The 70,453-nt window shown below is 45.4% G+C and overlaps 6 protein-coding genes across 13 annotated transcripts in view; 2 read left to right on the top strand and 4 right to left on the bottom strand.

Annotated features, from left to right (window-relative positions):
• Window positions 1-14,039: 14,039 nt before the first annotated feature.
• On the bottom strand, window positions 14,040-17,389 carry LOC5507835 (GTP-binding protein Rit2). The gene is made up of 4 exons (XM_032376583.2): window positions 17,180-17,389; window positions 15,913-15,969; window positions 15,561-15,634; window positions 14,040-15,142 (listed from the first exon to the last, which is right to left on the bottom strand). The coding sequence occupies exons 1-4, from the start codon at window positions 17,280-17,282 to the stop codon at window positions 14,723-14,725; spliced, it is 654 nt and encodes a 217-aa protein (XP_032232474.1). The 5' UTR covers window positions 17,283-17,389; the 3' UTR covers window positions 14,040-14,722.
• A 6,650-nt stretch (window positions 17,390-24,039) lies between these two features.
• On the bottom strand, window positions 24,040-35,993 carry LOC5507823 (DNA-directed RNA polymerase III subunit RPC7-like). The gene is made up of 7 exons (XM_032376581.2): window positions 35,832-35,993; window positions 35,397-35,526; window positions 32,970-33,038; window positions 32,759-32,824; window positions 32,620-32,687; window positions 31,699-31,818; window positions 24,040-24,751 (listed from the first exon to the last, which is right to left on the bottom strand). Exons 1-7 carry the CDS (start codon window positions 35,955-35,957, stop codon window positions 24,662-24,664), a joined length of 669 nt encoding a protein of 222 aa, XP_032232472.2. The 5' UTR covers window positions 35,958-35,993; the 3' UTR covers window positions 24,040-24,661.
• A 186-nt stretch (window positions 35,994-36,179) lies between these two features.
• Window positions 36,180-38,931, top strand: LOC5507824 (pyroglutamyl-peptidase 1). Its single transcript, XM_001628396.3, has 6 exons — window positions 36,180-36,251; window positions 36,479-36,531; window positions 37,079-37,195; window positions 37,344-37,473; window positions 37,836-37,941; window positions 38,203-38,931. The coding sequence occupies exons 1-6, from the start codon at window positions 36,218-36,220 to the stop codon at window positions 38,363-38,365; spliced, it is 603 nt and encodes a 200-aa protein (XP_001628446.2). The 5' UTR covers window positions 36,180-36,217; the 3' UTR covers window positions 38,366-38,931.
• A 172-nt stretch (window positions 38,932-39,103) lies between these two features.
• Window positions 39,104-41,136, bottom strand: LOC5507836. Its single transcript, XM_001628411.3, has 2 exons — window positions 40,925-41,136; window positions 39,104-40,052 (listed from the first exon to the last, which is right to left on the bottom strand). Exons 1-2 carry the CDS (start codon window positions 41,030-41,032, stop codon window positions 39,726-39,728), a joined length of 435 nt encoding a protein of 144 aa, XP_001628461.2. The 5' UTR covers window positions 41,033-41,136; the 3' UTR covers window positions 39,104-39,725.
• An 18,611-nt stretch (window positions 41,137-59,747) lies between these two features.
• On the top strand, window positions 59,748-62,372 carry LOC116614945. The gene is made up of 2 exons (XM_032376567.2): window positions 59,748-59,862; window positions 62,051-62,372. Exons 1-2 carry the CDS (start codon window positions 59,814-59,816, stop codon window positions 62,305-62,307), a joined length of 306 nt encoding a protein of 101 aa, XP_032232458.2. The 5' UTR covers window positions 59,748-59,813; the 3' UTR covers window positions 62,308-62,372.
• A 3,967-nt stretch (window positions 62,373-66,339) lies between these two features.
• Window positions 66,340-70,453, bottom strand: part of LOC5507846 (thrombospondin type-1 domain-containing protein 4) — a 41,421-nt gene continuing 37,307 nt past the window's right edge. For all 8 annotated transcript variants that reach the window (XM_048727700.1, XM_048727697.1, XM_048727696.1 and 5 more), the window contains 2 exons: window positions 69,742-69,921; window positions 66,340-68,561 (listed from right to left, as the gene is read on the bottom strand). In XM_048727700.1, the coding sequence (XP_048583657.1) occupies window positions 68,283-68,561; window positions 69,742-69,921 (459 nt within the window). In that variant the 3' untranslated portion in view covers window positions 66,340-68,282. The remainder of the gene's footprint in view (window positions 68,562-69,741; window positions 69,922-70,453) is intronic.

The following is a 70,453-nucleotide window of genomic DNA, read 5'->3' as shown; positions in this document are numbered from 1 at the left end:
GTGAAGACTGCGGAAAGCCGTACAGTACATGAGACTGCGGCTCTGCCGCGCCCTCCTCCAGGCTACACGACATAAAGGGCCGGATTTGGTGTCAGCCAGACTCCTAACAGCTTGAGGTGTTTCGAGAGGAGTGGGATGGGGTGGCGTTTGTCGCGGCGATCGAGCGATCGATCGATCGATATGTGGGTGGGCTCGACCAACAAGATGGGGGCCCTTGTTCAGCAGCGATTGGTAGAGCACCACAGGAAAAACTACCCCCGATTGCCAGCAACCATCCGCTTTGACCCCGATCCTAGCGTCGCGCATCGTTATCGCAAGCAAGGGCGGCCGGTGCCCGTGCCAGGCAAAAGGGGTGAGAAGGTCGACGCGTACAATGGCACGATAGTCGAGGTTCCTCTCGGCGTGGTCCTTAACGGGCTTCCCCTCGAGTGAAAATACGCGAGCTGGGGGACAGTCCACCGGGTGCAGGGCAAGACTATCCAGACTCCAAGACGTTTGTTCATCATAGACCACAGCTTAGAGGGCTGGATCACGAATGCTGTATACACCGGCAACTCCCGCGTGCGGCTCGCCGACCAGATAGTCCGCGTGATCCCCCCCGATGACACCCCCGGTGCCTTGGTTCCCACAGGGCTGCAGGCTACGCCCAGTGAAGAGCTCATTATAGCGCGAATCAAGCGATACGCTATAGACGACAGGCAAAAGGGTCGCACAAAGTACACGGGGCCACACCACGTTCTGACGGTGGACCACGTACTCGGCATGATTGCTGACGCGGAAAAGAAGTGCACGGTCTGTGGCACTCAGCTTCTGCTTCAGGGGTACACCAAGAGTCATCCCCAATGCTTCAGTATCGACAGGCTAGACGACAGCCAGGGTCACTACAAGTGGAATGTCAGACTCACGTGCCTTAGCTGCAATAGAAGGCACAAGCACTGATCACGCTAGCGTGACGCTAGGGTGACGCTAGCGCGACCAGCAGACATTTTTGGTCGCGCTGGCGTCAAGCTACGCAACTGCGAACGCGTGAAGCCGTGCTTAGAGTACGCCGTGTAATACAACACTGGCTGTCCGGGCTCCATGACCCTCTTTAGTATTGGGTATACCTTGCTTGTCCACCACGGGTCCGTCGCCCGCCGTCGGCCCTTGTCCTGAAGGTCTTCCTCGTTTACGGCGATGTACACCTCCGTTCCGACCTCTAAGGGGACCTCTAAGGGGGGCTTTTCGGCTTTGAGAGGCACGCGCCTCAGCTTTATGGCGTCCTTAGGCGCAAAGCCAGTCATACGAGTCTTCGTTGCGTTTATGTCCGAGATGACGATTGGCAAAGCAGTAACCCACTCGCAGTTTGTCTTGCCGGATGCAAGCTCCTTCGAGTACTGCGCACGAAATAGGCGATAGAGGCCATGTTTGTGCTAAGCACACTTCACGTGCTGTGTGTACGTGAACACGAGTCTAATACACGGCCTACATGTGCCACCGTACACTACTACATGGGCAGGATCTTCTGGTCCTCAAGGTAACCCTTCAAAGCGACAGCACCTGCAACGGCGGCAGTCATTTTTTTTGCGTAGTTCATGGCGTTCGCGGAGGGGTCTTTGGTGAAGTCCTCGCGCAAGACCTTGCGCCCAACCCAGCCGATACCGTCTACGAGGCCGGTAATGACTGCGGCGTCGGTGATGGTCTTCGTAATCTTGCTCTGCTGCGTCGTCGACATTATATGTATATATATCCACGGACGTGCGGATATGGATGGGGTCCTCGTGTCTAAATGTCTGCTTACTCCATGGATAACAGCCGAGATTTGCATTGTCCGGGAGCGCAAAGCGCTGTCGCCGGAACGCGGTCCTTGGTCTGCTGTGCGGCCGACAGCGGCGGCCTTGCGGGGGGAGTCACGTCGTCGGTACCTTCGGTAGCATGCGGATCGGTAGCTCGCTGGTTAACAGCTGGTGTGTGAGTGAACGCGGCAGCTAGCTCCCGCCTACGTGTGTAGAGGCCGAACAATGACACTAGAAGACCAGCGACCCCAATAACCGAGCTAGCCGACCAGGCAGAGTTGATTCCCAGGACTGGTGTGTGTGTGATGCCGAAGGCATCGTCGGCGCGCAAGCCCTCGCGTCCCTGCGGCTCGCTCGGCCCCGGGGCCACCGGCCACTGCACGACACGAAGTGTCTCTTTCTTCGCTCTGTTAATTCGGTTCCACTTTGCCAAGCACCTTCCAGCTTCGACTCGCCCAGGGTGTTTAGGTCGGGTCGCGGGTGGTTCGGGGCTCGTGATTCTCTCCGCAAACGCCGAAGGCGTACGTGCAGGTTCTTGAGCAGCTTACTCGTCAGGTTCCGCTGACGTCCCGGCAGGCTGGGCACTAGTACTTCCTTGAGGTTCCTCCATTTGTGTGTGTCAACACACACGCGGTGTCAACTACTTGGTACCAAGTGGTAGAAGAAGTGGCAAGCTTTCAAATGAACGTCTACTCTGGGATGGCAGACTCGCCACTGTCCGTGTGCCGTTCCGGCATTCAAACCACTGGTGAGTCCGCGGCTGCTACCTCGCGTTGACACCGCGCGTCAGCGCTTGCCGTTCCGTTGGTGTTTACATGACGTGCTATGTGTAACGCCACGGCGGCTAAAGCCATCAAACGACCGCAGCGTAGAGACAGGCTTCCGCACAATGTGCGAAGCTCGTTGTTGATGATGTAGTCGGACACTAGGTCATTGTGAAGATCGACCACACTGTCTATCGGCAGCGCCATGCCTACTAGCTTGGTCGTAAGCTTCAGAAAGCTGTCTGCCAGGGCGTCTGTAGTCCGGCTTGCTAGAGCGGTCTCGTATCGCCTCTCGTACTCCCTCACCTCGTCGGCGCTCATGCGTTTGACGTCGTCGTGATTCAGGGCCTTGTCTACCATTTCTCTCGACTTCCCCGAGGCTACGAGAATCGCAAGTTTCTCCCTCGCGTCTGCTATCTCAGTTTGCTCACCTCCGGTAGCTGGCTGCGTCGAGCAGCCCAACGACTCGACAGACGGGAGGCCGGCGGCGCCCCCCTCAAGAAGACTCTCGTCGCTCATCATGCACCCTAGGGTGCAACACGTGTGTTCCGCCTTGAGGGCGGTGTGATCGATGCGTATACGTATACGTATACGTGGGCGGTGGTTTACTGCGCTTACCCTTCAACTAGGGCGATGGTATAAGGGTGACGCAAGCAAAACTCTAACTTCGAGAACTTTTTCGTCTTGAGGGCCTTCATGTACTCTTTCATCTTCTCTTCTGAGAGCTCCGCGCCGTAGTCATGCAGGCTAGCTTACATGTCCGCCTTGCTCGGGGTATAGAAGACCACCAGGGCCGCGATGTTCTCGCGGAACGGTTTCGTGATGCTGGTGAGCTGCTGCGTCGTCGTGAGTCAGGGCCTTGCCTACCATTTCTCTCGACTTCCCCGAGGCTACGAGAATCGCGAGTTTCTCCCTCGCGTCTGCTATCTCAGTTTGCTCACCTCCGGTTGCCGTTCCGGCGGGATGCGTCGAGCAGCCCAACGACTCGACGGCCGGGAGGCCGGCGGCGCCCCCTTCAAGAAGACTCTCAAAGTATTCGTCGCTCATCATGCCGTGGCTAAGTTGCAGCGCACGTTATGCCCTAGGGCGGTGGTTAACGTTCAACTAGGGCGATGGTATAAGGGTGACACAAGCAAAACTCTAACTTCGAGAACTTTTTCGTCTAGAGGGCCTTCATGTACTCTTTCATCTTCTCTTCTGAGAGCTCCGCGCCGTAGTCATGCAGGATAGCTTTCATGTCCGCCTTGCTCGGGGTATAGAAGACCACCAGGGCCGCGATGTTCTCGCGGAACGGCTTCGTTATGCTGGTGAGCTGCTGCGTGATCACCCACACGCTAATACCCACGTGGCGCGCGCTGAACGCCAAGTTGACGAGCTGGTCAGAGCGCCCTTTACGTCTTTCGAGGCCGCACAGTCGCCTAGTATGATTAGCGTATTAGTGCCTTCGAAGAGAGCGGAGAGAAACCTCAGCAGTATGTCGATCTGACCCGCCTCAGGTGCGATGACAAACAGGCGATTGTCGCCCTCGCCGAAGCCGTCGTATGTTTTGTTGTAGACAAAGGTAGGGCACACGAGTACGACGTAGTCAAACTTGCCCCGAATTATGTCTTCCCGCATGACGTCGGGCCCACATACGCTCCGGCGTATGTGCTCAGTATTGTATTGACTCTAGCTGTCCGTTCATAAAGGTTCATCTGGGCGTCGGCCACCACAAACACGTGACAGTTTACAGTACCCGTGCCGCTCGCCGTGCGTTTTATCTCGAGGTGCACACCGTCGCGGGTATTGACCAATCGGAGACCACCCCCATGGATAGCACTGTCGTCCGTCGTTCGAAGGTCGATCCAAAGAGCAAACTTGTTATCGCCATAGAACGACTCGGGGCCGATTGCCGGGGCGGCGGGCGCTCCGCTGTGCCCCCCCCCCCCCCCCCGGGGGAGGGGCGGACGAACCGCCTTTTCGCCTCCCTCCAGAAATCCGTGGGGCGCAGCCCCTGGCATGCCGTCGATTGTAACGCGAACGCTCTTGATGTCGGGTTACACGAACTTCTCACGAACTTCTCACGAGCCCCTGCCGTGTATGGCTCCACAAAGAGGAGCAACAGGCCACTCAGAGACCTACGCGGCAGGTTGACACTCTCGTTGATTATGCTGTCCGTCCCTTTTGTTAATCACGACGGTCTTGTGAAGGTTCACTTGCTCGTAGAAGAACGTTGTGCCGTTTTGGTAGGCGGCGGCTGCAGACCGGGCGAGGTTGTCGTCCCTAAGGCTTTCGTACTTCAGCTCTAGATTTTTGATGCCATAGGATAATTTGGTAGCATCGCTTCCAACTACTACCCGATCAACCGCTGCGAACGTGATCTCGAAGAGCAGCGCCTCGGAGAGCGCCCTTGGGTACAGCACGCCGAGGTCCGTCAGCAGAGAATGGTCTAGCGGGATGGTGTACCTCGCCCCGTGGGCGGCGTTTAGAGCGAACTCCTTGGCGTTACTGGTCGCTTTATCGCCAGCCTTGGAGCAAAGCTTGCGCATGTTTTCTGACTGTATGCCCTGCTCCAGGCGGTCCTCTCTCTCGACCTTGGACAGGTAAAGCTCCTCATACGTCTTGAAGACGTCTTGGCGGTTGGTGTCCTGGAGCGTTTCTCCTGCAAACGTGATTTTCAGGCAGCTCACGAGATTTCGGCCGACGTTGTTCACGACGGTATTATTCGCATGGCCTGAGACGGAGAGATCGAGACCGACCCTCAAGGAGCCAGGCACGAGCGTGACGCCTTCCGATAGCTTTGGGACCGCCACATATAGCGTCTCGCCTGGGGAGGCCGTCGACGGGTTGAGAGTGACCCGGTGAACAGTTCTCTCGGCTTTCAACCCCAGAGGAATTCTGGGTGTTCGTTGGGGGTCAAGTTTATAGCTGACTGACATCGTATACGTATATGCACATAAGTACGAAGTCGCGTGGCTATAGTGCGGACTGTTAGACATGTATAACATAGCATAGCACGAGTTATGCGCACGCATCATGGGTGACGTTGACGTTGACATTGACGATACCTTGCCGGGTGCGTCCGCCGATCGCGGAGCGGGGAACGAGGAGACGACGCCCTTATCCCGTTCAACCCCGACGATGAGGAGCCGATCCCAATGACGAGCACGTCATCGCGTATGCATGCTGCGCATAGCATGGCTTCGCGAAGCGCAACGCAAACCGCAGGAACGGCAAGCGCTGAAACCTTGTTCATCACAGGGGATGCAGCGACAAGACTCGCTCTCCTGTCCCACAGGAAGGAATACCCAGACCTTAACGAGGATCTGATACGGTTCCAGTCAGACTGGAGGGGAAGACGCTAATACAGGTTCGTGAACTCGGCCCAGGAAGAGGTTGGACTAAACCAAGTCCGCTGTTCAATAAGAACGGGAGCGTCCGACAGTACGTTGCAAATCTGAAAGGCTTCAAGCTGGCGATGGGGCCCGTGGCAGAGGTAGACTCGGTCATCCAGGAGAACACAGAACGAGTCCAAGAGCTGCAAGGGGTGGTAGCCGCAGACAGGGAGACCATCGACGACCCTAACACGTCAGATTGTCGCCGCCAAGAGGCCCGTGAGCGCAACGAGGAGAGGCTGTACGAGATTGACGAACTAGAACGCGAAAACCGGGAGCTCGAGAACCAAAAGCCGCTAAGAGAGCGCATCAAAGCCATCTTCAAAAAGTACGGCTTTACCGTCACCGCTATCGGATTGGCCGTAGCGACGACGATCGCAGCCATTGTGACGTCGCTCGGCAAGTCGCTCTCCTCGCCCTTGAGGGCGGTGTGGTCACTCTTTTCGCCCGACATGCTATGCGCAGCGTGCGCACGTGGAGAGGAGGCAGGGGCCGCGCCCTCTGCGTGCACTTTCGCAGGGGCGGAATCCTTGCTTTGCCGCCGGGACGGCACGCGGCTGATCCCGTGTTGCACCTTAGGATGCCCACCGGCCATGTTATGAGCACCGATTGGCTTTGTCTCGGTGTTGATCGCGTTTGCGCCGAGCGTCATGGAGTCCGTGGCTTTCTGCAGCTTATTGTTGTAGCCCACGACGCTTTGTGTGTTTATCACCAGATCGCTCGGCATCAGCCACACTCCTGGTGCGAACGCAAGACTCAGTCTCACCTTGGCCTCCTGCGCGGCTAACTGGTACCTTTTCACGCTTTGAGCGATGTCGTTTTCTATGATCGCGTCTTCGAGCAGCTTCGTGAACTCCGCCTGCGCCTCCATGGCCGGCCCACCGGCCCCTGCGATGGAGGAACGGACGTTTACCTGCGCGCAAAGCACTGTATAGACGAACGCCTCGACCGAGCGGTCGAGTCTTCCTAGCCCTGCTTTTGTCAGCGCCTCGCCTTTGGGAGGCGCAAACCAGCTATATTGCACGCCCCCGTGGCCGTCGTTGCGTATGTAACCCACCTGCTTCCCACTATTGTACGTCCCATCTTCGTCGCTAAACAGATTGAGGTGGCTCGGGTACTCGTCCGCCGCCGTGTCGTAGCCACGGATCACGTGCACGTTGCGATACCCCTCCCCCGGGTAGAACACAAACACATCGCCTAGCCCGTGGTTCCGCCCGCCTTTCCATCGGAAGTCTGGCTTACGCGGCAAACCGAACTCTATACATAGACGCTCGAAAGCGGCCTTCTTGTAGGGGTTACCTTTTTGCGTGAACGGGCTGTCGCCAGGCAGGGGGCGCCGAGCTCGTAGAGTATCCTCCGGGTGGTAAAGTAGACGTGAAACCTTAGAAATCCCCTGATGACAGAGGGGAGTGTGGCGAAAGCGGGGTCGACTAGGGACACCCCACATCCGGCGGTTGCGCACCAGACCGCAAAGTTGAGTTGCTGTGGCCAGTACCCGTAGGAAGGCTCCGATAGCCACCGGCGAGACTCCTTGGCGGACTTGTGCGTGACTACTGTCTCTTTGAATATGTCTCGGACCCTAGTCGTGAATGATTTGTCCTCAGCCACGTGTATCTCCAGCTGCGTGAGTGAGGCCGTGCTCTCCACGGGGGTCGCGGGCACGGTGTAGAGCAGCTTTTGCGCGAGGGTCAGAGACATAGGGAAACCGGTTTTTGCGCGTTGGACTTGTTCGGCTATAGTGTGCTTGATATGTTCGGCTATAGAGACTCCCACCGCAACTGCCGCCTTCTTCGTCTCCTCCTCCTTCCTTCGGGGAACCTCGTTCAGCATCTGCCAGCCTTCCCAATCCATGCTGAGCCCTATTAAACACGTAGGCGGGCTATGTTCAACACAATGGTGGTCCTACATGCTGCGTTTACCGTCAGGCAAACTGACGCTCTTCTTCGAGCAGCTGATAAGGCGCCCAAGCTTCGTGGCGCTTCGGCAGTGCTCGCTGTTTAACAGCCGGTATAATCTCGAGCGGGAGCATCAGATAACGACTATAGCCCCCTCCCGCCCATCGCTACTCTGCCAGCCGGGCACCACACGGCCGAGTCCATCGTGGGAACAATCAACCGCGCCAAAGGCAAGGCTCTGAGCGCGACGTATTCGTATACGTATACGTATGCGTATACGTATGCGTATAAGTATACGTATACGTATAAGTATAAGATGATTGCAGATAATTGCAGACCGGCCTCAGAAAGACCACCACGGCACTGCACTAGCAGACGGCAACTGCCTGTTGGAGACATCGCGATACATTATTGCCGACATCGTCCTATATACTACGCCAGAGGAGACTTCCAGGGAGTGACCGCTCTGCATGCGAAACTTCCCAAGGGCTCAGCCTCCATAGATCGAGTGCGCAAGTGGGTAAGTTCGCAGCCCGTCGGGGGCTACACACAGACACCCCCTCCTCCGACTACCTACACCCACTTCTCGGAGCAGATACCAAACCGTATCCACCAGTCGGACCTGCTATTCTTGCCAACCTACCGCGGGTACAAGTATGCCCTGACTGTCGTTGACGTTGCTTCACGATATAAAGCCGCCCGCCCACTGAGGACTAAGAGCGCGGCCGTCGTCTCCCGCGAACTCGCTGACATCTATGCAGAGGGACCTCTCACATGGCCTAAAGTCCTCATGGTTGATGACGGCACGGAGTTCAAGGGTGCTAACATAAAGCTCCTAACAGAACACGGGGTGGAGGTCCGACGGGCTGAGCCAGGGCACCACAGGAGCCAAGCTTTCGCCGAGTCTTTCCATCGCTGGCTGGCACAGCTTTTTTTCGTGCGCAGTACTCGAAGGAGCTTGCATCCGGCGAGACGAACCGCGAGTGGGTTACTGCTTTGCCAATCGTCATCTAGGACATAAACGCAACGAAGACTCGCATGACTGGCTTTGCGCCTAAAGACGCCATAAAGCTGAGGCGCGTGCCTCTCAAAGCCGAAAAGCCCCCCTTAATGGTCCCCTTAGAAGTCGGAACGGAGGTGTACATCGCCGCAAACGAGAACGACCTCCAGGACAAGGGCCGACGGCGAGCGACGGACCCGTGGTGGACAAGCAAGGTATACCCAATACTAAAGAGGGTCATGGAGCCCGGACAGCCAGTGTTGTATTACACGGCGTACTCTCAGCACGGCTTCACGCGTTCGCAGTTGCGTAGCGCGACGCTAGCGTAACGCTAGCGTCACGCTAGCGTGATCAGCGCTTTTGCCTTCTATTGCAGCTAAGGCACGTGAGTCTGACATTCCACTTGTAGTGACCCGACTGTCGTCCAGCCGGTCGATACTGAAGCATTGGGGATGACTCTTGGTGTACCCCTGAAGCAGAAGCTGAGTGCCACAGACCGTGCACTTCTTTTCCGCGTCAGCAATCATGCAAAGTACGTGGTCTACCGTCAGAACGTGGTGCGGTCCCGTGTACTTTGTGCGACCCTTTTGCCTGTCGTCTACAGCGTATCGCTTGATTCGCGCTATAATGAGCTCTTCACTGGGCGTAGCCTGCAGTCCTGTGGGAACCAAGGCACCGGGGGTGTTATCGCGTGGGATCACGCGAACTATCTGGTCGGCGAGCCGCACGCGGGAGTTGCCGGTGTATACAGCATTCGTGATCCAGCCCTCTAAGCTGTGGTCTATGATGAACAAACTTCTTGGAGTCTGGATAGTCTTGCCCTGCACCCGGTGGACTGTCCCCCAGCCCGCGTATTTCCACTCGAGGGGAAGCCCGTTAAGGACCGCGTCGAGAGGAACCTCGACTACCGTGCCTTTGTACCCGTCGACCTTATCACCCCTTTTGCCTGGCACGAGCACCGGCCGCCCTTGCTTGCGATAACGATGCGCGACGCTAGGATCGGGGTCAAAGCGGATGGTTGCTGGCAATCGGGGGTAGTTTTTCCTGTGGTGCTCTACCAATCGCTGCTGAACAAGGGCCCCCATCTTGTTGGTCGAGCACACCCACATATTGCTTGGGTGGGCCTGCTCGATCGCCGAGTCGAACGCCACCCCATCCCACTCCTCTCGAAACACCTCAAGCTGTTGGGAATCTGGCTGACACCAAATCCGGCCCTTTATGTCGTGGAGCCTGGAGGAGGGCGCGGCAGAGCCGCAGTCGCATGTACTGTACGGCTTTCCGCAGTCTTCACACAGGCAGCGGTAGTCGGACTCGAACCAGCGGATGTTCCCTTGAACATCGTGAGGCCCCCTTTATCTCCCCAGGGCGGGACCTGCCCATAGTCGCCACAACACACTACCTGACACGGCCGCGTAGCACTTTAGTCTGTACCTTACAGCACTCGTCAATGATGATTACTTCTGCGAGACGGTCGAGTTTGTGCCCCAGCTCGGAAGGTCTCCACTCCTCTATCGGCTTCTCCACTGGTATGCAGAGGTAGTGGTGGTAGGTTTGAGCCTTCATCGCGAGGCGCGGGTTGTTGCGATGGTCGTGGGCGAGGTCGTTCTCGGGGGTGAGCACCACAACGTTGCGGCCACGGAACATGCTCACCGCCCACTCGATCTTCCCCGATCCTCCTTGGCCGGCTAGATACATCTTTGCAGAGGTTGCGGCCACTAGATCGCACGGCAGTCTCGGCGCAGTGCTTGGCTCCCTAACCAAGCTCCCCGACTTCTTCGGACCCCAAGCCGCTTCGGATCGCCACTCGTACCCAGGCTTCTTGTGGTGCCACTCTCCATACCTCGGATTTCGCTCAACGAGCTTTACACCACTGGGCACCGCCTTTGCGTATATGACATTTGTGCACACTCGGAGGACGTCTTCGCGAGGGATCCGCCTCAACATGCGTCGCAACGCTATGTTTGTGTACGTCAAGACCAAGGCCCTGATATGGTACCATTGTGAGCGCCGGACACCGTCTTTGTATTGGATCAGATGAGCCCCGTCGGCATGCTCGAAGTTAAGTAAGTGGTCGGTGCCCGCAAGGAGGTTTGTCAGATACGCGGCTTCCTCACGGTCGCGGACTACGATCGAGGACTCGTCGCCGTGGCGAGCGAAACGGACAGCGAGATCTCGACCCTCAGGGTACTGCGAGTCTTCGCCGCCGGGGCGGCACGCGATGGAGTTGGGGAACTTGATGGAGTCCTTTTTTCCGACGCTATAAAACACCTCCCTCGCCGTGGCCATAACGAGGTCACCCGAGTCTAACAGGTCCTTGAGCTCTGGCGTGGTGATCCAGCCCTCGTTTCGCTCCAAGTGCTGCCCCACCCTCCCGGAAGTGTAGTGGTGGCAGGCCTCAGAGAACTCTAACTCGGTCAGCTGAATGGCCCCGGTTAGTTGAAGAACCTCGCTCAATGGCCGTCCCACAACATCCGCGATACGATACACGTTCGTAGGGAAGCCGTATTTCCGTACCAGATCAATGGCGTCCGAGGCGCCGCCGAAGACACTGTCCTCGCATCCTAGGTACGCAGCACGCATGTCGATGTGCGCATGAGGCTGCGCCCCTAAGTTTTCCTTGCTATTCCACACTTTGGACTCAACCTGCGCCGCTCGCCAGACGTCCCTGTATTTAAGAGGCGTTGGCCTGATGTTCTCTCTTTGGGTCCACTTCTTGAAGCGATACCCTATTGCACCGCCAATCGAGTGCGTAGCTTCGGTGTACTCTTGGTTGGCTGGTGGTCATCAGGGAGCCATTTAGGATCATTTCCAGTCTCGTCTGTAAACGTCCTGTCGATAGCCCATCCGTCTTGTCCCGATCGGTACAGTTTGCCTTCGTGCGTGACTATAACACGCCAACACAGCCAGATCCTCGTGCTTCTGGGGATCGCCCTGTTTATAAAGCGAATGAGCACCTCTCGCACTTTTGCCTCGCGCGTTTTTGTGGCGGCACTGGTAGCGCGAGGCGCTGCCTTCTCCTGACATAACGAACGAAGCTCCCCCTCAGCCTCGAAGTCTAGGCCGTGGACGCTCGCGATCGAAGGTGGTTCAGTCCACGGCTACTAGCTTTACCTCGAGCTTCTTTTCCATCTCAAAGAGGTCTTCTTTGGTGCATCCCGTAGTGGCCAGCTTCTTGTCAAATCGCTCGAGGATCTTGCCTCGTGTCTTGGTTAGACCAAGGGAGCGCGAGGTGCCGCGATTCCTCAAGAAGTCGGCAACATAGCTCACAACACAGTTAGCGTAGGCGTCACTCCCCTCTCGCTCAAACATTGGCCCAGGCTCACCATTTTGCTCAGGTAAAGGGCGAAGCTCGTATCTCACGTAAACGAGGTACTCTCGCCCTTTCCCCCAAATACCCGCATCGATACCTTCCAGGGCGCCGACTGCGATTTGGTCTCCTCGTTTGACTAATGACCCACCAATCTTGTGCTCCGAGCGCCCTTCCTCCTCTGTGATTGGCGCCAATGGCTCTGCAGGGGCCTTACAAACGACCGTAAAGAGTCTGTAACGCCGGTCGGGGTCTACCATCTCAAGCACCGGTGGCAACACTGCGTTTGCCCGCAGAGACTCCCGCTCGTGCGAGACCCACCACACCGAGCCATCGTCATTAATATCAGGCCCCCGCATAACCGGCTTTAGGGCAATGACACCTGCTCCACCAAGATCTCGTATCTCCTGGTAAACACCGGCGCTTATGTCTCTGCCCCGAAGAGTGGCATCCACGCTTGGGAACCGAAGATGGGCTCCCCCGACGAAGAGAGAATAGTACTTCTGGGGGTCTAAGCTCTCTGGACCCTTTTGCCGCCGTCCCGGCAGCAAAGGGTCGAACTCGCGCCAGACTTCCTCTGTCCACGCTTTCGCCGGTACGAGCGGCTTAAGCAGCTTGTGTTTGACATCGTCGGGGATGTCCTCGTCCAGGATGTCCTGGACCAGCCCTGCCAGTACGGCGGGCGCCTCTTTGTCACGCATGCTATTGAGAACCTCCTCTATGTAAGCGTCCAAGTTTGGGCACAACTTGTGACACCCAGTCTCTAACTGCCCGTATCACAACCGGCGGGACGAGTGTTTGGGTACACCTTGTGCCAACCAGTCTCTAATCGCCCGTATCGCGGGCCGCGGTGTCAGACAGGACGAGCGTTTGGGTATGCCTTGTGCCACCCAGTCTCTAATTGCCCGTACCGCGGGCTGCGATGTCAGACAGGACGAGTGCGAACCATCCCCGAGCGCGCCTCTCGACGCCACGCATCCTCTGCCCTTCACGATTCGCTCCGCAGGGGCGGCACAACCGCGTCTCCGACTGAGTCCCTATGCCGCAGATCCTGCACGGCACGGGGAGGGGGCTGCCCTTACGGAGCCTTTGGAGGTGCACCTTGCAGTAGGTGTCCATGCACCTCTGGCCGCACGTGTTTGCGTGGCCCACCTTTAGCCACCAACAATAATCTTTTCTGCACTTCATTCTTCGAACGCTCGGTATACCACAGGACAGAGGGAGGTCTAATTGCAAGTCCTTGGGTGTTTGAACTGCATTATTGGAAAAATATAGCCATGATACTTCATAACAGCTTTATTCATTAGAGTGCGTGTCAGAAATTTCTTAAAAACGTATGTCATGAAGTACCAAGCTCAATTATCCAAGATGGCGGCTCGACTCAAACACGAAATTAGATCTGAAATGCTTGGCTGGAAACTTTCAGTAACAACCGAGGGGAAAGAGGAGGATGCCTTTGTAGGTGGTGTTTTTAAAGAGTTCGATCGCCTCTCTGAAACTGTATTTCGGAAACAGGAGGCTTCTGTGGCAAACAAGGACTGCCATAAAGGGTGGGTGGGTGGGTGGGTAGGTAGGTAGGTAGGTGTTTTGTTTTGTTTTGCTACTTGCCTTGGGTTTTCTTAGTTGTTGCACTGAAAAGCCATGTCATATTCACTAGCGGTTAGTAAGGTACTCGACGACCATTCATTATCACGTGTTGTGCTTGCAAACATCACGAGTAGCCCTCGTCAGGAAACCTTTTGAAGGCATATAATGTGTTAACATCTAAAACCAAAAAGTTTAATACTTTATTCACCAAATTCAATAGAAAATATCGCATTGGCTTCCCCAAATCAAGCAATAAAATAGGTGCTTTTCCACACTCGGTACTTTGTTAGGATGAAAAAATGGCGGCCGACAGGGATTGAAGAAGAGTAAACATGGGTGAAGATGTACAAAGTTTATTTTAGGTCCTCTAATGCTATTTTATTTTTACATCAAATACATTGCTTAGTGTATATTGTACACATAAGCATTGTGTCGGCATGCGATCAAATACTGTTAATTGTACAATTCTATTCATAACTCATAGTTCCTGAGATTTCTACATTCAAAAATCTCATGGTCAGGAATGCTTTTGATTCAATTTAGAGCCACCACACAGAGTATGGTCTGTCAGCATTGCCTCCTTCAGCCTGTGACCTGGTTGCAGGTATTGCACTTTTTTATGTACACAAACGTTGTTAAGAAAGGTTATCCATTTTCAAGGATCTAGCGCTTTCTTTTCGAACTTGAAAAAAAACAAAACTTTTGAGCATTTAGAGAGCCTGTATAAAGACCAATGGGTGTCTAGTGAGCAAAAGGGCTGGTCCTTTTTATCTAAGCTACATTAGAGAAACCCCAATATCAAGTCTCGTTCCCTCAATTTAATTATCTGGATCATGGTCATAAAAATGTTAGACAAAATAAAGGCTATCATAAAATACATTCCTTCTTTTCCCACCTTTTAAATCTGATTTTTTATAAGCAATGGCAGTTGTCAAAGAATGGTGGATTACTATACATAGAATAACTTATTTTGTGATATTCAACTTTTATCCCACAACAACCCCTTCATCTAGAGGTATACTAACTAACTGTTTTCCTTCCTCGTCGCTTGACAAAATTCCTCAAACTTTTCACAAGTCCTTTCTTCTCTTCTTGAAAATGTCCTGTAAGTCTTTGTTTTTCCTTTTTACGGATCTCTCGTACAAGTCCATGAAATGCATCGTCAACAAAATGCCTCTGGCAAGCTGAGGTCTCAAAAAATGGACAGTCAAATCTGTGGGCAAGTTCTTGCCCCTCTTGTGTGGTGACCTCTCGCTTTCCCTCCAAGTCATCCTTGTTGCCAACAAGCACAATGGGAATATCATCTGTACGACGAACCCTCTCTATTTGATCCTTGTACTGTGCAGCAAGATTAAAGCTGCTTCGGTCAGTAATGGAATAAATAATAATGAAGCCTTCTCCATTGCGCATGTACTGTTCCCTCATGGCCGTGAACTCTTGCTACAAAAATATGCAAAAACAATGTTGAACTTTACACCTTAAAGTGTTTTTTTTATATTATGATTGACAACATTAACAATGTTGGCAAGAAATATACTATTATTTTGTTTCCTATTGACAATGAATGTGAGATGTCAAGGTCATCATGTTTTATTTTCAACACACTTCTTCCCTACTCAACTTTTCCTTTTGCTCACAACTGTTGTCTTGTTTCCTATTGGGAATGCAAAAAAGCCCTTTCGATGAAGAATGCCAAAAAATATTCCCACTCTCCTTTTTCTCTTTCTTTCTTTTTCTTAAATTTGTCCATCCTCAAAACAAGAAACCTGGAACCCCAGAATAAATGTAGTGCCCAAATGGGATATGATACCCCTAAATGCCCCACCCCTGTCTTACAGGGTACAAAGTGAGTGCTAACCTGGCCCGCTGTGTCCAGAATGTCAAGAAGGGCTGGTTCATTGTCAAGGACCACCTGGTGTTGGTAAGCATCCTCTGCAAATATATCAAGGCTGTTAGGGTCTATAACAAATATAAGGTCTAACCACTCACAGATACAAGACAGACTAAACACTGGCCAAAAACCAGGGTTTTGAATGAGTTAGGATGCCAGAAAATGGGATAGTTAAGTATTCCTTGCTCTGATATCAAATACCCCTCAAACACCCTACCCTCCTTGGGTCCAAGCCTCTCTATGTTACTATGGTTAGACCATGTTTCAGTGCATAAAGTCTTCCATATGCTACATGCCTGGTATGGTAATATCTACTCACCGATAGTTGGGTCATGGTAGTCAAGAAACTGGTGTGAAATCAGCTGAACGATCAAAGCTGGAAGTATAACAAAATATTTCAATCACTCTACGATACTGAATACCATGATAGTAGCAAGGTGAATACCAAGCCATTGGACTTATTTTCTAATTGAACTATTTTTTTTGTTACGCTTGATTTAGTAGCTAAAGAGATTATAGTTGACAGACCATGAAACAAACAATTAATCATTGAATCCCAATGAACCACCTAGCGTGATAAAAAATACCTACATCTCCAAAACAGAATATTTTAGAAGTTTTTTTTTAGATTATGTATGTTCTCAAATAGACCCGAAGATAGACCAAAGACCAAAGTCTATATTTAGTCACGCTTTATTGAGTTTCGCGCTATAGGAAGTCTAGGAAGGTAAGTTAAAATTATCAAAATTTGATCAAAGTAAAAACAAATGTGTAAATGCAATTAGGCGAATATAGCCTCTGTGGAGAGAGAGGTTATAACCCTTAAACAGAGAAACGCATTTCGTTCAGTTTGGTTCGTGGAGAGATAAAAATTATCTGATTATATATTCATTTCTAGGTGTTTTTTTACGGGTGAATAGTACTTGACAATGCGACAGGCGAAGTTTGTTGTGCTGTTACAAAGTTCCTACGTCACTGGCAAATTAGGTAAACACAAATTGCGGAAAAAACAACATCAGAAACTTATTCTGCGAAAACAAAAAAAAATCATGCAAGAAATCTGAATAGGTTAAAGTCTACAGTTCCTGTTTTTTTTTTATTATTATTATTATTATTATAATCTTTCTTGAAGGGGTCCTTGCACTAAAAAATAGTTCTGACGCGGGAGAGATTGTTTGTGCGAGGGAATGCGTTTAGCGGCACAATCCAAATGATTTGTCTAGCGAATGAAGATGTACCATACTTAAATATTATAAATATTAATATCTCCCTTGAGTTGAAAAACAAAATATAGAATTTCTGAAGTCGGATTTTGACAATGGTGTCCCTGATACCACAAAATAAGAAAAGAAATCAAATGACCCGTACATATTAAATGTCGTCTGTGACCCTGGGAATCGAATCACTGCGAATTCTAGAACTCTTAATCCAAGTAAATAAATCTAAGAGAGGCATATTTCAAGGCATCTTAAATCGTCAGTATCCAATCCAACTTCCGAAAACTATAAATATAGGTCGCAGCCTTGTTTCAGATAGGACATCCGGGGACAACGATCGCAATGAGTGTGTTTTGTGTAGAGTTGTACCTGATTTCCCAACGCCACCTTCGCCAAGAAGAACCAGCTTGTAAACACGCAAGTTGCCGTGAAAAGAGGCTTCGGGCGGATGCATTATTCCTTGCAATCGCATGAGTATGGGCCAGCTCTCTTTCGAGCAGATATTCAATCGGCTTAGACACAATCTGAAACGATCTATTAGAGCCAAAAACTTGTGAACCACTGTACCATGCAAAGCCTTATATGCCATGCGTGAGTGACGTCCCAAAAATAGACATGTCAATCAAATAGAAAAAGAATTCAATCAAAGAACGTGTGATCTGATTAGCTCTTGGTATCAATTTGACCAATAAGATTGTACTTTCTTTTAGGTTTTGAGTATTTCAAGACAAATGGTATCGTTCGTTTCCGTATCCTGTTTAGCAAGAGTAATCACGTAGATCAAAGTAAAAGACTTTGAACTGGCTTTTGACGAAAGAAATACCATCTATGGAGTTTATATTCTATCGAACACGGACGGCACAAAAAAGGCAAAGAATAGGATCCTTTGTTTTTAATATTTTTTGTATTGTTTTCGTAATTCGTGCACCAAAGCGAAGATACCTCAGAGCTAACCTGACCCCATCAAAACAACTAAGGGGAACCTCAAAGACCTACTCGAGTTCTTACACGATCTTATTGATCGTGTAGAAATGTTTACACTCTAACGTCACTTTCTGCACGTTGCACAAACAAAGAACCGAGTTGTTTTTCATTCAGTTGCAACTTTCGATTTCCGGTTATAGGGAAAGCCTTAAATGTATTTTTATGTAGTTTTATGTGTGTCCAATTTCGGGTATTTAGATTATGGATTAACAGGAAATAGATTTGCGAACTGTCTGTATCAAGTGTAATTCATGCCGTAGTCTCGCTCGTCCTGTAACTTGTTGTAAATAGTCTTTTTACATCTTCTATTATCTGTTGTAATTATGTAGTTTTTTAAAGGGTCCGCAGTAAATGGCCATGCTGTTGCGGCTATCCCGCCTATTGTGGCGAAGCTAATAAAATAAATAAAAGCTAGCTAGCCAAAAGATAATAACACCTCAGGGAAACATACCCCTCCGTGCCTCACCAGACCCTCCATAACTAACGCACATACAGCTTTGGTTGAAGTTAGCAATATGAAAAATAATCCTTTTTCTTGGCACATTTTCTTTTGTTGATTTATTATTTTTGTACATTTTGCCCGTCTCGTTCTGCCTGGTGGCATGGAGTCAATCAAATCTAGTGCACATGACTCCGCGACACATGGATGTCGAGTTAGAACGTTGTATTCGGTCTCAGCTAAACCCTGTGACCTATAGTGCATGTATAAGCTTTAAAGTATCATGTTTCCGAGACTTGTTACAACGAGTCCCGGGCCGTTAGGTCTTCCTGTTTGTGAAGGGGTTCCACGTGCAAACCGCACAAAGCGGAACATTGATGGTAACTTCTATCTCGTCCACAGGCTTCTTTTGATCAGCTCCACTTATTCGCATTCAAAATGTCGGCCTTGTAGCGGGAAATCAAAGGCTGACGTCATATAAAGATGGCCGCGCAGCCTAGAGATGAACCTACATCGGCGGTACCTCAGGGGCGGATCTAGCTTTTTGATGCTCAGTGACAAAAAGGGAGGGCGAAACTTGTTTATGTTACATATGGCTTTCTGGCAGCCCAAAGGGGGGTTTCCCCCTAAACCCTCCCCCCCCCCCCCCCCCCCCCCTAGATCCGCTACTGTGCCCAGTAGTTTATGCAGAGGTCATGAAATGCGCCGGAGACCAGAGAGGTTTCCAGGCCAAAGGTCGTTCATATGGGGGAAGGGGTTTTGTTTTTGTGTAGGCAACCAATACGTATCACCCAGGGGCCGTTTTTTTTAGAAAGCAGGTTAGATCTAACTTAGGAACAAATACGGCTATCTTGACATTTTATTGGACAAAAAGGGCATCCATCCCTGGGTTAGCGTTAAACTGCCTTCTAGGAATCAGGCCCTGTGCCGTAGAAGAGGGTGGGGCTTTGGGGACCGTGACCCCCACCCCCCTCCCCCCCCCCCCCCCCCCCCCCCCATAGACGTGGAGCAAGCGAAAAAATGAGTGAAGCGTCCTTCCAGATGGAAGGTATATTATGTCCTAATAAGGAATTGACCGTGCGAACTTGGATGTTTATCTGTATCGTATCCCCCACCCCCTCCTAGGGACAAGTCGGTCATAATAGTAATTCAGCAGTAGGAAGAAACCACCAGACAGTCTCTATCTGCTGGTGTGCATCGGACCTTCTGGTCTGCGTCGACAGTTGATTAATATTAATAAATCATGTAAAAGAAAAAGTCGGCAACAACGCAGATTTATGTTTTTTTAAAACGATATTTCGGCAGGCCAATACCTGCCTTCTTCAGGTTATAATTTTAAAAAACAGAATTATCTTGCTGATCACGGCTGCACTTACTTGACGGCCGAGGGCCAATTAGGTTGATCGGCATGCATCTAGTACGACTCAACTTTTTTTTTACTCGCGATCGGCATTAACACAGTGCGCATATGTAGTTTCTCAAGAGAAAGAGTGGGACTGGGAACAAGTTTTTCCCAGACTTCCCGTTCCGGCCTTTTCCCACCCCTTCCTTCGTCCTCAGTCCCCTTCCCTTGTCCTCAGCCCCCTTCCCTCGTCCTCAGGCCTCCTTCCCTCGTCCTCAGTCCCCCTCCCCTCCTAAAAAAGTAATAATAATAGTAACAAAATAATATTAGAATAATAACAACAAAAACAGAAATAAACTATAATGCGAGATCAGTTTTACATTTAAATTATACATTATAAGATAGGTTGGTTGGTTAGGTTGAGGTTAGCATGTTCGGTCTGTAAAATGACAATTCTTAGCATTGCTTTTTTTGCGAAAAGTCTAAAAATTATGCTAGTTTTGAGAGATTTATGCCAGAAATTATGCTAGCATAATCGACTCGTCCCTACCCCCAACCCTATATTTTAAGTTCCAGAGGGGATGAACCACAAAGGTATTTCGACTTTTTGCCTTTTTTTAATCATTATAAATTATAAATAGGTAATTAAGGAAAGGGAAAAAAACGTCCGGGCATCCTTTCCTCCTTTCTTTTCTTTCCGATTTCTTATCGACGGACTTGGAGTTGAATGCGCAAATGTTGGGGGAATGGGATTACGTTGGATCGAGGAATTAATCTCTGATATACAATTATTTTAGCCTCCTTCGCAGAATTGTCTGAATCTTAGAAAACCCGAGAGAAGAGTAAATAGGAATCAACACGCGGGATTCCTGTGGTGCACGATTCCCTTTTCCCTGCGCTCCTTGTGCGGTGCGCCTAGCTAAAGGATGCCCTAATAGCGTTGCTTGTTTCTAAAGCGTTGTCTGCGGAGAAGGCTAACATCATCATTATATGAAGAAAACGTTGTGGTTTTAGGGGCCTGATACCCAGGAAACAGTTTCTTTTCAGGGACCTTCTCAACTAACTAAAGATAAACCGTCTTCTCATAGTCAAGTCCCCCCCCCCCCCCCCCCGAATATTTTCCAATGAGCCGTTGTAGCGTGGCTGTGTCTCCACATATTTTCCTAATGTTTCTGTGTCGTGCCCCCCCCCCCCCCCCCCCCCAATATTTCGAGGCCTGCTACATCACTGGAGTACCGAGTAATTGCAGATGATATAGCAACTTGATTTATTCTTCAAAAACGTACGTTGTTTACGTAATACGAAGGAATGTTTCTTAGATTAGAAGTTTATGACGGGAGACATAAGAGACAAGATCGGCCATTTTTTTCCCACATAGTTTCAAATGAGCGGTAACTAAAACTCATTCCACAGGATTACCAACCTCTCAGTCAGTCTCCAGTCAATCCCAGTACTAGCTCGAATATTTTCATAATTGATCACCTCCTGTAATTGTCCTATAACTGTCTTATATCCTAGAATAAAGGTCACTGTAAACTCTCATTGCTTTTTGATGTGTATTTATTCAGAATAAGCGGTATTTCTAACTTTTGAAGTAACGCGGAATCCCTCAACTGCCCAAAAAATACACATCTACACTTGGTGCTATGCTAGGATGACAAAATAGCGCCCGACAAAGGCTATAAGTAAGTGACTGCTGTTTCTTAGTTTTCACATGGAGCTATGGCTGCGGGAGTCGTGTATTCAGTAAAGGTTTAGATGCCCAAAAGTGTCTGATTGATACACAGACAGTATTCAAATTAATAAAATTCCTTAGAAAAAGCACCTCAGAGAAAGACCTGAGCAAATATTGATGGTTTGTGTCAATTGCTTTTTTTAATAAATGATTTTAAGGATATATGGCAATGTTAATTTAGAATTGCTTACTTTTCCCATCGTTTCTTTTTAATCTTTTCTCCTATCTACTGTGTCATATGTTGTTGTGGAGCAAAGGAAACGAGCGATACAGAAAGCTCTGCGCAGGAGGTTACGTATATCAGGCGTCATTTTTATTTTATTTTATCTTTTTTTTGCTGTTATTTACATATGTTGCTTCTAATTGCAAATCCTCTTTACCCTACTTTTATAACAATTTGTACTTATAGGGTAAGTAGTACTTGAATCATTTACTGTTCCCTTCAGTCTTAATCATTATTCGCTTATAGGAGCGTTTTATTTCTCGAAAGTGCGCTAACCTAGCATGAGGAGTGGCATGAGCCTGATGAAGATTCAATTTAAAGAAAAATCCCAACATAATCTCATGTTTTGTTTAACTTAGAAAGAAAACAACGCTAAGGAAGATGGCATTAAAAAAAGATGACCACAAAATGTTATAATCACCATTTTTAATTGACGGCGTTATTATAAGCGGCGAGCCTGTTAGCACAAACACCTTTCTTGATTTCAATAAATGATTTTCTCGATTTGCAGAGGAAGCAATATCTGCTTATCTGGACAGCGCTTCATCTTTGAATCTTGACGTGTTCTTTTTTTAAGTTCATTTTCCAGTGTTTTTGAGTCCAACATCTACGAACACTAACTAAACGAACCTCGTGGCAGCTGTAGTGCCAAGACCTACACCCGGCGATAAGTTGAGACTTGAGTTCGCCAACCGTGATCAAGCAACGATCATGCAAGAGACCATCGCCTCGGCGATCATCTCCACCATCGCCGTCATTGGAAACGTTCTCGTACTTGCCGCCGTCTACCGTAATCCAAACTTACGGAAGACTCCGTTTCTCCATGTCTCCGCACTGGCAGCTGGCGACGTCTGCTTGAACCGCCTTGTACCTTGGCGTACAGCCTCGCTACTGGAGAGAAGGGGATTGGAGATGCTCTATGTTCCGTGGTAGCTCTTCTCGGATACATCTCTGGGAACTATACTTACCTCATCATATGTCTCATGGCCGTTCAAAGGTACTGTAAGCTGATGAATGTTTCACACTACAGGCGTCTATTCACTGATACCAACGTAAAGATCTCCATCGCCTTATCATGGATACTGACAATTCTTTTCTACGGAGTTGGAGTTTTCACGAACGATGTAGACTTTCATCCGGGTTTTGCCTGTTGCTTGGTCGTATCGTTAAACGTAAATGCGGTTTATCCATGCATAGTGGTTATTCTTATCGGTCTTCCAGTGTTCGTGTCTTATTTCTGCTACTTCAAAATCTGGGGGTACCTTGTGCGGCACAAATCACAAATGGCGTGGTCGGCTGTTAACGCCGCAGAGGTCAAGACCTCGTATATTCTCATATTAGTAATGAACAGTTCTTCTATTTGTCTAGCGCCTTTTATTGCTATAAACTTTATTGAATATCTCTCTGGGTCAATGGAGAACATACCAAGGCAAGCTTATTTAGCTTCTACAAACTTAGGTGGGGTTTCAAGCTTGGTGAACCCAATAATATTTGCAGTAATGTCTCCACATTTCAAGCAAGAGTTCGTTCGCATGTTTGGCTGCAGTAGACGTCGTCCAAAGAATGAGGTTATCCCAGAAGTGGCTTCAAACAAAACGGCAGAGTAAACCAAAAAATAGACCGCATGGAAGTACAAAATGTGCACTACAGAAAACTCACCATTTTTTTTTATTTCATATAACCCATTTGAACCATTATTGTTTTATTAGGAATAAAACGTTTTAGCGATAAATCTAAAGGTGAAATATTTAATTCCGTCTAACAAGAAAAAAAGGCGCTAATGCTCATATCTATAATTGATAGATGGCACCGTGACAACTTTTAATGGCAAAACGAAGCAATTTCCAAATCAAATATTAATAGTCACATTATGACTTCTGATAATTATCTTAGAGGAATAATAGTGCGATAATCATATACTATAGCTGTGACTTTTTTAAGGCCCTGGAAACAAATAACAACTTTATATGTGCTCATCACTTAGCAGCTTAAATAGCTTCCCAGTCACGTACTTTTCTGTTTGCCGAATGTCTCCATGTTTGACAGCAACAATTGTATTTTCTAGAAAATATATCTCATGCTCTCGAATTCCAAAGAATCTCTTATTCGCAAAGCTTTTGCTTTATTTTCGAATGGATTTGAAAATAAAATTTCAAAGCTTGTTTTAGATGGTACTCATTTGAATATTTCATTTATAAAATTTGTCTTTAATAAAAAACAAGATGCTGCTGACAAGCGTTGTTTAACGAATGAAATAATTTGATTATGCTCTTTGCATCGTGGTTTACCATGCTTGTTTAGATTGATCGTGCAATGAGTAGTGCAATGAGAGAAATCGTGTAGTCAACCCGTGGTTTAAGCTATGTGATCGGAAATACTATCTTATATAGCAATGTAGTATAATATTCAAGTGGAGCTGTTACCATGTATCGTGTCTCAGGTTTATATCATTTTATATAAATGGTAAATTATCCACGGTTCTATATACTTTATTCTATCAAAGGGATCCCATCAATGTAAATGTTTATTATTTCATATATTTACACAATTTGAATTGTAACACCCCTTTATGGTAAGAGCGGTACCGAATAAAGCATTTTTCTGTGTAAGTCTGTAGCGGTAGTGTGGACGTCCGTAATTTTATTTTAGTAAAAAATGTAAAAACCGTGTCTCTTCTTTTCGTATACAATGACAAATAAAGTATACAACTTTTGTTCTTACAGTCCCCTTTATCAAGGCTTGATCCGCTCCTGAATCCGGTATAGATACGTTTCAAAATTTAGCCAACAGAGAGCGCGTCGCACAACAACAAAGCCGCGAATTAAGAGAGGACTTAGTATTTCATCGCTGTCTGATTTGATGCGATAGTGGAGACTGCATCAAAGCCGTCTGTATTAGAGGACTACCACGTGCTCCAGAGTGCTCCAAAGCTGTCCTGAATTGGAGGGATACTTGTACTGCAGTGCATAGTCAACTATACTGGGAGAAGGTGTGGTTGTACTCAACCTTTTTCTACCCTCGGCATAGCACCTCATGGCGGTTCATAGTAAACAGATGGCGTGAAAGGGTCTGTCTAACACCATGAACATATGCAAGTCAACCATGCTGCATATCCCATATCTTGTTGTTTAGTACGTTGGTCCCTCGTCATTATCATCATCATCACCATATCCAACATCGTCATCATCATCAAAGTGTGAGACAAGGTAGTCATTTTCCTGATAGGTAAACAATAATCACGAGAGTTTTTTTTCCACTACCACAACATGCAAGCACTGGATGTCAGCAATACATGCAGCAATAAAACAACCACCTTCACCTATAACAACATCAGCACTGCCAATGAAATCGAAATCACCATTACAAACCATCATCACCAACATCGCTATCACCATCACTATTATCATCACTTGGACTTTTACCGTAAATATTACTATAAATATCACCATCCCTATTATCATCACTTGGACTTTTACCGTAAATATTACTATAAATATCACCATCCCTATTATCATCACTTGGACTTTTACCGTAAATATTACTATAAATATCACCATCCCTATTATCATCACTTGGACTTTTGCCGTAAATATTACTATAAATATCACCATCCCTATTATCATCACTTGGACTTTTACCGTAAATATTACTATAAATATCACCATCCCTATTATCATCACTTGGACTTTTACCGTAAATATTACTATAAATATCACCATCCCTATTATCATCACTTGGACTTTTACCGTAAATATTACTATAAATATCACCATCCCTATTATCATCACTTGGACTTTTACCGTAAATATTACTATAAATATCAACATCACCATCAGTACTATATCTCCATGACCGTTAACATCATATCACCAACTTAATTTCCAATCATAATCTCCATGAGCATAGTCATAGTATTCTTGACTTTCACCCACGTGACACCGCACTTGACAACGGTTGCTATCCGCCATTACTGTGCCCCTCAAGCGTAAACAAACAGAGATATATAGTACTTTTACTCAATATGGTTCATTGTATAGTGGTTGGATGTGCTTCTAAAAGCGGAAAAAGTCGTGTTAGCTTTCATACAATACCCAAGATTGTATCAAATCAAGGAGAAGAGCACGAAGAACTCACTAGAGAGAGAAGAAGGCGCTGGATTTCAGCAATAAGTCGAGGCGATACAGAGACGAAGAGAATCCTCGACAGTGAACGAGTATGTGGGTTACATTTTGTGACTGGAAAAGCTGCAGCCTCTTGGGATAGATATCACATCGACTGGGTGCCAACTCTAAACCTTGGAAAGCCACAAGCGAAGCAGCCTACAGTCGATAAACAAAAAGAAGAAGCGAGTTTGAAGGCTGAAAGGGCCAAGGAGCGCAGGAAGAGAAGCATCGAGCGTCAACAAATCGAAGCAGCTAAGAAGAGAAAAGAGCTGGAACAAACTGGTCTGACTGTGCAAAACATAGATTTTGCTATTGCTAGCACATCTACTGAAGATGTTTCAGGCCTAGACGCTCATTCTGACGAAGCTTGTGGCAGTACAAGTTATGAATATTTTGACGGCGACGAGACAGAGAAGGGAATTCAAACAGTCGTCCACGAAATGATTGATCGTTCCACTTCAACGGAGGACTTTGAAGTAGTTTCTGAAGGCAGGAGAAATAGAGGAATGCAGACTCAAGAATTCAATTATTTGTTTAAGAACTCTGTATATCAAGCTCCAGATAAAGACTTCTTCCAATCTCCAGATAAAGTTCGTTTTTACACTGGATTGTCTTCGTTTGATATACTAATGGTAGTGTTTGAACATGTAAGCCCGTACGTATCACGACGATCAGATTTAACCAGCTTGAACAGCTTTCAAGAATTTATCATTGTTTTGATGAAGTTACGGTTAAATGTACCATTTCAAGACTTCGCATACCGTTTTGAGGTGTCCTTAACAAGTGTGTCAAGGATATTCACCTCATGGATACATGCAATGGACTCGAGGCTGTCTTGCTTCATTCATTGGCCTGCAAGGGAACAGCTGTGGAAAACTATGCCAATGTGTTTTCAGTACACCTTTGGTCGTAAGGTTACTGTAATAATTGATTGTTTCGAAGTTTTTATTGAGAAACCAACAAACCTTATGGCCAGAGCTCAGACCTTTTCTTCATATAAGAACCACAACACTGTTAAGATTTTGATTGGAATCACACCCCAAGGCACTATCTCATTTGTTTCTGAGGCTTGGGGAGGAAGAACATCAGATAAATTTCTGACTGAGAACTGTGGAATCCTAGAAAAATTGATACCAGGAGATACTATAATGGCAGATAGAGGATTTACAATTTCTGAGAGTGTTGGTTTGAAGCAAGGAAAGCTAGTGATTCCTGCATTCACCAAAGGAAAAGCTCAGCTGCACCCAGTAGATGTAGAGCGTTCAAGAGGCATAGCGAATGTGAGGATCCATGTGGAGCGAGTGATAGGTCTACTACGAAGGAAATATACTATATTAGAAGGAACACTCCCCACTAAATTCTTGAGTTGTGACCAGAACGGTCCCACAGAAAACCAGGTACCCATAATAGACCGTATTCCAAGAGTTTGTTCAGCCCTTGTAAATTTTTGCCCATCAATAGTACCATTTGATTAGCTAGTTTAAATGAATTTTTATTGTTTTCTAAGACAATACCCTGGTGGAAATCTTTCCCAGAATCCTAGTAGATATTGGATCTTTAATCATCCTATCAAGATCCTGTGGGACTCTAAGACTTTGGTAAATCCTAATCCTGGACAGAATCCTGTTTGGGATCCCGATAGAATCTTACAGGATCCTGGAAAATATTTTCACAAGGGGAGTGCAAGAATTATGTACTAGACTAAAGATCAACCACTTACCTCTGGCCAAAATACCTAAATCCATTTTTGGACTACTTGATTACTTTCAGCATATACATTGTTGCTATTGTAAATAATTATTGATATTTATTAATAGAGTGGTTTTCATTAACCTATTAATACATTCTGAGGTAATATACCTTAGATCCATTTGTGTTCTTTTATTTGTACAGCTACTCACCATACTTTATATCAAAGGTTAATGTAAATCATTCTAACTAAAGCAATAGCACTGAAACTGTGAAACAAGGACTAACTAAAAAGTACAAATAGTACTAATTAAGCAATAGAAAACAAAGGATTTTGCTACTATTTGTCTCTATAGTTAATAGTAGACATATTTTAGTTATTTCATGGTTTAAGTGTTATCGCGCTATTGGACAAAATTATTTAGCTGCTTATCAGGTGATCTAAAACAGCAAAGATACATGTTATGTTAACAAAAAGTTTTTTTTGTAAACAAGTGTTAATCATTTAAAAATCTATGATGTAAATGCATGTCTAAGTTGGCAAATAACAAACTCATAGTGACTGGTTTTAAACTAAAAAGCAACAACAAGATTGTTGAATTTTTTAATCAAATATTATTTATATATCTAAAGTCATCTTGCACATTGTCAATATAATATTAAGAACAGGAACAAAATAATTTCAATATTTAGCAAAATTATTTCAAAACATGACAATATTGCTTAAATTCATATCTCTGGTAAATTCTATGGCAAATTATTGTAAATTTTATGTATCATTGTGAATGATTTCACATTATTTTACACCAATGGACATGCAAATATGTTTTGTTAATTACAAAATTCAGTGATTTTTACTGCATTTAGATTGAAAACAATTTAACTGCAAAATAAAAAGGATTAAATATTGCAGAATAGTGCTAATTAAGGATAGTAAACAACAGATCGCACTATTTAGTATTACTAGACAGGTTTTGTGGATAGCTCAATGGCTGCATTGTTTGCACTCTAATTACAAAATTTATCAAGAAATTAGAAGGATGGAAACATGCTAATTGTCTCATCTTTGAGACATGATAATAAGTGTGAGCGCATTTTGGGAATGTCAAAAGTAAAGTGACTTGGATTAGTAGCAAAAGCTAAACATATGGCAAATGCAATAGAAAAAACCCCACAGTCACTACCATTGCTCTGTTGCTGGACGGGTACAAAATCTAAACTAATCAAACTTCCACCTAGGAGGTCATTGGTGTGTTCCTCTATTTCTTGACTTATAACATCATGATATAAACTATCATACAGGTGAACATATCCAGGTGGACAGCCCAGTGAGCTAACACAGACCCAGTGATCACTTCCAGTGTGTAGAATCTGAATAAATTCACTAGACACTACATCAAAGTTTCTGACTCTTCCAAAAGTTGGTCGTTGTAAGCCCTCAATTGCTAGGTTAACTTCTTTTATCAGGACTTGAGCATATTGGATAATGTCACTAGTAAGCCATCCAGCAGGATCACTAATGAATCTTCACTATCATTATCATCATCATCTGATAAGTTTGATGTTGTTGCAGGTGATTTAGGATTTGTAATAGGTGTTGTAGAAGTAGAAGTGGTAGGTTTATCACAAGGCATTGTGTTGCCCTTTTTTCCTCGGCAGATATTACATAGCCATGTTGTCTTGGAATTGTTAGGCATTCTTTTCAACCCCAAGCATTTCAGATGGAAGAAATTTCCATTGCTGCAGTTTACATTGTGGCACTCAATGAGTCTATCAGTCATGGTTGCCTTTTCATTACAGATACAAATTGTAGTTTTTAACATAGCAGCCTGGTTTACCTGAGATGGTGCAACTTTAGCCTTTGCCCGTTTTTTGAGCTGTGGTAGTTTACAGCAGTGAGGGCAGTACCATTGCTTTGGCATTTTCACATTATGTAAAGAAAGGCATTTAGTATGGAATTGTCCATATGGACAGTCAGCATTGGTACAGGATACAATGTCATCATTAGGCTGTCCCCTACAAAAACATATGACATTATCAATGAGTTTGCTTTCAGGTAGATCACACCGTCTGGTGTACCATCTTCCAAGCATTTCTGGAAGAATGCAAATTCTCCAAAATGTTTCGATCTTTTTCATAACACCGCTTGAGTGGGATGGGTCAGGGTTGATTCGATCACATAAAACATGTGAGTTCCCATCAGAATCAATGGCAAAAACAACAAAGTCACAATACTTTCGATCAGGCAATGTAAATAGCTGCTGCTGTACCTGATAGTAATAGTTGTGGGATTTCTTTAACTTTAATACTCCATTCACATTTTCGAGGCAAGAGCTTGCTTTCAGGCTGTATTCGTTGAAGTTACCATTTGTGACGGAAATGGGGCATTTAACTTCCCCGCAGCCCAATCCACAGCAGTCACACGATATTAGAAAATCTGGTGTAGCATGTATAAAAGAAAAGTCTTTGTTTATGAAAAGTCCACATCTTTTAATTTGAAAGTTGGTGTGTAGCGATTTCATGTGGTGTTCATAACTTTTGATAGCTTGTTCCTCGTATTTACAACCATGTTTGGTTGCCTTGTTGTTTATTTTAAATAGATGCGGATAGCAGATAGACTGAATTAGATTTTGAGAAGGCTGTGCAAGATTTCCATGGAACACAGCACCACAGACAGAGGCTCCAATTCTGCCAGCACGATGCCTAAAAAATCCTGGACTTTTAGCTTGAGTGCGCGTGTCCTGTTCGACGATGTCAATCTCTTCGTCTGAAATGTTTATCTTAACTTCTAAACATTTCCGTAAAAGTCCGGGGTATTTCAGATCTAAATTACTTGATTCGTAAAGATCTGTTAAAACTGGAATGTTTCTGCTTTTTGAAATAAATTGATTGGCATATGGGTCGATCAAACTTAATATTGAAGCTTTTGTTTCACACTGATTCAGCTTTTTGTAAAACTCCGACACATCCTCCGCTGAAACGCTAGGGGTCGTGATCTTGTTCGTTGCGTCTCCAACAGTTCGAGATTGAGAATATTCATTAAAAGATTCAATGTTATCGTCAAGTTTTTCTTTTAACTTTTTAGCAGAAGAAAAATCGATTTCTTTTGCCCTAGCATAGGTCACATTACTTACATAAGTTGGAAGGAGCCATGAGCATTTTACTTGCGTACAAGCCAGCTTTCCGTTGATTCGAGTCCAGCATTCGATATAAAATAAGACACTGGCAATGTGTGAACACGATTCCGCTAGTCCTGCCTTACAGCCCAGGCAATGAGCGGAGAAAATTCTTCCATCCTTTCCTGTAATGAGCCAGATATCGACGAGAGGATCATTCATTCGTTGAGAATGGCGAACTTTGGCTACGACTACATACTTGTCAGAAACAATTCTTCCCTTCACGGACGCTACAAACCCAGAAACCACTTGGTTGTATGCTTCAAGACTTTTATAGTTCTTGAACTGGTCGTTAGTATAATGACTTGTTTCCAAAACCAAGAAACTAAACAAGTCCGACTGCTCTATTGGCGGTAAACACTCAGGATTCAGTTCTTCATCGGGAATAGTAGCTGGATCGATGCCGATTTTTTTCAATTTTCTGGATGTAACGATTCTTTATATTACCCTCTAGTGATGTAGCATATTTCGACAATACTGGTAATGACATTTGCGGGTCTAAAAAAGCACTTTTTGACGAGAAAATTAGAAAACACTACAGAAATGACATTACTTTACATACATTTCCTTACTGCTGAGGGGCACAGTAATGGCGGACATGGTAATTGGATATGGCTGTGACGTCACGTGAAAGTTACCTATACACCTTTTTCAATAAACGTTGTCAGTGCAAATGGCGAATGGCAGTTATAAGGCCAATCACTGCTTATGGGTATAATTATTTGTAAGGATAAAATGATAAGTAATAAAATCGCAGAAATTATCCACATTTTCCCTCATTTAGTTGAAAGTTGACGATATTTTTTGATCAAAGAACTGCCATTTGACAATCGCCATTTGCCGTTTGCACTGACAACGTTATTTGAAATAGGCGTATATCCATGGCCACCATCAACAATATCATCATCAACACTATCACTATCATTACAATCATTCCATTATCACAAGTATCACCATATTTACCATCACTATCACTATTAACACTATCACCGTTTTGTACACAAACTATCACTGTACCATACATGCTCGAAGATTCAAAGTACTTTGAGGGCGTGCATACTTTGCAGGAGTCCCAAAGGTCACCCCCATGTAAGAGCTCTTACGGTGGATTTTCGAGCATGCGTACTGTACACAGACCTCTTCCTGCTCTTCCTCATCATATTCTTCCTCCTCCTCCTCTTCGTCGTCATCACTGTTGCCAGCAGCATCTTCTCCAGTGGCTCCTTGTGTGGTGTTGTCTTCTTTATTAACCAATTCCTTGTACACAAGTGATCATTAATGTTGTGAGTGTTGGTGATGAGTGACAATTTTCATGAAAGAAACTTTACATTCTTGGTTTCAAGTTAAAAAATTCTTTGCAATGCAACATAAAGAGAGTAAAGTTGTGAAGTAAGATAAAAAGTGTTGTGGCCATATTGCTTAGCCTTTAACACAAGCAACTAGCTTGAGTCTTATTTTTTTCCTATACAGTAAGCAAAATTTTTATTTCTTTAAAGTATCTTTAAAACTCTCAATTTAGGTCAAATGTTTATAATGTTAAAATTGCTTTATTTGCCTATACAAGGAGTTGCCCAGAAAGGTCATTCATAAAAAAATCCTATAATGTATTTTAAATAATGTCTAATGCACACTATCTTTGGCTGCAAAAAAGGCATAGGCCTCTTAAGCCCCCTTCCCCCTGACCACACCCCTGATGTATATATTTGTAAACATGCATATGCTTCTAAAATGCATATGTCTCATTTGTTGTTTGTTTTCCACTGTTAAATGGAAAAGGCAAGGAAGCAGCTCAAATCTGGCTAAAAGGAATTTTGTGGAAGCTTACAATGAAATCTAGGTTTTTAGAACGCCATTGTGCAACTCAAAGCTACCTAGAGACCTTAACATTGTCAGGGAAAATGCACACTAATATGACACAAAAGCATGCCAATAAATAGAGTCAAGATATGTTGGCTGTCTACGGCATATGCTCACATGTATCCACTCATCACATCTTTAATTTAAACGGAACCTTTGGCTGTTAGATTTTCTAAATTTCACATTCACAATTATTATTACCTCAAGTTGCTCAAGTTTGGCAGAGACGTCATCTGATTTCCGCCGAGATGATACATTTGGCAGTATTCCTACAGATAAACAAAACAAGTTACCACTTATATCCAAATGCATCTATCTTCTTCTGAGGGATGATACCTACCCCTATTCACATGTAAGCGTCGCTTTCTCACTCTTATTTTCAGCTCTGATGGAAAATATCTCCAATCTGTGGCAATTAAAGGGTTAAACTTTAGCACGATTGAAACCATGCCATATCACATCCAAAAGCCTCACTTACATCACAAACCACTTCCCTTCTCTCCCCATTTCTCATCTTATTTATGTCACTAATGTTTGTATGTTAGATGTACCTGGTTCCCAATCAATTGTTGGCTCATCAGGTGGTTTTTCTCTATAGCGATCAGAATATCGTTCAATGTCTGAAACAAATGGGGGTTTCAGTGTGGAAAAAGTGGAGACATACAATCAGATCATCATGCCATTTATAAGCACACTGGTAATGGATACAACCAACCAATTTATATATAAGCCAAAATTCAAACGTCCATGAGCAAATGCATGCAAATGAAAGAGGAAGCAATCATTCATATGCGATAGCTTAAACTTTATTTTTACTTTGTGCAAAATCAGCCTTTTACATCCGAGCTGGGTTAAGTGGCAAAGTCAGAAAAAAGTGCCACAGCATGGTAGCACTGGCATGTCAAAATGTTTTCAAACTTTTTTTTATAATTCTGCTGTTACATCATCAACCAGGGGATGAAAACATTGCAATAAAAGCATCTTTTTTCAACCTGAGTGAATTTCTGAAGCCTGTAGGCTAAACACATTCTTGAGCCTTGTTATGTAATGAGCAGTTCTTTGTTACAGATGTTACATTTGGAACACATTTTTCAATTTTCATAATGTCATATCTTCATTGCATTTGAGTGTTTAAATTATACTTGTGTTTTTTAGTTAAGGCTTTATCAACCTTAGATGCCCATGATAAAAAAATAAGTAAAGCTACATTTTCTGATTTTTAAATGGTAGTTTTGTTAGCGTTACAGATGTTACATCAGAAAAACTGCTTTTTTCAAAAACTTTTTTTTTAATTGAAAACTCTGTGAATCTAAAATCATTTGGATGTTATATTTCTAATAAATCTTATGTTATATGTTTTCTATGTAAGGTTGACTTTCAAGAATGCACCCATAATTCTTGAACTATAAGGAAAACGTTCTGTTACAGACGTTACACGTGTGAAAATGTGAATCTTTAATTAAGTTTTTTGATAATATTGCATTTTATATATCTTTTTCTTTTATCTACTGGTAAATTTCCAGTTTTTATCTATAGATCCAGCTAAATATAATTGTTTTTAAAAACCATAGGGAGCCCAATAAGGCAATTTCCATGCAGTTGATAAAACCAAACTATATGCATGTGTTAAGTAAATTTTAGTTCCAAAATGATTAAGTATCGATCCTCTCTTATTTATCAAACAAACTATATCAGGCTTTTAAGAATTTTTATCTTTTTCTGATTTTATTATAAATTTTCAGGCTAGACATCAAGATTTTTTTTCTAATTACAGATTTTTTTTTGCATCGTTATCTTTTGAAGAAGTTAATCACTTGCTTTTGCTTTTGCATCTCACAACCTGTCTCATAAGAAGTGGCCAAATCACTAAACATTTTATATTTAGCAAATAAATCATAGTAATTTTGTGAACTGCTTTCATGGCATATATTTTGCAATATGTCCTTGACAGATAATTTGGAGAAATTGGAGTGATGTATCAAACAATAAGTATTAAATATTTAGTGTTTTTCTTGTTCAACAAAATTCATGAATGTCTGTAGTGCAACAAGATGTAACATCTTGTGTAATGTCTGTAATGTCATTTTTTTTCTCTTATAAAAGTCCTTTCCCCTTTCTTTTGTTCTTCATATTGCTACTACAGAGAATATGTAGTACCACTAAAAAAGGATCTAAATTCTGTTTGTAGTACAAATAAAACCTTGTTTTGTGAGTAATCACAAGTAACGTCTGTAACAAAACTCAGACCCCCAAATCAAAATTATTTTCTGTGTGTAACTATTTTTTTGTTATACTTTTTTAAAAGAGTTACATGTATGGATGTAAATCATGAATAGAGTCATGGTTTATGATTGTAATGTTGAGTGTTATAGAAAGAATTCCACATAGTGGTCGTGAAGCCTTTTTCCCAAGTCAATAAACCTTTGGCGGTCTAGTTGTTTGGTGCCCCCCCCCCCCCCTGAATGAGGAATGTACATCAGGGGAAAAAATTTGATTTCATAAACACTAGACATAAGAGAGTACAAATGTGAAAAAAAAAAACTATTCAGAAATGTGAGTTCTGAAATTTCCATTTTTTTTGTTTCTCATGTGGAATTGCTCAATGTTTAGTGGTCTCCATATGAGAGCTAAACAGGTGCTTTCCTGATTGGATTTCACAAGTCAAATGGACAAGTTGCCCAGAGTTACCCCAAGTTACCCAAACGTTGATGGGGGCATGTACAGCAGGCTCATAGATACAAGCTGGAAATCAAGCCTATCTTTTGCAAGCATTTGCATTAAATGTGAATTCAGCCTTATTTTTCTGTTTGGAGGTTTTAGTTTAATAGTCTTACATGGCTGAAGGTTTAATATGAAAGAAAATTGAGTACTACTGCCAATGTCAGACGAGATGCCTAAAAAGGAGGGCCCACTAAATGGGCGATTGAAACCCCAACCCCTATGGTCAACATTCAAGGTCGGGACATGGCATAACAGACCTTTATCAGCTATGTCGGGCTTGAGGAAATATGCCGACTCCCGCATACATCCTCTGAACTCTTGCTTAAGTGCAAGTAGATAATCGTCAGCAGTGGAAGATCTCAAGGGAAGAGGCTTCTTTTCTTGTGGCTACGGAATGAGACAAGAAGGATACTTTGAATGACCTTCTATAGTTATGGCCTGATCTGAGGTCTGATCATAACTTAACAATTCGTGAACATTAGATGTTAATTAAATCATGCCATATCTAGGAAATGTACAATTGTACTAGGTCTTGTATTGTTGACATGATCTGCAATTCAGGCCCTACTGCATGCAAAAGTGTTTATTAAACAATTGATTCGTTGACTCAAAACTAAAAGCTATGTCGCACAACTCCATTCGATGCACATTTTACAAATGAAGCAGCAATTTCATACACATTGACCCCTCACCGGGAATAGGGGCGGCGGTTGTACGATAGCTGTGGGAAGGGCTTCTCCTCTTCCGAAGCCAAGGGCTCCGACATCAAAAGTAAAGCCCCTTCCCTTACCTCTCCCTCTTCCGCCACGACCCGCCATCTTGGATCAGACGCAGGACAGAGACTGGGCCGAGAAACACAGGAGGACCAAATACAGCGAAAAAAAATGAGCACATAAAACATACACAGGCAGTAAAATTGTGAATAGTTAAATCAGGGAGTTAAATGAAGGTCTTTTAATCTTATTTTGTCATCTTTAGAGGACTAGCTATGTTAGTATTTGTGCGTAAAGCAAAAGAAAATAAAGTACAGAATAATTGGGTTCCCTGTGTTTTGTCCTGGTACTAAAAATTGGCCAAGATGGCCGACCAGAAACCTACAGTTTTGGTCACAGGTAGGTTTAATTTTTAATTTGTTTGTTTTTATGTTTATATTTCGATATGAATTTTTATTTTAGTAATGTGGCTCGGACCAGCTATAATTTCTCAACGTTTTTCCTCTAATGTGCCTTCACTGCTCATTTCCAGTTTAATGAAGACAGCAAAAATACAATGTTACCTTAGCGGGCTTAGCATATTACATACTGTTATTGTAACAGTTGTTCTTACTGTATTCTGGCAGGTTTTGGACCGTTTGGACAAGTTAAAGTAAATTCTAGCATGCTTGCTGTAAAGGTAACATTCTGTAAACGTTTACATGAACTAACTTATAGCCTGGGTCGATTTTCATTCTGGGGCAACACAGTTCTCAGATTGGGTTGCCTGGGTGGAAATCTGCCAGGTTCACAGATTTTCTCATGTTAGCACAAGTTCACTAGCCAAACCAGGCTTATATCGTATATCTCTCTCTTCATAAAAGCAGCCAAAAGATAACCTGGATTGAGAGCAAAAGGTGCAGGTCAACCAGGTCATCTAAAACCAAACTAATTTTGACCCTGGTTAGGCTGTTAAGCCAGGATGGTGCCCAACCCAGGATCATGTAAAGATACCCTGTCTGTCTCTCTGGCAGCGTAAGGCTATTTACATGCTAACCCAGGGTAGCAGCCTAACACCATCTGACCCAGGTGGTCCGGTTGTTCTTTTAAAACGTTTATAGGAGTGGTTTACAAGGAGAGGAGGAGGGTTGATCTGGGGTCATGTTAAGATAGCCTAAAGAGGTACCATCACAGTCCATCTGTCGACTGTTACTTAATATTTTTCCTAATTTTGTTGTGTTTTGTAGGCATTAAAATCGTCAGATCTTAGTGAAAAAGTAAATCTTGTCACAGAAGAAATTCCTGTCATCTATGATTTTGTAAAGAATCATATTCCCGTGTTGTGGGAACACTATAAACCAAAGGTGAGAAAAGCAAAGCTGCTTATTGTATTTATTGTGTTTTTTTGTTTGCAAATATTTTAGTAGCTTTCACTGTCTTTTTTGGTTAAGCCAGCTATTTTTTTGTTTGTTTATTACAATGATCAAGTGTTCCTTTGCATGTCCCTTTTAGCTGTGTGTCCATGTCGGAGTCCACTCATTGTCTGAGACTGTTGTATTGGAGACATGTGCTCGTAATGATGGTTATCAGAGTTTACAAGATGTGGAGGGCAAGTTCCATGAATCTGACTGCTGTATTCCCGGTAAAAGTATTCATTTCACATGATACTTGCTGCTGTATTCCTGCTAAAAGTGTTCCTTTTTCCATGATACTGACAGCTGTACTGCATTTAGAATAATTTTATACCCTTAAAGATAGGACGATCATCCTTGTATATACATTGGAGAGTCCCCCCTCCCCCGATGATTCGACAGGGCCCAAAATTTTGTGACTGCACATTGTGTTTGAAGGTTGAGTCTTCTATGTGACCACCCCCCCCCCCCCCCAAAAAAAAATAAGGGTAATAAAATCACAGGCAAAATATGTCCCCTCCCCCCAGTTTGCTAATTTAAGTACCCTCTTGGCAATCTATCCTGCCTCTTTCTGAGTACAGCTTTCTTCCAGGTGCATCAGATGTCATACATACACCTCTTAATCTGGAAAGTGTCTCAGAGGAAGTGAATACCTCTGGATGCCCATGCAAAATAAACCTCTCTAACGATGCTGGAAGGTACTGTTTGATGATAGATTTTTCACACTTGGTGTAGGTACCCATGGTATGGTCCATAGGGCCCACTTAAGCTTTAACTCTTCATAAGAGGTTTCATGGTAAGACAATTTTTACAAGAACATAACATTGCCTTATACTCATGCTTACCATATTTACTCTAATCAGCTTTCCTATTTCAATCCTTCCCCAATAAGAACAGATGTCATATGTAGAATTCCTTTTCTTACACTGCTAAGTCTAACTGGTACCCTTTTGTCTTAGGTACCTATGCGATTTTATCTATTACACATCCCTATATCATGGAGACAGCCCTACTGTATTTATACACTTGCCGCCTGTGGAAGGACCCTATAGCAAGGAAGAGATGGCAGAGACATTAAGACTTCTCATCAACTCAATGTTAAAACAGCTTAACATAGCATGACAGGGTATGATAGTTTCAAATGACTAGTTTTAAACGTGACCTGTAAAACCATGAACACCGAAGTATGTTGGAAGTTTGTTTACATACAATTACTGGACAGATATTCAAACAGTCTACTAGAAACATGTCTCCGTGCCTAAACCTCATGTCTGATTTGACATAAGAAATTAAACACTCACATGGTGTTCATGGTTTTGCTGGTAGCACTGTTAGGACTCCATTTTATTTGTATTTATTGTAATTGTTGGGGGGGGGGGGGGGCAAGATACAGAAAAAAACATTGGGGGGGGGGGGGGGCAGCCATGCCCCCTGTCATTTCCTTTTAATTTTGAAAATATTGGCCTGAGTGTTACCCTGGGTATCAGAGGCTCCACTCTGCTCAAATCGTCAGAGCCGTAAAGCTCTGAGCCTCTGGTACACAGAGTACCCTGGTGCCAGCAATGGTATTTGAGACAGTAGGATTGACAGTGTAAATGGCTTTAATCAAATGAGTAACCTTTTAATAGTTTAGAAAGGCACATTTTTATAGTGATATATGTGTGTGAGGAATAAAATTTGAAAAAATGTGCAGGGCATATTTTGAAAAAGGTATTTCAAAGATAACATTGAAAGTGAATACATATAACATTCCAAAAAATACTTGATTTAAATTCTTCACTTCTATAAAACCCCTATCAAATAGACACCTCAAATTGGGGGCATTTATTCTCTGTTGTAAATAATAAAGGACCCACATTATAAAGCCAAAATAACAATTTAATTTTATTTTAATAAGGGACATGATGCAACATTCATAATTATTCACAATGTTAAATATAAAGTGTGAAATATTAACTAAAAACAGACTGTGTTCCAGACTGTGACTTGAATCAATGTGCATATACAGAAGGACTACTTTTAATTTTAAAAAGTTTGATGCAATTTTACAATATTTGCAATTTGAAAATCAAAATACCTATTTATACTGTAGTAGCGAGTATAAATTTTAATTACAAAATGTAATTAAAAAATAATTGCCAGCAGTTTGGCAACTTAACTATCCCATGAACAACTCAACATCCAAGTTCACTTCCCCTTAAATCTCTGTCCCTTGTTGTCAAGCTATTCTTTAGTCAAATGAATAACCTTACATTTTTGATGTGATAAAAAGTCGACATATACTAACCTAACTCCAACTCTCTAACTCTTAACTCCACTTTTGCTGTAAAAAATAACATCCCTTGTTGAAACTTCATGACTCCACTTTTACCCTTTACTCTGTCCCCTTGTCCAAATCTCATTACTTCACTTTTGCCCTTTTCTCTGTCCCTTTGTTGTTTAGCCAATCTGTAAATAAATAACATCCCTCCTGCAAACTTCACTACTCCATTTTTTCCCTTGTCTCAGGCTCCTCTGGTCGTGTTGCTACAAGATAGATGTTCAGCAGGAGGCAAATACTTGCAAAAGATGCTGGTATGAGAGTAAACTTGGGATCACCAAGCACAATCAGCATCTGCAATGTGGTTCCCATGACAACTAGTCCAGCAAAACTGGCCATAAGCCTGACTGGCTTGGTTCCTATCAGCAAAAGGACACCAATAATCCCCTCAATAATGCCATACCCCTTCATAAACTTGACAGGATCCAAAGAAACCTTGAAAAGCAGGGTCAAAGGGTTCACCTTTGCAAACCTGGAGAACTCTTTTTTCTAGAAAATAAAGGAGGTATTAGATAATGTTGCCCTCAAGAATCTCTCTCTCTCTAAGCGTTCATATGACTTTCAAATACCAGGATTTAGCTATTTATGTGGTTACTTAACAGGGAAGTGTAGAAGTGCACCTGGATAAAATTGAGGGAAATAAATCAACACAAAGTTTGAATGCTATGATTTACACCTCTGCTATGATGAAGGGCTAATGCTTGAAAGCATTGAAACTAGTCTCTCTGTTTTCACACAGGCCTAAAACATAACGTTGTGTTATAATTATTTCCCTGATTCCAAACTTGTCTCAAATATGTGATACATTCAGATTGTATAATCTATAGATTTTTTTTAATTCAGGATTTCTCAACCAAAAAAGCTAAATAAAAATAAAGCTTAATACAAATTTCTGCATCAATGTCTAACACTGTAAGCATTTGAAGGAGCACGTGCAAACTACTAAGTGTCCACCGTACATACAGTGGCTATTTGCCTCAGGGTTGGGATATGAATGTTTTCTGGTATCAAACAAACCACATCAAATTTTACAGTTAAAAAGCTGCATTCAGAGAACTAGGGAACATGGGCATCAATCCAAGAGTTTTTAGGTATGTGGAATATTAAAAACGTTGCAGCGAGCTAGCAGAATACCTTCAGCTGTTTTTGGCGGGAACTTCGAATGTAAACAATCATTGCGACGTCGGAATACACTTAAACAACGTACAACCAGAATCTAAAACTACGATAAACATTTCCACATACACATATGAAGTAGGGTGCTAGCTCGATTACCCTTGGGGTCGATTGGAATTACGAATATTTGAAAGAGGAGTTCAAAGTCAACAAATTTATCGACTTTATCGACTAACTTCACTTACCATTATTTGGTGAGCATTGTTATCGATTTGATCTGTAAGCTTTACAACGGATGCCATGCAAAACATGACGACTAGAAGACCTGTGATTAGGCGACGGAACTTAAACATCGTGATAGAAGATGGATAATAATTTAATAAGCTCTGTATCTCTTGCACGCTGAAACAAACACGTCCTTCACACGTGCTGAGAAGCGAAGCTATGCTTATGGTAATTAGACACGTGATAGCTAGTGAGCGGAAGTTTAAACTTGGAATGGACCGCCGGAAAGTAGACGCAGTGACTAAAGTAATCATTAATACAAACAGGGGAAATATTTCAAATAAAAAAAGGTAAAAAAATTGCATAGCCTTTGCTATAGAGTTATCCTACTGTATTTATTATCTCTGTAATCTTATCATCATGGAAGGGCAATTTTTTTTAAATATTTCAAAGCCCCATCATTTGTTTCATTTTTCATGGAGTAACCCATCATATAAGAACCTTTTGAATTTTTTGGCTTAGTGGGTTCTTATTACCCTGGTTGTAGAGCCTCAAACGTCTCTATATTTAGTGGCCTCATCCTCGCTGGCCACTGAACAGAGAGAGGTTCGAGGCTCTGGAACAAGGGTAGGTTCTTATATTTTGGGGTTAAAATCCTTAATTTCTGCTTTGCATGCGGTTTTTACTGCAACGCTCGCAAACTTTAAAATTTAATGTAATTTAAAGTTAAATTAAAGTACATGCTAGAAGGACCAAAATTTTGAATGTAATTATCAAAAATGAGTTGGCGATTCCAAGATATCATGCTGAAAATCTATCAAAGTGAAACTCCCCGCCTTGAAGTGAGTTATTACCCCATAGTACCAGATGGACCCCGATAGCCAATAAGACATTACTATCCCTTAACAGGTGTGAACTGAAATGATATTTGCACACTTTTCTTGATTAACGCTGTATTGCGCGCAAACGAACACAGGGTCATCTGCAGGCAAACAAAAAGAGCAGTTATTTTATTCGAGGAAGAAACACACGACAAAATGGAAAACGTTACAAATGGCTTTAAAGAACGTACATTCTCTGAGTCAATGGCACAATATTGGGTATCTGGAATGACTTGCTTTCTCCTAGCGTTGTCATCCGTCGCTGTTGTAGGAAACAGCCTGGTTTTTCATACAGTTCGCGTCACCTCTCGTCTTCATTCACCGCCTTTTTATCTTATCGTTAGCGTAGCGGTGGCGGATCTTCTCGTCGGGTTATTTGCAATTCCCGTCTCGATAGTCTACCTCGTGTCCTTTGAGATGTACGGTACGTAACACTGTATCTTTATGGCTTTATATTTGGGTGTTTCAGACGAGGATTAGCTGTGTGTTTACTGAAACCGCTTGAGAATGAAATAAAGCTCTTGGGATTTCGAGGACTAATTTGTTAATTTTGTTAGTGCTGTAATATATTTTATTAACGCTGTATGCGTACATGTACGCCGAGTAAGTTAGATGTCCTATTTATTTATTTATTTTTATCATTTTTCTAGAGAGTGAAAATCGGTAGGGAGTACGACATTGTTTTTAGAAAACGGAGAGTCCTTGAGTGACAGCCCCCAAAAATATTGAGATTGCATTGGTTAATAAGTAGTGCACTAATAAAAAAGAAAATTTGAATATGTAACATATTATTCACATTTATACTTTACATGCAGATTATTAGTAAGTCCCCACTGAACGTGTTTAATTTTATTTTTAGTATTATGTTTAATAGCTGCATACTAACATCAGAATTATAGTGCAAGATAGTAGAGAATAGCTGATCGTTAAAAATGGCAGTAAATAAAAAAATTGAATATTGCCAAAACACACGGAAGCTAAGATCTCTCACAATCGTTTTCTTTTTTTTTTTTGCTGGCTTGGAAGATGTAAGACTCCTCGGTTGCTGGGGAAAAATTGTCCCGAATGGTTCTGCTGGCAAATTTGAGGAGTCGAACTAGTTGTACTGGAAATATTTTTGTGGGCGCTGGAGCGGATGCTTGGGGAAAAAATCGTCCCGTAACGGTGAGACGGGCGAGTATTCATGTGCTAAAATGCCTAAGCCACTGATGACTGGGAAAGAAATTCCTAACCAATGCGGGCTGGGGAAAAAAAGAATGGTCCCTCCTTGGAAAAAGGAACAGATATTTTTTTACTCAGCATATTTTAAAATGGATATTTTTGGTATCAGAACATAATCAAACGAAAAAAATATACCATTTAAACGTGTTACGGTAAGGGGGGCTCTCAAACCCGCCAAAAAGAAGCAAAAGGCTGTTGCAAAGCACATTTTTCTGTGTATGTGTATAAGGAAAGGAAAAAAGGAAAATATAATAAGGAAAGATAGTATAGAAATTTATTGGTTGAAACAACCTATGTAACGTTATGTAAAGTTATATGGTAACAATAATACTGAACTTTAGAAGCACACTAGCATACACACATTGGCCAAGGCCAATCGGGCCAAGACGGGACGCTAGCACAGTCTATTACCCGTGCAGTTCGGCAACCATGGACAGCTGTTTCGTCCTTATTAGGACTCGTCAGCATGGCATAGCCGGTTTGCCTCAGTTAAACTTCATCGGCAAAAAAACTGCAGGGCGAATTCGACTCGAACGAAGTGCTTTAAACCACAGCTCAGATCCATGTGGGATCTAGAGCTGCGACTGGGCTAGCGTGATGCCAATTGTGCGGATCACGCATGCGACCTTTGCTAGTCTAAAACTCCGTCGGATAGCCAAACTATCCTTGCGAGTATGTATACATAAATGTGAACTTTAGAAGCACACTAGCATACACACATTGGCACCAGTCGGGCCAAGACGGGACGCTAGCACAGTCTATTACCCGTGCAGTTCGGCAACCATGGACAGCTGTTTCGTCCTTATTAGGACTCGTCAGCATGGAATAGCCGGTTTGCCTCAGTTAAACTTCATCGGCAAAAAAACTGCAGGGCGACTTCGACCCGAACGAAGTGCTTTAAACCACAGCTCAGATCCATGTGGGATCTAGAGCTGCGACCGGGCTAGCGTGATGCCAATTGTGCGGATCACGCATGCGACCTTTGCTAGTCTAAAACTCCGTCGGATAGCCAAACTATCCTTGCGAGTATATCCTTACCGGCTATGCCATGCTGACGAGTCCTAATAAGGACGAAACAGCTGTCCATGGTTGCCGAACTGCACGGGTAATAGACTGTGCTAGCGTCCCGTCTTGGCCCGACTGGTGCCAATGTGTGTATGCTAGTGTGCTTCTAAAGTCCACCAATAATACGCATCATCATCATCATCATCATCATACTAATTGCATTCAGAGACGAATTGACACAGGCGCGTACACAGGGGGTGCGCAGGGTGCGCGCGACCCCCTTTGGCGGCCAAAAAGTGGGTCATTTCTTATTAAGGAATCTTCAAATACGATGCTTTTTCTATAAGATCCTTATGACTGCGCACCCCCCCCCCCCCCCCCCCCATCCAATCCTGGGTTCGCGCCTGTGAAAGATATAAGTGAAAGACACAAATTAGTATGTTTTCTGTTATAAGTAAATAAACATTAAGTTATTGTTTCCTTTTTCCATCTGCTAAAAGGGTTTCGATGAAAAATACCTGATTTTGAAATGAGAACTCAATTATGGTTCAGGAAATAAAAGGTAATTTGTACAGGAAATTTGTTTAAGTAACTGTTATATAGTATAAAATTAAGTCGGGTTTTTGTATTATATTTTTTAGCTAAGAATGAAAAGAACTTATCATTTTCAGTAGGCATGAGTTCTTAGTATGTTTGATATTACCTGTGTAGTATTTAAAAAAAAATGAAGTGTTGGTCACAGGGCTAGACTTATTAATATGTATTTTCTTTCGGTTTATATATATTTTTTTATTCAAACGAGCCCTCGTGAAAAGCTGCTATTTTTCTAGCTGTTTTTAAGAACATGACTATTCATATCGTTTCTTGATCTATCTAGATAAAACGTCTACCTCACAAGAGACATTTAGAATGAGTCAAAGACAGATTGTTTATCGTGACATCTTTGCCAGATGGACGTTCTCTTCTGGACTTCGTATTTCTCACATTTCTCTTTTGACGGTTAACGTCACATAATTGCAGACTCGCATAACAATGTGAGATAAGTGTTTTTTTTATTTCATTTGAAATAAACAATTCTCTTTTTACTAAAAAAAATTACTCAAAAACGTAGAAAGAAAATACATTCACATTTTAATAAACGATAAAGTGCACCTAGTTGCCAAGAAATAGCATCTACATTATTTAATAAATTTAACCATTTAAGAAAAGGTATTTCAAATGAAAAGCTTCAAGGTAGAAAGTAATTGGGAATATGTCTGAAAAAACTAAATTTGGATTCAAGTTGCAGGGAGATATATTAAAAGATCGCTGCTTTGAGAAGAATCTCAATTTTGACATGATTCTTTAATCGCTTACCTGTTTCGGTTTAACGAACAAATGCGTACCTGATGCTCCAAAACGGGAATAGTTTTCTTTAAATAACCAGCCAATAAAAACTATTCCTAGTGACCATATCATGCAAGTCATATCATGAAAAAATATGAACCTTTTTAAACAAATACTAGGGCTTTGTCCCCTCAGACAAAATCGAGCAATTCCATAACAGGGCGGATATAGGCGTGGGCAAAGAAACCCCCCATCTAGGCGTGGGCAGAGAACCCCCCATTTTTTCAGACATTTGTCCTAAAATGACCAAGAAATATCAGGAAATCCACGGAAGAACAATGGTTTCTTTCAATGGTTTCTTTCAATGAAAGCCTTGTTTCACCCCTCTCTCTTTGGACCCGATCCAATCCGATCCGATCCGCTCCTGCAATTAAGTACGCAGCTGCTTTGTCTCGTATTATCTTTGTTCTACAAAGGAGTTCTTTTGTCTCTATTCTTCTCGTTCTTTGTGTCGAGGTGCGGATATTGTTCATTTGCCCAATCAAATTGCAGCTTGTAAGAGCTGCGTACTGACCCAATCAATCTACTATAACCTTGAGGGCAAGAGTGTTTCGTATTTTTGATATACAATTTCTATTTCCTACACAACAGGAAAGTGGATCCTAGGCGAGACCGTCTGTGATGTGTGGATCCTCGCGAACTTTTGGTTTGGCGGCGCTTCCATCCTCAGCTTATGCGCCATCACACGTGACCGCTACCTTGCCGTGACGTCACCGCTCCAGTACCTCAGGCGCATGCCCAATGCACACACCGCTGTCCAGATTGTCTTCTGCTGGGTGACGTCATTGGTATCAGCGGTTATTACCATTTACGGTCTCAAAACCTCTCCTGGACGAGAATTATGTGAAATTAAAGGACTAACTGTGGGCTACGCGCTTTTTAATTTTGTCTGTTTGTACGTCTTCCCCGTAATCTGGATACTATTTGTCAATGGAACTATATGGTCTGTGGCGGCGCGCCATTCGCGGCGCATACATTCACAAGAAGCAAATTTCTCGCACTCAGCAGAAACGAATGAAAGTGGGACCGCTGGACGATCTCGCAGGCTCAAAATGCAGATTAGGACGTTTCGTACGTTCTTGATTGTGATTGGCTGCTATGTGATCTCATGGACCCCGCTATCTATGCTCGCGCTTGCGCAGTGCTTCACGAGTGTTTCCGGAATGATGCTATGGTACGGTGGACTTCTGACATATGTCAACAGTGCAGCGAACTGTCTCATATATGGAATATTCAACAATGACTTTAGAAGAGCAATGATTGCCAGTATTAGAAAACCTCGTATTTAATTGATGTAACTAGAAAGACTGACAATTGGTCACCATATATACACCATTTTTACAGTGCATATAGGAACTCATTGTCTAATACATCAAATTAAAGAATCACCGATCGAATTAATATAACCAAAAAAATGCTTGAGGGAGCGGTTTTCATTATTAGGCTTATATAAAGCTGAAGGCGCATGGTCCGCGTAAATATCAATGAATGAAATAGTAAAATAAAAACAACCTTATTGGTCTGCTTGTAAATACAAGATATTATATGTTCCAGAAATTGGTCTGAAAGTTGTTTTTTGGGGCCTATGCTTTATCTCGTTTAAAACTGTATAAATTATGTGGAATGAAACTGGCATGACAAGAAAAACAATACAGAGAGGCTGTAAGGAGATGGACCTTTATAAATTTCATAAAGTGGCACCCTAAAATCCTTGATGATAGTGAAGGACGGGGGGGACCGGGTCCGTTCATAGACACCGAATCCCCCCCCCCCCTCCCCCGAGCCTCCCAGCTCCATTTTAGGCTTGGAAGGCGCGCTGGGCCCCTCCGATCCCCCCAGCCCCATTTCAGGCTTTGGAGGCGCGCCGCGCCCCGCCGACCCCCCCAGCCTGCCGGAACGGCAATTCAGGCGGGTAAGAGACTTGGTGGTTTCATAGAACGGGCTAGGAGGCGCGCCGCGCCCCGCCGAGCCCCCCCAGCCCCGTCTCATGCAGATGAGGCCCCGCGTAGATAAATAATTAGCAATCATCAATCTACGTCGGGCGGGGTTCGCGTAGATAAATAATTAGCAATCATCATTCTACGGCGGGACCGGGGCCTTTCATAGAACCCGCGCCGCGCCCCGCTGCGCCCCCCAGCCCGTTCTCCGTTGTTTTTTGTATGCCCAGCACTTCGCGGCATGTCCAACGCCAGCGCTTGCCGTTCCGGCGACGGTATACCGTCTGGGGGCCTCGTGGGAACCTTGCAATTAGAACCCCGTCTGTCCTGTAGTATATATACATATGCACATGTGCATAGCATTAGGTTGAGCCGCCACCCTACGGAGCGCGGAGTGACCGTTTTTCGGCCGTAAATTCAAAGCCGCTGGCGTGGCGTTTAAACCTGAGCTTTACTCGAACACCCCTCTTCCGATCTCCTCACTAATTTCTCGCAGTCTCTTTTTCATCTTTTCGCGTGTCTCTAGGGAGAGCCCTTTCCTGCTTTTTTTCTCACGCGATGCGAGGCCGTGTCGAGCTCTGATAGCGGCCTTGAGCGCGTAGTATCTCTCTTGTTCCCGAAGTATTAGCCGAAACTCTTCGTCTGAGATATGCCCGTCTTGCAGAGTCTTAGAGACCAGCTCGCTGATCGAGTTTTTCTTACTCTCCGCTAAAACCATCGTGTCTTCGTGTTTAGCCACCTTGCTCGTAAGACCCCTACAGACTACCCCTGCGCCCACGACACCGACCAGCCCAGCGACCCCTGCCAGCGGACCGCCGATCAGCACCCCCATCACACTCAAAGAGACCCCTACGCCGGCGCTGGAAAGCGCCCCTGCAGCGATGCCGGATGCCACAGACACAGCATGGGTAACGGCAAAGGCGCGCTTATACTTTTTCCGCACCTGTCGATGATGCGTTATCTCGTTGTCTAGAACCGCCTGAGTGTCACATATCTTCTGGAGTCGGAAGCTTTGCACGTCTCCGCCGACGCTTGCCGGAACGTAAGGCATGGATTGGGAAGGCTGGCGAATGCTGAACGAGGAGGCGAAAGAGGCGGAAGAGACGAATATATATATATATATATATATATATATATATATATATATATATATATATATATATATATATATATATATATATATATATATATATATATATATATCACGTTTGCAGGAGAAACGCTCCAGGAAACCAACCGCTACGATGTCTTTAAGACGTATGAGGAGCTTTACCTGTCCAAGGTCGAGAGAGAGGACCGCCTGGAGCAGGGCATACAAGTCAGAAAACATGCGCACGCTTCGCTCCAAGGCTTGCGATAGAGCGACTAGTAACGCCAAGGAGAACGCTTTAAACGCCGCCCACGAGGCGAAGTACACCATCCCGCTAGACCATTCTCTGCTGACGGACCACGGCGTACTGTACCCAAGGGCGCTCTCCGAGGTGCTGCTCTTCGAGATCACGCTCGCAACGGTTGACCAGGTAGTAGTCGGAAGCGATGCTGCCGAATTATCCTACGGCATCAAAAATCTAGAGCTGGAATACGAAAGCCTGAGGGACGACAACCTCGCCCGGTCTGCAGCCGCCGCCTAGCAAAACGGCACAAAGTTCTTCTACGAGCAAGTGAACCTCCACAAGACCTTCGTGATTAGCAAAGGACGGACAACATAATCAACGAGAGTGACAACCTGCCGCGAAGGTCTATGAGTGGTCTGTTGCTCCTCTTTGTGGAGTCATACACGGCAGGGGCTCGCGACTCTGAGAAGTTCTTGTACCCCGACATCAAGAGAGTTCGCGTTACAATCGACGGCATGCCAAACAAGGTCTTCAGCCAGGGACTACGCCCCACGGATTTCTGGAGGGAGGCGAAAAGGCGGTTCGTCCGCCCCTCCCCGGAAGGGGGGGGGGGGGGCACAGCGGAGCGCCTGCCGCTCCGGCAGTCAGCCGCGAGTCGTTCTATGGCGATAACAAGTTTGCTCTGTGGATCGACCTTCGAACGACTGACGACAATGCTATCCATGGGGGCGGTCTCCGATTGGTCAACACCCGCGACGGTGTGCATCTCGAGATAAAACGCACGGCAAGCGGCACAGGTACCGTAAACTCTCACGTGTTTGTGTTGCCGACGCCCAAATGAACCTTATGAACGGACAGCTAGAGTCCATACAATACTGAGCACAGACAAACAAACATCCCATTTAACGGTCTCATCGTGGGCCCGACGTCATGCGGGAAGACCCAATTCATAGTGGACCGGCTGCTCGGCCCTTTCCGGGGCAAGTTTGACTACATCGTACTCGTGTGCCCTACCTTTGTCTACAACAAAACATACGACGGCTTCGGCGAAGGCGACAACCGTCTGTTTGTCGTCACACCTGAGGCGGGTCAGATTGACATACTGCTGAGATTTGCATCCGCCGTCTTCGAAGGCACTAATACTCTGATCATACTCGACGACTGTGTGGCCTCGAAAGACGTAAAGAGGCGCTCTGACCAGCTCGTCAACTTGGCGTTCAGCGCGCGCCACGTGGGTATTAGCGTGTGAGTGATCACGCAGCAGCTCACCAGCATCACGAAACCGTTCCGCGAGAACATCGCGGCCCTGGTGGTCTTCTATACCCCGGGCAAGGCGGACATGTAAGCTAGCCTGCATGACTACGGCGCGGAGCTCTCAGAAGAGAAGATGAAAGAGTACATGAAGGCCCTCAAGACGAAAAAGTTCTCGAAGTTTTGCTTGCGTCACCCTTATACCATCGCCCTAGTTGAAGGGTAAGCGCAGTAAACCACCGCCCACGTATACGTATACGTATACGTATACGTATACGCATCGATCACACCGCCCTCAAGGCGGAACACACGTGTTGCACCCTAGGGTGCATGATGAGCGACGAATACTTTGAGAGTCTTCTTGAGGGGGGCGCCGCCGGCCTCCCGGCCGTCGAGTCGTTGGGCTGCTCGACGCAGCCAGCTACCGGAGGTGAGCAAACTGAGATAGCAGACGCGAGGGAGAAACTTGCGATTCTCGTAGCCTCGGGGAAGTCGAGAGAAATGGTAGACAAGGCCCTGAATCACGACGACGTCAAACGCATGAGCGCCGAGGAGGTGAAGAAGTACGAGAAGCGATACGAGACCGCTCTAGCCAGCCGGACTACAGACGCCCTGGCAGACAGCTTTCTGAAGCTTACGACCAAGCTAGTAGGCATGGCGCAGCCGATAGACAGTGTGGTCGATCTCCACAATGACCTAGTGTCCGACTACATCATCAACAACGAACTCCGCACATTGTGCGGAAGCCTGTCTCTAAGCTGCGGTCGTTTGAGGGCTTTAGCCGTCGGGGCGTTACACGTAGCACGCCATGTGAACACCGCCGGAACGGCAAGCGCTGATACGCGGTGTCAACACGAGGTAGCAGTCGCGGACCCACCAGTGGTTTGTCCCCCGAAGGGTACGCACACTGGCGAGTCTGCCACCACAGAGTAGACGTTCGTTTGAAAGCTTGCCACTTTTTCAGCAACCAAGTAGTTGCACCAGAAATGGAGGGACCTCAAAGAAGTACTAGTGCTCAGCCTGCCGGAACGGCAAACGGGTCAGCGGAACCTGACAAACAAGCTGCTGATGATGAGCATCATCAAAAAACTGCTCATGAACCTGCACGTACGCCTTCGGCGTTGGTGGAGAGAATCACGAGCCCCGAGCCACCCGCGACCCGACCTAAACACCCTGGACGAGTCGAAGCTGGAAGGCAAAGTGGAACCGACTTAACAGAGCGAAGAAGAAAGCTGTGCAACACGTTGAGTCGCCGGTCGCTAGCGAGCAGCAGGAACACGAGGGCTTGCGCGCGCGCGCCGAAGATGCCTTCGGCACACACACCAGTCCCGGAAAGCAACTCTGCTTGGTCGGCCAGCTCGGTTATCGGGGTCGCTGGTCTTTTAGTGTCATTGATCGGCCTCTACACACGTAGGCGGGAGCTAGCTGCCGCGTTCACTCGTACACCAGCTGCCAAACAGCGAGCTAACAATCCACTTGTAGTGGCCGACGACGTGACCCCGCCCGCTAAAGCACAGCAGATCAAGGATCGACCGCTTGCCGCTCCGGCGACAGCGCTTCGCGTTCCCGGACTATGCAAATCTCGACTGTTAGCCATGGAGTAAGCAGACATTTAAACACAAGAGCTCGTGTTCACGTAAACACAGCACGTGAAACGTACACACTACTCGATGGCCTCCATCGCAATTTTGGTTGGCGGCGCCGTCCTAAACGCGACTGCATTCGTTGGTGGCAACTACCTCGCAAAGTTCCTGTCGAACGATGAAAGCCCTGCCTTAGCTGAGAAATACCAACGAGACTATGGACGCTACCAACAGCGGCGACAAAAAATCCTCGATTGGCAAGCGCAGAGTCGCGAGAGAGGGGCCCTCGCAAAGCAAAACTTCACCGACACTGACTACGCGCTCAAACTCTACAACCAGACCTGGCCAAAACAATCCCTGGAGTCGATGCGGGCTCCTAAGCTGTCCGACTACTACATCCCCAGCAAAACGCCGAGTTGGCGTACAATGTCTTGCTATTCCGGCGCTGCATCTAGGCGGCCTTTTTCCATACTGCGCGTATACGTATACGTATAAGATAATTGCAGAGCAGGAGTGCTATGCACGAGGTAGCAGCCGCTGCTAAGCGAGTAACACCGAAGGTGTCGTCGATGTGTGGGTTATGTAGCTTTGGTGACGTTGCTAACCGAAGCCTCGAGTTGTGGCGCGCAGACAGGGAGTGCGTTAAGAGATTCGCCAATGTCGTTCTCCGAGGGCCTACCGACCTCAGAAAGACCGCCTCGGCACTACCCGAGCAGACGGCAACCGCCTGGTGGAGACTGATACACCTGTTACAGTACATTGCCGACACGTAATAGCGGCGAAGCGCATGTCCGACGAAGAACTCGATGCGTTCCTTCGTCCTATATACTATGCCAGAGGTGGCTTCCAGGGAGTGACCGCTCTGCATGCCAAACTCCCCAAGGGCTCAGCCTCCATAGATGGAGTGCGCAAGTGGGTAAGCTCGCAACCCGTCGGAAGCTACACACAGACGACCCTCCCTATGACTACCTACGCCCACTTCTCGGAGCAGATACCAAACCGTATCCACCAGTCGGACCTGCTATTCTTGCCAACCGACTGCGGGTACAAGTATGCCCTGACTGTCGTTGACGTTGCTTCACGATATAAAGCCGACTGCCCACTGAGGACTAAGAGCGCGGCCGTCGTCTCCCGCAAACTCGCTGACATCTATGCAGAGGGACCTCTCACATGGTCTAAAGTAATCATGGTTGATTACGGCACGGAGTTCAAGGGTGCTACGACAAAGCTCCTAACGGACCACGGGGTGGAGGTCCGACGGGCTGAGCCAGGACACCACAGGAGCCAAGCTTTCGCCGAGTCTTTCCATCGCTGGCTGGCACAGCGCCTATTTCGTGCGCAGTACTCGAAGGAGCTTGCATCCGGCGAAACAAACCGCAAGTGGGTTACCGCTTTGCCAATCGTCGTCTCGGACATAAACGCAACAAAGACTCGCATGACTGGCTTTGCGCCTAAAGACGCCATAAAGCTGAGGCGCGTGCCTCTCAAAGCCAAAAAGCCCCCTTAGAGGTCGGAACGGAGGTGTACATCGCCGTAAACCAGGAAGACCTCCAGGACAGGGGCCGACAGCGAGCGACGGACCCGTGGTGGACAAGCAAGGCATACCCAATACTCAAGAGGGTTATGGAGCCCGGACAGCCAGTGTTGTATTACACGGCGTACTCTAAGCACGGCTTCACGCGTTCGCAGTTGTGCGTTGCGTGATCAGCGCTTGTGCCTTCTATTGCAGCTAAGGCACGTGAGTCTGCCATTCCACTCGTAGTGGAGCCTGGCTGTCATCCAGCCGGTCGATACGGAAGCATTGGGGATGGCTCTTTTTGTATCCCTGAAGCAGAAGCTGAGTGCCACAGACCGTGCACTTCTTTTCCGCGTCAGCAATCATGCCGAGTACATGGTCTATCGTTAGAACGTGGTGCGATACCGTGTACTTTGTGCGACCCTTTTGCCTGTCGTCTACAGCGTATCGCTTGATTCGCGCTGTAATGAGCTCTTCACTGGGCGTAGCATGCAGTTCTGTGGGAGCCAAGGCACCGCGGGTGTTATCGGGGGGGATCACGCGGACTATCTGGTCGGCGCGCCGCACGCGGGAGATGCCGGTGAATACAGCATTCGTGATCCAGCCCTCTAAGCTGTGGTCTATGATAAACAGACGTCTTGGAGTCTGGATAGTCTTGCCCTGCACCCGGTGGACTGTCCCCCAACCCGCGTATTTCCACTTGAGGGGAAGCCCGTTAAGGACCGCGTCGAGAGGAACCTCGACTACCGTGCCTTTGTACGCGTCGACCTTCTCACCGCCTGGCACGGGCACTGGCCGCCCTTGCTTGCGATAACGATGCGCGACGCTAGGATCTGAGTCAAAGCGGATGGTTGCTGGCAATCGGGGGTAGTTTTTACTGTGGTGCTCTATCAATCGCTGCTGAACAAGAGCCCCCATCTTGTTGGTCGATCACACCCACATATCGCTTGGGTGGGCCTGCTCGATCGCCGCGTCGAACGCTAACCCACCCCACTCCTCTCGAAACACCTCAAGCTGTTGGGAATCTGGTCGACACCAAATCCGGTCCTTTATATCGTGGAGCCTGGAGGAGGGCGCGGCAGAGCCGCAGTCGCAAGTACTGTACGGCTTTCCGCAGTCTTCACACATTCAGCGGTAGTCGGACTCGAACCAGCGGATGTTCCCTTGTGCCCACTCCTCGAGCATATCGTGGGGCCCCTCTTTATCTCTCCAGGGCGTGACCTGCCCATAGTCGCCACAACACACTTCCTGACACGGCCGCGTGGCGAGATACTCTAGGATGGCGCGTAGCACTTTAGTTTGTACCTTACAGCAATCGTCAATGATGATTACTTCTGCGAGATGGTCGAGTTTGTGCCCCAGCTCGGAAGGTCTCCATCCTCTATCGGCTTCTCCGCTGGTATGCAGAGGAAGTGGTGGTAGGTTTGAGCCTTCACCGCGAGGCATGGGTTGTTGCGATGGTCGTTGGCGAGGTCGTTCTCGGGGGTGAGCACCACAACGTTGCGGCTGAGGAACATGCTCACCATCCACTCGGTCTTACCCGATCCTCCTTGGCCGGCTAGATATATCTTTGCAGAGGTTGCGGCCACAAGATCGCACGGCAGACTCGGCGCAGTGCTTGGCTCCTTGGCCAAGCTCCCCGACTACTTCGGACCGCAAGCCGCTTCGGGTCGCCACTGGTACCGAAGCTTCTTGTGGCGCTACTCTCCGTACCTCGGATTTCGCTCCACGAGCTTTACACCACTGGGCACCGCCTTTGCGTATATGGCATCTGTGCACACTCGGAGGACGTCCTCGCGAGGAATCCGCCTCAACATGCGTCGCAACGCTATGTTTGTGTACGCCAAGACGAAGGCCCTGATATGATACCATTGTGAGCGTCGGACACCGTCTTTGTATTGGATCAGATGAGCCCCGTCGGCATGCTCGAAGTTAAGTAAGTGGTCGGTGCCCGCAAGGAGGTTTGTCAGTTACGCGGGTTCTTCACGGTCGCGGACTACGATCGAGGACTCGTCGCCATGGCGAGGGCACTTGCCTACGAAACGGACAGCGAGATCTCGACCCTCAGGATACTGCGAGTCTTCGCCGCCGGGATGGCACGCGATGGAGTGGGAGAACTTGATGGAGCCCTTTTTTCCGACGCTATACAACACCTCCCTCGCCGTGGCCATGACGAGGTCACCCGAGTCTAACAGGTCCTTGAGCTCTGGCGTGGTGATCCAGCCCTCGTTTTGTTCCAAGTGCTGCCCTACCCTCCCGGAAGTGTAGGGGTGGCAGGCCGCAGAGAACTCCCACTCGGTCAGCTGAATGGCCCCGGTTAGTTGAAGAACCTCGCTCAATGGCCGTCCCACAACATCCGCGATACGATACACGTTGGTAGGGAAGCCGTATTTCCGTACCAAATCAATGGCGTCCGAGGCGCCGCCTGGAGACACTGTCCTCGCATCCTAGGTACGCCGCACGCATGTCGATGTGCGCATGAGGCTGCGCCCCTAAGTTTTCCTTGCTATTCCACACTTTGGACTAACCTGCGCCGCTCGCAAGACGTCCATGTATTTAAGAGGCGTTGGCACCTCTTGAATCGATACCCTATTGCGCCGCCCATCGAGTGCGTAGCTTCGGTGTACCCTTGGTAGGCTGGGTGATCATCAGGGAGCCATTGAGGATCATGTCCTGTCTCGTCTGTAAACGCCCTGTCGATAGCCGCTCCGTCCTGTCCAGATCGGTACAGTTTGCCTTCGTGCGTGACTATAACTCGCCCGCACAGCCAGATCCTCGTGCTTCTGGGGATCTCCCTGTTTATAAAGCGAATGAGCACCTCTCGCACTTTTGCCTCGCGCGTTTTTGTGGCGGCACTGGTAGCGCGAAGCGCTGCCTTCTCCTGACATAACGAACGAAGCTCCCCCTCAGCCTCGAAGTCTAGGCCGTGGACGCTCGTGATCGCAGGTGGTTCGGTCGGAAACTCCGCCCAGGCGTGGTTATTGTGGCAAGGGATAGTGACCCTCGCCTTAGTCTTGTACTTCCCCGAGTTTACTACCAGCTTTACCTCGAGCTTCTTTTCCATCTCAAAGAGGTTTTCTTTGGTGCATCCCGTAGTGCCCAGCTTCTTGTCAAATCGCTCGAGGATCCTGCCTCGTGTCTTGGTTAGACCGAGGGAGCGCGAGGTGCCGCAGTTCCTCAAGAAGTCGGCAACATAACTCACAACACAGTTAGCGAAGGTGTCACCTCCCTCTCGCATAAACATTGGCCAAGGCTCACCATTTTGCTCAGGTAAAGGGCGAAGCTCGTATCTCACGTAGACGAGGTACTCTCGTCCTTTCTCCCAAATACCCGCATCGATGCCTTCCAGGGTGCCGACTGCAATTTGGCCCCCTCTTTTGACTAATGACCCACCAATCTTGTGCTCCGAGCGCCCTTCCTCCTCTGTGATTGGCGCCAATGGCTCTGCAGGGGCCTTACCAACGACCGTAAAGAGTCTGTAACGCCGGTCGGGGTCTACCATCTCAAGCACCGGTGGCAACACTGCGTTTGCCCGCATAGACTCTCGCTCGTGCGAGACCCACCACACCGAGCCATCGTCATTAATATCAGGCCCCCGCATAACCGGCTTTAGAGCAATGACACCTGCTCCACCGAGGTCTCGTATCTCCTGGTAAACACCGGCGCTTATGTCTTGGCCCCGAAGAGTGGCATCCACGCTTGGGAACCGAAGATGGGCGCCGCCGACGAAGAGAGAATAGTACTTCTCGGGGTCTTAGCCCTCTGGGCCCTTTGACTCCAGCAAAGGGTCGAACTCGCGCCAGACTTCCTCTGTCCACGCTTTCGCCGGTACGAGCGGCTTAAGCAGCTTGTGTTTGACATCGTCGGGGATGTTCTCGTCCAGGATGTTCTGGACCAGCCCTGCTAGTACGGCAGGCGCCTCTTTGTCAGGCATGCTATTAAGAACCTCCTTTATGTAGGCGTCCATGTTTGGGTATGCCTTGTGCCACCCAGTCTCTAATTGCCCGTATCGCGGGCTGCGGTGCCAGACAGGACGAGTGTTTGGGTATGCCCTGTGCCACCCAGTCTCTAATTGCCCGTATCGCAGCCGGCGGGGCGAGTGTTTGGGTATGCCTTGTGCCACCCAGTCTCTAATTGCCCGTATCGCGGGCCGCGATATCAGACAGGACGAGTGCGAACCAGTCCCGAGCGCGCCTCTTGGTGCCGAGCATCCTCTGCCCTACACGATTCGCTCCGCAGGGGCGGCACAACCGCGTCTCCGACTGCGTCCCTATGCCGCAGATCCTGAACGGCACGGGAAGGGGGCTGCCCTTACGGAGCCTTTGGAGGCAGAGGTGTCCATGCACCTCTGGCCGCATGTGTTTGCATGGCCGACCTTTAACCACCTGCAGTAACCTCTTCCGCACTTCATCCTTCGAATGCTATCCAAACTCCCTTCTTGCTAAGATAATAGAGAAAGCAAATGACAATGCAAGAATTGTCACTAAATTTGGTGTGATTGATTCATTAATTTCCCTGAATAGATTGAACAAAAATGTCCAGCCGAACATAGTCTTTGACTATACCACAGAGGTCTCCCTTACGAGAGCGTCAAAGATGGCGCACCTTCAATAACCCACATGACTGTAATGGCTGTATGAATGAGTAGAACGACAGTACCACTTATTATTAGATTTCTGTATTCACAACGATTAAAGCTGATGTCATCAAATTGTGTTTGTTTTCGTCGCCTTTGTTAGTCGCTAGTTCTATTTTTTTACTTCAAATAACCCTAACCCTACTACTTAAACTAGCCCTAATCCTACTATTTAAACTAACCCTAACCCTACTACTTAAACTAACCCTAGCCCCACTACTTAAACTAACCCTAACCCCCCTACTTAAACTAACCCTAACCCTCCTACTTAAACTAACCCTAACCCCACTACTTAAACTAACCCTAACCCTACTACTTAAACTAACCCTAATCCTACTATTTAAACTAACCCTAACCCCACTACTTAAACTAACCCTAACCCTACTACTTAAACTAACCCTAATCCTACTATTTAAACTAACCCTAACCCCACTACTTAAACTAACCCTAACCCTACTACTTAAACTAACCCTAGCCCCACTACTTAAACTAACCCTAACCCCACTACTTAAACTAACCCTAACCCCACTACTTAAACTAGTTAAAAACGAATATGGACTGGTTTGGTTTCATTTTTGACTAGTCCATTTTCATTTTGGACTGACATTTATTATTGACTGCCACCCCCAGCGCTTTGCGCGGCGCCTAAAAAAGCGCCTAAAGCTAGGCGCTTTTTTAGCAGGCTGAAAAGCAAACGCTTTAAGCGACCCCTCTCCCACGAGGCCCCCAGACGGTATACCGCCGCCGGAACGGCAAGCGCTGGCGTTGGGCATGCCGCGAAGTGCTAGGCATACAAAAAACAACGGAGAACGGGCTGGGGGGGCGAGAGGGCGCGGGTCCCTCTCGTTTCTATGAAAGGCCCCGGTCCTGCCGTAGATTGATGATTGCTAATTATTTATCTACGCGAACCCCGCCCGACGTAGATTGATGATTGCTAATTATTTATCTACGCGAAACCCGCCCGACGTAGATTGATGATTGCTAATTATTTATCTACGCGAACCCTGCCCGACGTAGATTGATGATTGCTAATTATTTATCTACGCGGGGCCTCATCTGCATGAGACGGGGCTGGGGGGCTCGTAGCCCGTTCTATGAAACCACCCAGTCCCTTACCCGCCTGAATTGCCGTTCCGGCAGGCTGGGGGGGTCGGCGGGGAGCGGAACACCTCCCAAGCCTGAAGTGGGGCTGGGGGGGTCGGCGGGGCGCGGCGCGCCTCCCAAGCCTGAAGTGGGGTTGGGGGGGTCGGCGGGGCGCCTCCCAAGCCTCAAACGGGGCTGGGGAGGTCGGCAGGGGCGCCGAACACCTCCCAGGCCTGAAGTGGGGCTGGGGGGTCGGCGTGGCGCGGCGCGCCTCCCAAGCCTGGAGTGGGGCTGGGGGGGTCGACGGGGCGCGGCGCGCCTCCCAAGCCTGAAACGGGGCTGGGGGGCTCGGAGGGGCGCGGCGCGCCACCCCAAGCCTGAAATGGGGCTGGTGGGGTCGAAGGGGCCCAGCGCTCCTCCCAAGCCTAAAATGGGGCTGGGAGGCTCGGGGGGGAGGGGGGGGGGGGGGCGAGTCTCGTCTATGAACGGACCCGGTCCCCCCCCCAACGACTCGCTATTGTACAGTTGTAAGTAACATAGCAACAAAAGTGGTGTCTTAAATATCAAATAAAAGAATCACTAATTGAATGAATAAAAACATGCTTGAGGGCAGAGGCTTTTATACTGTGTGTTTTCACTAAGACCTCTTAGGCAACAAGGTATTATAATAGCCAGTAAAGTGACTCTTATCGAAGTAGCGGGCCATCCCGTCGTCACGTCGACTATTCCTGGACACTGGCCTTAGATACGCCGATTGTAGAAGAAAGCAGGTGGAATGCAATCCAAGGATTTTAGATCCACAAAAACACTTCTTCTCGTGTTTTAAATAGTTATACAAGAAATACAGGGGAAAGGGATAACAAAAGTTTGCCAATTAGAACAAAAAAAGCGCGAAATAGACAAATGACAGAATAGGGCTAATCAAACCCAACTGTATCGTTGATTTATGAACAATAAGTTGGCTGAATAGGGACAACTTGCCGGTCGTTAAACCATGGTTAAGACCACTCATTCCTCTCAGTCTTTCGAGAACGTGTTACTGCAAAGAAGCGAAAAGCAGTCTTCGTACAACAGCTATGAATACTCTCGTCGCGTTTGTCGTGCTTAGCATGTGCATTGCACAAGGTGAGTTCACACTGATCATTACAACAGTCGTGAAAAGCTCGAAGAAATTGACGGGCTTATAGTATGTATTGAACAATATAAATCTTTTTTAAAGGTGCGTTTACACTAGCTTATTATAAAAAGCCTAGTCGCGTTTTTCGTTTGTGCGTCTTTTTGGTAAGTCTTTTTAAAGGCGCATCTCTACTTGACCTTTTAACAGCTATGAAAAACTTCCTCGCATGTGTTTAACAAATCTATCTTAAAGGCGCGTCTATACTATTTATTACAACAGCTATGAAAACCTTCGTCGCGTTTCTTGCGCTGAGTATGTGCTGTCAATTTGAATTCGAGTTTATATTACAAAGTTTTGTTGAGCGACCCAAGCTGCCATTTTTGTGCCAAGCCAACAGCTAGCAAATTGATCGAAGAAAATTCAAGAAGGCTCGCCCCTTTCAAAAAGGGAAAGATCATACTTTTAGAGAAGAAAGCCTGCATTAAGTCGCATTAACCCGCATTAACCCGATTTAAGTCGCGAGCTTTGTCTTTGGCGCATAAGCCAACTTGCAGGCATTAGAGCTGTCGCCCCCCCCCCCCCCCCCCCTCTCCGCGTCCGTATTTCCAAACATTACGGCCAACTCCGAGCTCAGGGTATTCTTGCCGAATATTAAACTCCAACGCTTACACTCAGGCTATTGATAGCAAATACGAATTCAATTATTGTAAATTTATTAAAAGTATTTAAAATAGATAGAGTGAAGAAACGTTCCATGGTTTCTACCTCTTCATCACTTTGAAGGTTGCCGGGCCACTCATATGCAATTTGTAAAAAAAGAAAAACGTAACGTTGCTAAGAAACAAAATGGACTTTCTTTGGGAATTTAAACTTAACCAACTCTCGCTTTTTGAGAAGAAAACGTTTCTAAACATCTTCTATTTCATTTTCTAAACATTGTTTTAGTGTTTTCTGTAATAATCTGGGAAATAAAAAGGTTAGAAGTAAGGTTTGGGAATTATTTTTTTTTGTTCCCGAAAACAATAGTGCAATTATGCTAGGACGAAAAATAAAAAATTGAGACTTTTCAAATAAACTATTTTTTTCAATGCATCAAACCTTTTTTGTTTCGCTTAAATTCCTTAAACTAAGCCATGTCGAATTTTTATTACTAAAACCACATCGCTCGCTTGTATTACATTAGGCACCCATCACTCAAAGCGGGGAGATTAAACGAGCAAGAAAAATGCTTAATTTACTATTATTAATATTATTGCAAAATGCAGGAGAGTGCCTTTTTTTCCACCCGACAAAACAGCTTGTATTGCGACGAATGGGTTTGTTCCTAGGTCCTCTGATCAATCACGTATTATTCCCGAAGCCATTGAAGTGTGATTTTGATTCAAGTAATTCTTCCATCTCGTTCTTAGAGCCCGCGGTGTTTTGTGGCCTTCTGTCAAAAAGGAAGTTAGTAGTTTATGAAGCCATCAATATGGTTAGGTTGAGTTGAATATAGGGTCAGTATCTAGGACACACCATATTGATCAAAACAGGGGAACCTGCTGGCTATCAAAAGAGTCACGGGCTCTAGGAACGAGAATGATTTTTTATTGCGGCAAAAAAAGGCTTGGACTTTGCATGCAGCAAGCAGACACGTTATATTTTATCCTGCGGTAAAACGCAGTGACGTAAAAACGAGTGAGTTAAAACTCTTTTTGCGATAATACTCCCACACACAACTTTTTTTCTTGAATTCCCCCGCTTTTAGTTGAGCCTGTTTACTTATTCTCAAAGCTTATTAAAAAATGCAAGAAACGTAGCTGTTAAAAGTTGGATTGTTAAATAAAATAACAATTATGTCTGCTATATGTGTTTTTAATAAGGTCTCTGTATGTCGCCATTTTGTCATTGTAGCAAGATACCAAGCGCAAGGAAGCATCTATTTCCATGGGCTTATTAGGGGAACCTATAACATAAAGCATAAATATAGAATAAAGTTAGTTATTTCTAAATTTGTTCAAATTAGTTGTCTTTAATTTTAAATGAAAACAATATCAAAGGTTTGGCTCACAAGGGCTCTTTAAAGTGGGATATAACGAAATGAACGTTCGATGCCATAACGATGTCTAAACACAAGTTTTCGCTACTGTCTGTATCTTTAAAAAAATATGATCAATGAAAAAGTATGCCTAAAATCAGACAAACATAAAATTTCAGGGTTTTGTTTGAAGTGTCACGAGTGCCCAGCGTCGGCTTCTATGGAAGAGTGCTTGGCCAAGCAAAAAGTTGTCGAGTGTGAGGCGGGCTATTACTGTATGACAGTCGAGGAAACCCCTTTAGCGCCCAAAGGACAGAAGGCAGCGACCTACTTCAGGCACACATGCGCACAGGCCGTACCCTGTCACGAGTTCTGCGTAGGAAAAGAACATCCATGTGAGACCATGAACTGCTGCAATACAGACCTGTGTAACTGAGCATGCGCCTTCATAGGGACCGCTGAGCATGTCAATTGTGATTAAATAAACGGGGATTCAGTGTGTATCGTGAGGTTTTGATTCTATATTCAAATTCTGTACGAAATTTTCTTAAAAGAAGACTGCGTTTTAATGTTTCTAAATACAGGTTGTCCGCGCAAGCTTGTTTCAAACTTGCAATTGAAAAATTTAGACAATTCTCCAAGTTCGCCCCACATTTCTCCCAACTCTCACAACGTTTCTCCCAATGTTCCCCATATTTCTTATCAGTACACCCTATTATTGAACTGGCGCAAAGACCCAAAGGTGTCTGTGTTTGAGGTTCTACTGTGGTACTACTAGGTTCTTCTTTTTTTGCGTTCATTCGTTCGAATTCGGCAAATTTATTACCTTTGCGAACTCTGCCTTCATGATGATTTGATTTCAGCAAAGTTATGGCGAAGACTATCACAGGCGTTTGAAAACAAATGACAGATTAGGTATAATCCAAACCCCACTGTATCGTTTATTAAAAAACAATAAGGTGGCTGTGGAGGGACACATTGCCGGTTGTTAAACTATTCTTTTCAGTTTTTTCGAGAACGTGTTACTGCAAAGAAGCGAGAAGCAGTTTTCGTAAAATAGCTATGAACACTCTCGTCGCGTTTGTCGTGCTTAGCATGTGCATTGCACAGGGTGAGTTCACACTGATCCTCACAACAGTCGTGAAAAGCTGGAAGCAATTCACGTGCTTAGTTCGTGCTGTACAAGGGTAGTTCTCTTTTAAAGGCGGGTTCACCCTCGCTTGTTATGAAAAGCCTCGTCGCGTTTTTCGAGCTCAGTTTGTGCGTCTTTTGGTGAGTCTTTTTGAGGGCGCGTTTCTAACAGACCTTTCAAGAGCTCTGAAATCTTTCTCGCATGTGCCATGCTCAAGTTGTGTTGAACAAATCTATTTTATCTAGTGCATCTATACTAGTTATTAGAATAGCTATGAAAAGCATCGTCGCGTTTCTTGCGCTAAGTATATGCTGTACAGTTCAAATTATTTTTTTAAAGTCTATACTCAGTTATTACAACAGCTATGACCTTATTACAACAGCTATTAGCGTTTTATTTGGTTGCCGAATTACCTCACGTTTAGTTGAGCGTGGTTAATCATTATTTCCTAAAATTGAGTTAAAAATGCAAGAAACGTAGCTGTTTTAAAATTTGGATTGTTGAAACATAAAGATTATGTTCTGAAAACAATTAAAGCTATTTTAAAGGGTCTCTGATAGCCGCCATTTGTCATTGATATTGGTATTTTGTCAAAACATAGTTAGTAGAATGGACAGGTTGGGAAACCCGGCGAACTTCAAAGAGACGTTATTTGACAATGTCCAGTGTAAAGTACAAGAGATTATATGGAGTCAACGAAGAACCGTTGTTATTTGAATCAATAGCGCACTTCGATCTTTAGAAAAAAAATTCAGTATATTATATATTTGCCGTGAAAGCTCACCGAGTTTGTTTGATCGAGCTCTACTCACTATTGAATTGTAGCAGCACTCTGCACAAAAAATATACACGGCTCTTAGTTAATCTACCCAAATCTATAGCCTTGCCAAAAAAAAAAAAAACATTCTTTACAACATCCCAAAAGTTCTCCAAAGTTCTCTTGGGGGAACATTGTTTAAATTTGGCTTTCTTTTTAAATTTTGCCACAGGGTACCCTGTCGTGTAAAAAGCAATAATAACAAAAACACCTTTCTGTCTTGAATTTGATAGAGGCTGAGACACACTTTGCCATGCAAAATAAAAAAAAAGGTAATGCCCATTGAAACATTAAAACAGCAAACGCTAACGCTTGCTTGACTTGACTGAACAGTTCAAACTCGCGTCCTCGATAGACTGTGATCGAAGTGTGTTGGTTTCACTTCTCAGGTTAACTATTAACCACTGCAATGTATCATAGATTTTGCATTTTTGCGTGCTATGGTTGAGTTCTCAAGGTCGCTGTATCCTATGATAATTTTCCCGCTTTGGTATTGTCCCACTGTCTATTTGGATGTAACCTTCGCAGGTAAGTAAAAACATGATTTCATATTTTTTTCGTTTTCGTGTGGTTCCCCTTGTCTCCCACGGACTCGTATTCCTAACGCCCCTATAAGTCAGGCGCTTAGTTGCTTGTTATGAGCGTCCGTATAGGTCATGTGTACTTTTGTCACCCACCCTACCCTCCCACAAAGACTAAATTGGTCATTGTGTTCCCCCTTGTTTACCACGGACTCGTATTCCTAACGCCCCTATAAGTCAGGCGCTCAGTTGCTTGATATTTGCGTTCGTGTAGGTAATTTTGAGGAACGTCCCTATATGTCACGTCTCTATATGTCAGGTAGCGCTACGGACCCCGGTCGAAAAACAGCGAAGGTTAGTGTCGTAATCTTATTGTTGTTGGGTACCCTGTGGAGAAGAGAAAGAAAAAATGATGTGCAATAAGGAAGTTTGTTTTTGGAAAAGTTCATTCAAATTTTGTATCAAATATTCATATATTCAATCGATATAATTACTGTGCAATCTCAGTTAGTATCTATTTAATAAAGTGTGACAATTGGTTACCCTGTGGTAAAATGGCGAAAAATTGGTCGAAAATTTGGAGATGTTCCCCCACGAAAACTTTGGAGAACTTTTGGGAAGTTAATGAGGGGATTCTCTCTATCATTTAAGACCGAAATTACTTGTGTTGCATTTACTTCTAGGTTAAACACTAGATTGACTGGACATTGTGCACGTTCGTGATCACGTCAGAGGATTGTTCCACATCAGAGAGCGCCTATTGTTTATGTTCTTTGGAGTGCGCCGGGTTTCTAAACCATGTCCTTCTAGTCATGGTCAAAGTGCGATAAAGCATCCATTTCCATCGGCTTATTGGGAAAGCTATAAAATTGCTAAATGAAATTTTTTTTTCAATATTTCTTCGAATAATTTGTCTTCCAATTTTAAGTGGAAAAAAGAATAGGAAATGAAGTTCGATGTCATACTCAAGTCTGAAAACATGTTTAGTATCTGTATCTTTGAAAGACTATATTTGAATAAAATAAAAAAGTACGTCTAATATCAGATATAAAATATAAAATTTCAGGGCTTTGTTTGAAGTGTCACCAGTGGCCAAGCAAAAAGTTGTTGAGTGTGAGGCCGGTATTACTGTATGATAGTCAAGGAAACCCCTCAGGAGGCAACGACCCTCTTTAGGCACACATGCGCACAGGCCGCACCATGTCACGAGTTCTGCGCAGGAAAAGAACATCCATGTAAGATCATCAACTGCTGCAACACAGGCCTGTGTAACTGAGCATGCGCCTATCAGATTTACCGCTTAGCATGATTGAATGAACGGGGATTTTACAAGGGCGATAGGAACGTATTTTGTTAGATAACCCGGTCAAGTTACGTTGTGTAATTCGAGCTACTACCCCGATGCGTGATAATAAATATCGTGAGGTTTTGATTCATTATTCATTCTATATGAAAGAAGATTGTGTTTGAATGTTTCTAAATAATTCAGGTTTCCCGCACCTTGCTTTAGACTTGCAGTAGAAAAATCTAGACACAGGAAATTGTTAATATGAGTGAGGTTTTACGAGATTAAGCTTTTTTCAATTCTGGTGGTGGTGGTGGTGGGGTGCTTTAACTGACTGAGCTTCCCCTCTACACAACAGTTCTTTTATTTCGGACTTCCTGTGCCTCGTCGTGCTCGAGGACACTTAAGCTCCACATTCCTCCCAATTCTCCCCACATTTCTCCCAACTCTCCCCACATTCCTCCCAATTCTCCCCACATTTCTCAAAATATCCCCCACATTTCTCCCAATTTCCTATCAGGCCCACAACCCATTATAAAAGCAGACCCAAAGGTGTCTGTGTTGTGGTTCCACTGTAGTGCGATCGGCTTTTCGCGATCATTCGTTTGATTTGGGCAAAGATAAATTTCGCTTGCCAATTCTGCCTTCACGGTGATTCGATTTGGGCAAAGGTATGGCGAAGACATAGGCGGTAGTAAAGACAACATTGAGTGTACAATAAAAACAACTACTTTTAATATACATCTTTTAACTTTCCTCCCTGTCATATAATTATAAGTACAAAACCAAAATATGTTGTAATATAATATAATGTTCTTATTGGTAATATATAGTATTAATATAGGTCCAGTGTGTAGAGAGGGTACATTTCACTGTGTTTACATGTTCCCACCACCATATGACAGCTCTTTGCCTTCAAAATAAGGGCCCCCGAATGGTCCCCCGAAATTTCCATGTGCTCGCAGTTCGGCTAACGCTCGCATGTTCGCGCAATTTTTTTCCGCCGTGCTCGCATGCTCGCGCATTTTTTTTTTCGCCTAAAAATGCTCGGTCTCGCATAAAAAACGGGTTGCTCGTAAGTGCTCGCCAAAGACCATTTGGGGGCCCTAAGATAGGCAACTTTCTAGATACTTCGTCTTGTAATACATTGCTCTGTCATTGACGTCATGCTGCAGTAATACATATTAGGGTTGATCCTCTCGCGCATACATAGTTTCTATCTGTGTGTATATAGATTTATAATGTTTATAAGCCTCACCATATGTTTGTTATCCACAAACTCATATTATGGATGCTCTTCCTTTAACAACAAGATGTAGCCATCTAACCGACTTATTCGGAAATGTTTTGTTTTGGAATATCGGGAATCCTTTGGCGTGCACGAGGGCCGAATTGTGTTGTGGCGAGAGTTCGAAGAAACATTTTTTTTTTGTATCTTCGCACCCTCACAGGATTCCCAATATTCGAAAACAAAACATTTCCGAATAATCCACAAATGCCGGCTAGCAACAGAAGGCTGCACGTGGTAGGCACGTGCCTAGGTAAGGACAGCCCTTCCCTTCCCTCCCCTCCCCCCTCTTCTCCATTCCCCCTCTTGGCATTCTTTCTTTAAGTTGTCAAAAGCCGGTATTTTCGATTTCCCCATATAGCAGGGTTCACTCTTAAGTGGGGCACATATAGCAGGGTTCACTCTTGAGTGGGGCCCATATAGCAGGGTTCACTCTTGAGTGGGGCCCATATAGCAGGGTTCACTCTTGAGTGGTGCCCATATAGCAGGGTTCACTCTTAAGTTGGGCCCATATAGCAGGGTTCACTCTTAAGTGGGGCCCATATAGCAGGGTTCACTCTTGAGTGGTGCCCATATAGCAGGGTTCACTCTTAAGTTGGGCCCATATAGCAGGGTTCACTCTTAAGTGGGGCCCATATAGCAGGGTTCACTCTTAAGTGGGGCCCATATAATAGGGTTCACTCTTGAGTGGGGCCCATATAGCAGGGTTCACTCTTAAGTGGGACCCATATAATAGGGTTCACTCTTGAGTGGGGCCCATATAGCAGGGTTCACTCTTAAGTAGGGCCCATATAGCAGGGTTCACTCTTAAGTGGGACCCATATAATAGGGTTCACTCTAGAGTGGGGCCCATATAGCAGGGTTTACTCTTAAGTGGGGCCCATATAGCAGGGTTCACTCTTGAGTGGGACCCATATAGCAGGGTTAACTAAGCGCTTTTCACGGTGCTCGTAGCAGCTTCTCTCAGGGAAGGGGATGGGCGTCTTTCTCCCAATAATTTGGTACTACTGGTTCTAAAATATGTCATGTTCCATTCCATTAAAAACAACACAATATGACGATCGAGTTGTGTGATTCAAGGAGAAGGGCATTTGACCGGTATGTGATGTATTTTAGTACCAATTCCCAAGAGGTAAATAAAAAATTTTCGTTTTTATTTTTTCTGTGCTTGGAAAAAAATTCCAGGGCGAGCACTCTGGAGTAATCTAGTTCTCCCAGGAAGAAATCTGGGACTGTAATTTAACGTATATATATAAACGTATAATTATCTAAGTTCCTTACTCTTGATCATTAAACGTACAGCGTGACATCCCCGTATTCAATCTTGGGAGGTATCGTTTTTCTCACGCTCTTTTAAACAAGGCTCCATCATAGGTTTTTACAGCTCTCGCAGCAGCGTTCTCGATAGCTCTTGATTGTACAGAACCGCGCCTGTACCACAATCATACACATGCCTTTGCTTTCATCCTTGCATGAATCCTTCGACTTGTCCGGTCTTCTCCATCGACTTCTCGGACAGTTCTGAGTGTTACATCTTTGCCAATGAAGCGGTTTCTTCGAGACTTCGCAGCCGCCGACCCGTTTTCCCTGGTCATTTAGACACATGACTATCCGGTGTTGACTCCCACCACCGCAAGTTGTAGAACACTGGAGAAGTGACAGGGAGGACATAAACATAGTTTGCTATTGACATGAGGTGCAGTCGCACGCACCTAGCCTGTCTTGCCAGTGCTGAAAAACGCAAGACTAGTTCCAGTACCGCGCGGTTAAACCAGCCTTTTTGTTTTAAAATGGCGGCTTTTTACCGGCGAACTGTCACATTTTGGCGAATGCTAAGAAAACTAGACCAAACATAAGGCTATAATTTTCTTTATGACTCCCTCGTTATCACACAAATCTGTCATTTTTTCATTTTTTGTACAGTATGGTTTTAACGCTGTACATTTAGTCAAAACAGCAACTGAAGTCAGCCTTTCGTACCTTTACTCGAACGATTCAACACTACGATTGTGCTTTTCGCCAGAGCACGCGCGTGCGCATACGTTATTCAGCACTGTCGCCTGTCTTACTTAGCGCAAAGTGTTAAAGCAGCATTGTCACCAGTTAACTTCCGGAGGTCGGGCGGAAACCTCAACGGTTAAAAGACAAAAGAATCTATTAGAATCCGAGATATTTAACAGGCCATCCGCTCTTAATTATCAATCACATCCTCAAAGAAACTCCCAATAAACACACTGCTTTCAATATTTTGAAACATTTTTCGCGTTTCCCGTAAAAAAAAAATCGAAAATTGTTACGTTATCGACCGGAAGTAAACTGATAACAATGCGGCTTTAAGGAAAAGCGATTTGGCTACGCTTGAAGTTGTAAAAAGAGAATAAAAAAAGGGGGGAATTAAATTTCTCCTTCTTCCCAGGCGCGTGCGTGCTTTCTTCGCAGGTTATAATTTCTATGCTGGTTATACGTGCTACGCAGACTTTACTTGTTACACAGGCTATACTTACTACGCAGGCTAGCACAAAAGACTCTAAATGGGACAAAACAAAACCACTGCAATCAGACAACAACGTCGTGCATCGGTGATTTAAAATTAACGATAATATTAATAATGATTTTAAAATCTCTTCAGAATTCTGTTCCCTTATTTGGGTATGCGAAAGTACAACCAAAGAACACCATACTAGTCCAAATGTATACAATGGTTTACATGGTTCTTTTATTCGCTTCAATGGCCTCGATTGTTTCAGACAATACCATGCATAAATTTGTCAATGTGATGGACAACCCCCAAGAACCCTGCGCCGGTGGTCTCCCTGTGTGTTTTTACCTTTTGCCAGCTTGTGACGAACCACTCCGGCGCGCATTCCTTGATTGTGCAGTTCCTCTCGCTCTCGGGTTGTGGCGAGTGCCTGCAGTTGTATATAGGCACCTGCTGGTGCACATTGCGCACCTCATTGGTGCAGAACACGATCCGTGTCTGCTTGCCCTGACCGCAGTTTGCCGAGCACTAAAATATCAAGAAAATGCGCGTTGAATTGATTTCTATGACCACTTACACGGCTCTAAGTCTTAAAGGTCTACAGGCGTGTATCCAGGGTTGGATTGGCGCAGTCATATGGAAAAAGCATTGAACATTTCTTAATAAGAAACGACCTTTTTGGGGTGCGCGCCTACCCTGCGCACACTCTCCACCCTGCGCACACCCTCCACCCTGCGCACACCCTCCACCCTGCGCACACCCTCCACCCTGCGCACACCCTCCACCCTGCGCAAACCCTCCACCTTGCGCACACCCTCCACCCTGCGCACACCCTCCACCCTGCGCACACCCTCCACCCTGCGCACACCCTCCACCCTGCGCACACCCTCCACCCTGCGCACACCCTCCACCCTGCGCACACCCTCCACCCTGCGCACACCCTCCACCCTGCGCAAACCCTCCACCCTGCGCACACCCTCCACCTTGCGCACACCCTCCACCCTGCGCACACCCTCCACCCTGCGCACACCCTCCACCCTGCGCACACCCTCCACCTGTC

The sequence above is a fragment of the Nematostella vectensis genome, chromosome 5 (assembly GCF_932526225.1).
Source record: "Nematostella vectensis chromosome 5, jaNemVect1.1, whole genome shotgun sequence".
In the NCBI taxonomy this organism is placed as follows: Eukaryota; Metazoa; Cnidaria; class Anthozoa; order Actiniaria; family Edwardsiidae; genus Nematostella; species Nematostella vectensis.
Note: the sequence above shows the minus strand (reverse complement) of the source record. Positions and strands in the feature narration are given on the sequence as shown.

Bases quoted from the DNA above. Each gene is read 5' to 3' on its own strand.
- LOC5507835 (XM_032376583.2), bottom strand. From the start codon at position 17,282: ATGCGATTGCAAGGAATAATGCATCCGCCCGAAGCCTCTTTTCACGGC. The intron at 15,635-15,912 runs GTGAGTAGATAT...ATATATTTGCAG, and splicing joins CTACCATGACCCAACTATCG to AGGATGCTTACCAACACCAG. The intron at 15,143-15,560 runs GTTAGCACTCAC...ATATTTTTGTAG, and splicing joins TTCTGGACACAGCGGGCCAG to CAAGAGTTCACGGCCATGAG.
- LOC5507823 (XM_032376581.2), bottom strand. From the start codon at position 35,957: ATGGCGGGTCGTGGCGGAAGAGGGAGAGGTAAGGGAAGGGGCTTTACT. The intron at 31,819-32,619 runs GTAATAATAATT...CTTGTGTACAAG, and splicing joins CCAAACTTGAGCAACTTGAG to GAATTGGTTAATAAAGAAGA. The intron at 24,752-31,698 runs GTCTGTGTACAG...TTTACCTATCAG, and splicing joins ATGAGGAAGAGCAGGAAGAG to GAAAATGACTACCTTGTCTC.
- LOC5507824 (XM_001628396.3), top strand. From the start codon at position 36,218: ATGGCCGACCAGAAACCTACAGTTTTGGTCACAG. The intron at 37,196-37,343 runs GTGAGAAAAGCA...TGTCCCTTTTAG, and splicing joins GGGAACACTATAAACCAAAG to CTGTGTGTCCATGTCGGAGT. The intron at 37,942-38,202 runs GTACTGTTTGAT...CTTTTGTCTTAG, and splicing joins CTCTCTAACGATGCTGGAAG to GTACCTATGCGATTTTATCT.
- LOC5507836 (XM_001628411.3), bottom strand. From the start codon at position 41,032: ATGTTTAAGTTCCGTCGCCTAATCACAGGTCTTCTAGTCGTCATGTTT. The intron at 40,053-40,924 runs GTAAGTGAAGTT...TTTATTTTCTAG, and splicing joins ACAATGCTCACCAAATAATG to AAAAAAGAGTTCTCCAGGTT.
- LOC116614945 (XM_032376567.2), top strand. From the start codon at position 59,814: ATGAATACTCTCGTCGCGTTTGTCGTGCTTAGCATGTGCATTGCACAA. The intron at 59,863-62,050 runs GTGAGTTCACAC...ATAAAATTTCAG, and splicing joins TAGCATGTGCATTGCACAAG to GGTTTTGTTTGAAGTGTCAC.